Source organism: Melozone crissalis, unplaced genomic scaffold (assembly GCF_028551555.1).
Source record: "Melozone crissalis strain CALT ecotype California unplaced genomic scaffold, PUWL_Pcris_2 ptg000016l_1, whole genome shotgun sequence".
NCBI classification, from domain to species: domain Eukaryota; kingdom Metazoa; phylum Chordata; class Aves; order Passeriformes; family Passerellidae; genus Melozone; species Melozone crissalis.
In genome coordinates this window covers 1,608,345-1,673,303 of record NW_026535794.1, presented here as the reverse complement: position 1 = coordinate 1,673,303, position 64,959 = coordinate 1,608,345, and the positions used below count along the sequence as shown (strand labels likewise).

The following is a 64,959-nucleotide window of genomic DNA, read 5'->3' as shown; positions in this document are numbered from 1 at the left end:
GGCACCAGGAATGACCTGGAATTGCCATCCCAGAATTGCCAGAGTTGATATCCCGAGCACCTGGAATGCATTCCCAGAAAATTCCCTGAACCAGATCCCAGATTTCCAAAGCATTTCCCAGCATTTCATTCCCAAAGCCAAGGGAATAAAAGGATGGAAGTTGGAATTCCCACGTGATGGATGGGAATGACCTGGAATTCCCATCCCAGAATTCCCAGAGTTTCAAATCCCAGCACCTGGAGTGGATTCCCAGGAAATTGTCTTATCCACATCCCAGAGTTCCACAGCGTTTTCCATAATTCCCAAACCCCTGGGAATAAAAGGATGGAAGCTGGAATTCCCAACTCATGGCTGAGATACTGGGAATGACCCAGAATTCCCATCCCAGAATTCCCAGAGTTCATACTCCCAGCACATGGGGTGCATTCCCAAAAAATCCCCTGAACCAGATCCTGGAGTTTCCATTCCCAAAGCTCTTGGAATAAAAGGAAGGAACTGGAATTGTCATCTCAAAATCCCTGGATTTGATATTCCAGCACCTGGAATGGATTCCCAGAAAATCCTCATATCCACATCCCGGGATTTCCATTCCCAAAGCTCTGGGAATCAAAGGAAGGAGCTGGGATTCCCATCCCAGAGCTCCCAGTTGATATTCCAAGTTCCTGGAACGCATTCCCAGAAAATTCTCTGAATCTCGTCCTGGGATTTCCTTAACTTCTTCCAAAAGGACAAAATTCCATCCCCAAAGCTCTGGGAATAAAAGGGAGGAGCTGGAATTCCCAACTCATGGATGAGACACCAGGAATTCCCTGGAATTCTCATCCCAGAATTCCTGGAGTTTATACTCTGAGCTCATGGGATGCATTCCCAAAAAATTCTCTCATCCAGATCCCAGATTTCCACAAAACTCCATTCCCATTCCCCTTTATTGTGGGAATACAAGAATAGAACAGGAATTCCCAACTCATGGACAAAGCACGAGGAATGACTTGGAATTGCCATCCCAGAATTCCCAGTTGATATTCCAAGCACCTGGAATGCATTCCCAGAAAATTCTCTGAATCACATCCCATGATTTCCATTCCCAAACCTTTAGGAATAAAAGGAAGGAGCTGAAATTTTCATCCCAAAATTCCCAGATACGATATTCCAGCACCTGGAATGGATTCCCAGAAAATCCTCTTACTCAAATCCTGGAATTTCCATCCCCAAAGCTCTGGGAATAAAAGGGAGGAGCTGGAATCCCCAACTGATGGATGAGACACCGGGAATTCCCTGGAATTCCCATCCCAGAATTCCTGGAGTTTATACTCTGAGCTCATGGGAGGCATTCCCAGAAAATTCTCTCATCCAGATCCCAGATTTCCACAAAACTCCACTTCCCATTCCCCTTTATTGTGGGAATGAAAGGATGGAACTGGAATTCCCAACTCATGGACGAGGCACAGGGAATGACCCAGAATTCCCATCCCAGAATTCCCAGAGTTTATGGGATGCACTCCCAAAAAAACCGCAAAACCGGATCCGGGAGTTTCCATTCCCAAAGCTCTGGGAATAAAAGGAAGGAGCTGAAATTTTCATCCCAAAATTCCCAGATTTGATATTCCAGCACTTGGAATGGATTCCCAGAAAAATCCTCTTATCCACATCCCAAACTCCCACAGTGTTTTCCAAAAGGAAAAATTCCGGAATTCCGCTTTGTCGTGGATTTGGGAATTCCAGGTCCCCACAGATTGGCCAGGCCCAGCATTCCCAAACCTCTGGAATTCGGGATTTCCCAACATTTGAGCCCTTTTGCTTCCACAGGGAATTTTTGTAACCAAATCCCAAAATCCCAGGAATTCCTTGAGTTCTCCCAGGTTTTATCCTGATTTTTTTGGAAACCGGGAAATTTGGGAAATGAGGGAAAATAAAGGAGGAGAGAGCGGGAGAGGAACAAGGAAAATCTTGGATACAGGAGCCTCATTCCCAAAATAAAAAAATTTAAGGAAGAATTCCATAAAATCTTGGAGCTCCAGCCTGGAATTCCAGAGGAAATTCGGGAAGCGGGAATTCTCGCTGCTGCCACCGCGTGGCTCTTCCCAAATCCCGAAATCCCGAGGGAAAATTCCCCCAAATCCAAAGATTCCGAATTCCTGGAATATTCCCAGGCTGATCCAGGATTAAACCTTGGAGCTGCTGGAATTTCCCTTCCCCATGGGAATGGTTTGATCCTGGAATTCTTTCAGATTCCCAAAAAATGTTGGGATACTCCCGGATCCCTTTTTGTGCTGCCTGAAATCCCAAAATCTCGGAAATTCCGAAATCGAAGGAGATTTGTGGGATTTTGGGATGGAATTCCAGGAAAAACTGGAATATCCCATGGGATCCCACAGGAGCTGTTGCTGCCCATGGAATGGGATGAGTTTTAAATCCCAGAAAATTCAGGAATTCCACAAAAAATCCAAGCGCAGGAACACATCCCTGAAATCCCAGAATTCCAAACCTCCGGCTTGGCTTGAATCCCAGGGGTTTGGGGTTGGTTTTTTTTAAGGAAAATAAAATCAAGAATTTCACTCACGCAAGCAACAGGGATTGGGGAAAAATGGAAAAATTCCTAAAAAAAACTGAGGGAAAAAATGGGGAGAAAAATAGGGGGGAAAAAACTTGAAAAAAAAACCTGGAAAAAAACAACTGGAAAAAAAACTGGAGGGGGAAGGGGAAAAAAAGCAGAGAAATCCCCCCAAACTGGGAAAAAAGAACTGGGAAAAAAAAACCGGGGAGGAGGAAAAAGTGGAGGGAAAAGAAAACAGAGGGAAAAACCTGAAAAAAAGCCGGGGAGAAAAAAAATTGCAAAAAAATAGGGGGAAAAAACGGGGGGGGAGGGGGGAGGAAATGAGTGGGGGAGGGTAAAAGACAGGGGGGGGAAACCTGAAAAAAAGCTGGGAGAAAAAAAACTAGGAAATAAAAACCTGGAGAAAAAAAGCCTGGAAAAAATTACTAGGGAAAAAAAAACACTGGAGGGGGAAAAAAAGAAAAGCCCAAAACAAAATTTAAAAAAAAAAAACCACCAAAAATATTTCAAAAACCACGAAGAAACTCCCCCAAAAACAGAAAAAAACACAAAACCCCCCACACCTGGAAAAATCCTGGGAAAAAAAACAACCTGGAAAGAAAAAAGCCCAAACAAAACCTGGGGGGAAAAAAACTGGAAAAAAATCCCTGGAAAAACCTGGGAAAAATCTGCAATTAAAAATAAAAAAAAGTTTAAAAAATGGGGGGAAAAAACTGGAAAAAAAACCTGGGGAAAATCTAAAAATCAGCTGGGGGAAAAAAAAAAAACTAAAAAAAAAACCCTGGGGGAAGAAAAAACCTGGGGGAAAAAGAAAACTGGAAAAACACCCTGGAAAAATCTGGGAAAAATCTGCAACAAAAAAAAAAAAAAAAAAAAAAAAAAAAAAAAAAAACCAAAACAAAGAGAAACCTGGGGGAAAAAAAAATGGGAAAAAGAAAACTGGAAAAAACCCTGACAAGAAAAAAGCCTGGAAAAAACCTGGGGGGAAAAAAAAAAAAAAAAAAAACAAAAAAAACCCAAAAAACTGGGAAAAAATCTGAAAAAAAAAATCTAGAAAACACCTGGGGAAAAATACTGGGAAAAGAGAAAACTGGGGAAAAAAAAAAAACCATTAAAAAAATCCCGAAATGGCGCGGAGCAGCAGGAATTGCAGGGCAGGAATGGCAGGGCAGGAATGGCAGGGCAGGAATTGCAGGGCAGGAATTGCAGGGCGGGAATGGCAGGGCAGGAATTGCAGGGCAGGAATTGCAGGGCAGGAATTGCAGGGCAGGAATTGCAGGGCGGGAATGGCAGGGCAGGAATGGCAGGGCAGGAATGGCAGGGCGGGAATGGCAGGGCAGGAATTGCAGGGCAGGAATTGCAGGGCGGAATTGCAGGGCGGGAATTGCAGGGCAGGAATTGCAGGGCGGAATTGCAGGGCAGGAATGGCAGGGCAGGAATTGCAGGGCAGGAATTGCAGGGCAGGAATTGCAGGGCAGGAATTGCAGGGTGGGAATTGCAGGGCAGGAATTGCAGGGCGGGAATGGCAGGGCGGGAATTGCAGGGCAGGAATTCAGGAATTCCTCCCGGGGCTCCCGACCCCCCCTCCCGGGGCTCCGTCACCGACACCGCCTCATTCATTTCATTAATTAATGAGCGGCCCCGGCGCTGCTCCGCTCGCAGGCGCCGCTGGAAAAGCCGGGCCGGGACTTTCCCGAGATCCCAAAAAATTCCAGGCTGGGAAAAGAGAAAATGGCGTGGGAGCCAAACTGGGAATTTTTGGGATTTTCCTGCCTCGTCCTGCTCCGATCCCGACTTTCCCTGGCGCAGCTGATCGAGGTGAGCAATGAAATCCCATTGGAAAAAAGAAAAAAGTGGGAATGAGGGCCGGGAATGGGGGATTTCCCTGGAAAACATCCGGCTGGGAATTTAAGGTGGATCCAAGGAGGGGTTTTTTGGGAATTTTTGGCGTTTCCTCGAAGGCTGGGTTGGGAATTTCGGGTCGGGATCGCGGGTTTTTCCCATTTTTTAATCGGTTGAGGAGCGAGGCAAAAACGATCCCAAAATTCCTGTTCCTGATGGATGATCCCGTTAAAAATGTGGGAAATTTTGGAAATATTTGGGATGGGTTTTCCTTCTCCCGCCTTCCCTCATTCCCGGTAATCCTGAAAAATCTAGATTTCACGGAATTGTGGGATTTCATGGAATTCCATGGAATTCCTGCCCCTCCACAGGAGCTTTTCCCTGAGGATGACTCTGCATTCCCAAATTTATGGAAAATCTGGGAATGATCCAGGAGGGAAAAGCGGCTCCCCAGCCCTGGCTGCAATTCCAGAGGGAAATTCCAGCCTGGAATCCAAATCCCAGCTCCCAAAACTTTCACTTTTCCCTCCGGATCCTTTCCCTGCTCCACCTGGGAATTCCTGCAGCAGGATTTGGCTGCGATTTCTGGGATTAGAAAATTCCAGGAATTTCCCAGGATTTCAAACTTCTCATCTTTTCCATATATTTTTCCAGGATTTCTGGCCTCTCATCCCTGCCCTTATCCAGATTTTTTTTTTCCCAAAGATTTCCAGCCTCTCATCCATTTTCCTGATTTTTCCCAGGATTTCCGGCCTCTTCTCCATCCCTTTCCATATTTTTTCCAGGATTTCAAACCTCTCATCCTTTCCCAGATTTTTCCCAGCATTTCCAGCCCCTCATCCTTTCCCTTATCCTGTTTTTTTTCCAGGATTTCCCTTTCCATATTTTTCCCAGGGTTTCCAGCCTCTCCTCCCTCCCTTTCCCATATTTTTCCCAGGAATTCAAACCTCCCCTCCCTGCCCTTATCCTGATTTTTCCCAGGATTTCCTTTCCATATTTTTCCAGAATTTCAAACTTCTCATCCCCATCCTTTTCCATATTTTTCCTCCCAGCATTTCCAGCCTCTTCTCCCTCCTTTCCCATTTTTTTTCCAGGATTTCCCTTTCCTGATTTTCCCCAGAATTTCCAGCCTCTCCTCCCTCCCTTTCCCATATTTTCCCCAGGATTTCTGGCCTCTCCTCCCTGCCCTTATCCTGATTTTATTCCAGGATTTCTTTTCCATATTTTTCCCAGAATTTCCAGCCTCTCATCTCTCCCTTTCCACATTTTTTCCAGGATTTCAAACCTCTTATCCCTTTCCCAGATTTTTCCCAGCATTTCCAGTCTCTCATCCTTTCCCTTATCCTGATTTTTTCCAGGATTCCCTTTCCATATTCCCTCCAAAATTTCAAACTTCTCATTCCTGTCCTTTTTCATATTTTTCCCAGCATTTCCAGCCTCTTCTCCCTCCTTTCCCATTTTTTTTCCAGGATTTCCCTTTCCTGATTTTTCCCGGGATTTCCGGCCTCTTCTCCCATCCCCTTTCAGTTTTTTTCCCAGAATTTCAAACCTCTCATCCCTTTCCCAGATTTTTCCCAGCATTTCCACTCTCTCATCCTTTCCCTTATCCTGTTTTTTTCCAGGATTTTCCTTTCCATATTTTCCCCAGGATTTCCAGCCTCTTCTCCCTCTTTCCCCATTTTTTCCCAAGATTTCCCTTTCCATATTTTTTTCTCCAGGATTTTCAGCCTCTCCTCCCTCCCTTTCCCATATTTTTTTCCCCAGGATTTCTGACCTCCCCTCCCTGCCTTTATCCTGATTTTTTCCAGGATTTCCTTCCCATATTTTTCCCCAGGATTTCTGGCATCTCCTCCCTGCTCTTTTCCTGATTTTTTTCCAGGATTTCCCTTTCAATATTTTTTTCCAGGATTTCCATTCTCTCATCTCTCCCTTTCCATATTTTTCCCCAAGACTTTTGGCCTCTCCTCCCTCCCTTTCCCATATTTTTTTCCCCAGGATTTCTGACCTCCCCTCCCTGCCCTTATCCTGATTTTATTCCAGGATTTCTTCTCCATATTTTTTCCAGGATTTCTGGCCTCTCATCCTTTCTCTTATCCTGTTTTTTTTTTTTTTTTTTTTTTTCCAGGATGTCCCTTTCCATTTTTTTCCCCAGGATTTTTGGCCTCTTCTCCCTCTTTTCCCAATTTTTTCCCAGGATTTCCATCCTCTCATCTCTCCCTTTCCATACTTTTTTCCCCCGGGATTTTGGGCCTCTTCTCCTTCCCTTTCCCACTTCTTTCCAGGATTTCAAACCTCTCATCCTTTCCCTGATTTTTCCCAGGATTTTCGGCCTCTCATTCCCAACCCAATCCCTGCTTTTCCCCCATCCCCTCCTACCTGAGCATTCCATAAATCCAGGAATCCTCTCCAAGGCCAGGCTGCTGCTCCAGGAAGAATTCCAGGTTTTCTGAGCTGTCCAACCATTCCCAAGCAGAGAAATGAGGCAGAACTTCCCCTGACAGTGCAGAATTCCCAAATTATCCTTCCCTGAATCCCAAGGACGACCCAGTCAGCCGGAAAAATTCCCATTTTATTCCAGAAAACAAAAATAAAACATCCAAGGCCAAAAAATCGGGATAAACAGCAAGAATTCCTGGATCTGCTTTGTTTGTTCCAGGTTTTTTTCCTGGAAAAGCAAAAGCTCCGTGAGGAGTTTATTCCTGGAAATAATTGGATAATGGAATTATCCTGAATAATTCGATTCCGGCTCAGCCAGGCTGGAGCAAACAGAGGAGGAAGAAAAAGCTGGAGAGGAAAATAATTCTGACAGCTGAAAAAATTCCCAAAAAACCGCCAAAAATATGGAAAAATAAAGGGGAAAAAGCAACAAAATATTTGGGGCAAAAATCCCTTTAAATCTTGGATTAGATTGAGGAAAACTTTGCTGGCTGCCAGACCTTTGGATAAATTCCCAGGGCTGGAAGTTCTCCCAAAATTTGGGAAGAGAATTAGAAAATCCTGGGATGGACTCAAAATCCCAAAATCCCAGGATAAATTCCTAAATCCCAAAAAGTCCCTAAATCCCAGGATGAGCCCATGATCCCAAAAATCCTTCCCTGCTCCTGATCCCAGAGATCAGCAGACAATGGGATATCGAGGGATTTCTCTGGGAATTGGATCCAGGATCTGAGCCAATCCTGGGAGAATAAATTTGGAATAATCCTTTATTCCCACTTTGGGATAAAATTCCTGGAGGGATTGCTCAGGAATTCCACTTCCCAAAAAAATCAGGAATTTTTTTGGGCACTGGGTTCATTCCAGCTGTTTTCCAGCTGCTGTCCAAGATCTTCCCTAAAAATCCCCTGGAATATTTTGTAGGATTTCCATCCTTTAGGTTTAGGCTGAGTTTATCTTTCCGTTAAAAAATTCCACAATTTTTATCCCAGAATTTCCTGGTGGTTCCATTCTGCTTCCTCCTGAATCCAACATCCTGTGGTTCCATTAAAATTCATTGGAAAAGTGAATTTTTCCAGGAATTTTCTCATTCAGGCCTTCATTGACGGAGATCCCAATCCCAAAAATCCATTGGAAAAGCAGAGAAAGGAATTCCAGAGCGAACCAAGGAATGGCTGGAAAAAAGAAATTCCTTAAAAATCCCTCCAACATTTCCGAATCCTTGGGGTCTCACCAACCTCTCCACCATTTTCCATGCTCTCATCACCTCCTGCAGTATTTTTGGGAATTTTTCCGTCCTGATCCACCTTTTCCCGCTGGTTTTTCCCTGGTTTTGCCAGGCCACCACGGCGCCTCCCAAGAAGAAGCCGGACCCGGTGACGTCGGAGACCGTGGTGATCTGGGGGCTGCGCCTCTGGCAGGTGGTCGGGATCTTCGCCCTCTTCGTCCTCTCCATCAGTGAGTCCCCCTGGAATTCCCGGCAATTTTCCTCTGGAAAAGTCCTCAGGGAGAGCTGTGGAATCCTGGGAATGCGCGAGGAGGGATTCGGTGCTGGGAATCGCCAGGGGTTCGTCCTGGGAGCACCTGGAGATGTTCCAGGGATGGGGATCGGCTCCAGCACCACGTTCCTGCCAAAATCCGGGATGGAGCCGTGGGCTGTGGGGGCTGGGAATCATGGAATGCTCTAGTTTGGGAATCATGGAATGATTCGAGTTGGGAATCCTGGAATTCTTTGGGTTGGGAATCATGGAATGCTTCAGTTTGGGAATTATGTTATTCTTTGGGTTGGGAATTATGGAATGATTTGGGTTAGGAATAATGGAATGATTTGAGTTGGAAATCCTGGAATTCTTTGGGTTGGGATTAATGGAATGTGTAGGGTTGGGAATCCTGGAATTCTTTGGGTTGGGAACCAAGGAATGCTTTGGGTTAGGAATCGTGGAATTCTTTGGGTTGGGAATCCTGGAATGCTTCAGTTTGGGAATCCTGGGATGCTTTGGGTTAGGAATCATGGAATGTGTAGGGTTGGGAATCATGGAATGATTTGAGTTGGAAATCTTGGAATTCTTTGGGTTGGGAATCGTGGAATGCTTCAGTTTGGGAACCTTGGAATTATTTGGGTTGGGAATTATGAATGATTCAGTTGGGGAATTATGGAATGATTTGAGTTGGAAATCCTGGAATTCTTTGGGTTGGGAATCCTGGAGTGCTTCAGTTTGGGAATAATGGAATTATTTGGATTGGGAATTGTGGAATTCCTTGGGTAGGGATTCGTTGAATGATTCAGGTTGGGAATGATGGAATGCTTCAGTTTGGGAATTATGTTATTCTTTGGGTTGGGAATTATGGAATTATTTGGGTTAGGAATAATGGAATGATTTGAGTTGGAAATCCTGGAATTCTTTGGGTTGGGATTAATGGAATGTGTAGGGTTGGGAATCCTGGAATTCTTTGGGTTGGGAACCAAGGAATGCTTTGGGTTAGGAATCGTGGAATTCTTTGGGTTGGGAATCCTGGAGTGCTTCAGTTTGGGAATCCTGGGATGCTTTGGGTTAGGAATCATGGAATGTGTAGGGTTGGGAATCATGGAATGATTTGAGTTGGAAATCTTGGAATTCTTTGGGTTGGGAATCATGGAATGTGTAGGGTTGGGAATCATGAAATGATTTGAGTTGGAAATCCTGGAATTCTTTGGGTTGGGAATCATGGAATGCTTCAGTTTGGGAATTATGTTATTCTTTGGGTTGGGAATTATGGAATGATTTGGGTTAGGAATAATGGAATGATTTGAGTTGGAAATCCTGGAATTCTTTGGGTTGGGATTAATGGAATGTGTAGGGTTGGGAATCCTGGAATTCTTTGGGTTGGGAATCCTGGGATGCTTCAGTTTGGGAATCCTGGGATGCTTTGGGCTAGGAATCATGGAATGTGTAGGGTTGGGAATCATGGAACGATTTGAGTTGGAAATCTTGGAATTCTTTGGGTTGGGAATCGTGGAATGCTTCCGTTTGGGAATCTTGGAATTATTTGGGTTGGGAATTATGAATGATTCAGTTGGGGAATTATGGAATGATTTGAGTTGGAAATCCTGGAATTCTTTGTGTTGGGAAGCCTGGAATGCTTCAGTTTGGGAATAATGGAATTATTTGGGTTGGGAATTGTGGAATTCCTTGGGTTGGGAATCATGGAATGCTTTGGTTTGGGAATTGTGGAATTCCTTGGGTTGGGAATCCTGGAATTCTTTGGGTTGGGAATCGTGGAATTATTTGGGTTGGGAATCCTGGAATGATTTTGGTTGGGAATCGTGGAATGTGTTGGGTTGGGAATCGTGGAATGTGTTGGGTTGGGATTCATGGAAAGATTCAGGTTGGGAATCATGGAATTCTGTGGGTTGGGAATAATGGAATGCGTTGGGTTGGGATTCATGGATTCCCTTCAGGTGTCCGGGAATTTGGGATTTCCTCTGGGCTGGAATTCCCCACTGAGTGTGGGAATTCCAGAGGGAAGTCCCAGCTCTAAACTGGAGATTTCCACCTGGAATCATTTTCCAAGATAATTCCATCCCTGGGACTGATCCCGGAGCTTCCTGGATTCCTTTCAGGTGTCCGGGAATTTGGAAATTCAAGGAGGATTCCTGTGGAATGGATTTGAGAATTCCTGAGGGATTTCCCAGCTCCAAACTGGAGATTCCCGTCTGGAATCTCTCCCCAAGAAAATTCCATCCCTAGAAGTGATCCCAAAATTTCCTGGATTCCTTTCAGGTTTCCAGGAATTCAGGAATTCAAGGGGGATTCCTGTGGGATAGAATTGAGAATTCCTGAGGGATTTCCCAGCTCCAAACTGGAGATTCCCACCTGGAATTCCTTCCCTGAGAGTGATCCCAGAATTTCCTGGATTCCCTCCAGGTGTCTGGAATTTGGGAATGCTGGAATTCCAGCTGGGAATAGGAATTCTGGAGGGATTTCCCATTGGGAATGCAGAGCAGGAATGGCCCAAGCTCCACCTCCATCCCTGCTGGGAATGGGATTTGGGATGGAGAAAATCCGTGGAAAACAGGGAATTGGGAAATGGAGTGAAATGGAAAAACGGGGAATTAAAAATAAATATAAAAATAGGGAATTAAAAATAGGAATAAGTATCAAAGTATGAAATTAAAAAGAAAATAAATAGAAAATCAGAAAAATTTAAAACATAATTATATATAAAAATAAATTAATTAACTTATTAATAAATTTTAAATCAATATATTATATTGCATTACAGTGAATGAAATATGAAAATAGGATATTAAACAATAGAAATAAATAGAAAAGTAAAAAATGAAATTAGACATAAAATAGGAAATTAAACAATAGAAATAAATAGAAAAATGTAACATTTTAAAGCAGAATTCACATAGAACTATAAAATTCAAAATAGAATTAAATATAAAATATAAAGTTAAAAATGGAAATAATTGTAAAACCAAACCTAAAACAAGAATTAAATATAAATCTAAATAAAAGAGAAATACAGGAATTATGCTTTAAAGGTAATTGGATTGATAATATAATTCTAATTATTATTACTTTATTATTTATTTATTACTCTAATTAATATTACTTTATTAATGACCTATTAATTTGGAATAACAATTTTCATTATAAAGTATTATAGTTAATAAAATTATATAAATGAAATAACCTATTTCTATGTTATAAATAATAATAAGTTGATTGTAATTATAGTTGTCATTAACAGCTTTATTTTCACTGTTATTACAATAAATAGGGAAATAAAATGAACTAATTTAAATTGTATTTACGGAATAATATATTAATATTAAACACATGTTTTATGTTATGAATAACAATTTCTAGAACATTCTAACTATATGATAATATAATTAATATTAGTTATTAAATAATAATAATATATTTTATTAATTGTTTTAATAATATTAACACTAGCTTAATTAATATCCAATAAATATGTTTATATTGACCTTAATATTAACATTAATAAAATTAAACTAAATACACCCAAAAAATCCAGAAATCTGATCCGAGTGTGGATTCCACCTCCCAGCACATCCCACAAGGTGGCACCATCCCATAAAAAAATGCGGGAAATTCCAAATTCCAGGTTTCCCATTCCCAGTCACTCCCCCGGATTCCCGTGTTTCCTGTTCCCATTCCCAGTATCCAACCCAAATCCTCATTCCCCGGTCCCAGGAGCTCCCCCAGAATTCCACATTTCCCATTCCCAATAACTCCCCCAGAATTCCACATTTCCCACTGCCATTCCCAGTTAAATCCTCCTTTCTCCCTCTCCATTCCCAGTAAATCCCTCAGGTTCCCGTGTTTCCCATTCCCAATAACTCCCCCAGAATTCCACATTTCCCATTCCCAATAACTCCCCCAGAATTCCACATTTCCCTCCGCTATTCCCAATAACTCCCCCAGAATTCCATGTTTCCCATTCCAAAGAACTCACACAGAATTCCATGTTTCCCACTCTCATTCCCAGTTGAATCCTCATTTCTCCCTGACCATTCCCAGCAAATCCCTCAGATTCCCGTGTTTCCCATTCCCAGTAACTCACTCAGAATTCCACATTTCCCTCTCCTTTTCCCAATAACTCCCCCAGAATTCCACATTTCCCACTGCCATTCCCAGTTAAATCCTCCTTTCTCCCTGTCCATTCCCAGCAAATCCCTCAGATTCCCGTGTTTCCCATTCCCAGTAACTCACTGAGAATTCCACATTTCCCATTCCCAATAACTCACCCAGAATTCCATGTTTCCCCCTCCCATTCTCAGTTAAATCCTCCTTTCTCCCTCTCCATTCCCAGAAAAATCACCCAGAATTCCGTATTTCCCACTACCATTCCCAGTTATCCCCAGAATTCCTTGTTTCCCACTCCCATTCCCAGAGAAAAATGCAAATCCTTGATCCCCTCTCCCATTTCTAGAACCTCCCCCAGAATTCCTCATTTCCCTCTCCCATTCCAAATTACTCCCTCAGAATTCCACATTTCTCTCTCCCATTCCCAGTGAAATCCTCGTTTCTCTCTGTCCATTCCCAATAACTCATTTCCCTCTCATTTCCAGACTCTCATTTTCCGCTCCCATTCCCAGGAACTCACCCAGAATTCCTCTTTTCCCATTCCCAATAACTCACTGAGAATTCCACGTTTCCCATTCCCAATAACTCACCCAGAATTCCATGTTTCCCCCTCCCATTCTCAGTTAAATCCTCATTTCTCCCTCTCCACTCCCAGAAACTCACCCAGAATTCCTCTTTTCCCATTGCCATTCCCAGTTATCCCCAGAATTCCTCGTTTCCCACTCCCATTCCCAGCGACCAACACAAATCCTTGATCCCCCTCTCCCCAGACTCAGAATTCTGCATCTCCCATTCTGAATAACTCCCCCAGAATTCCACATTTCCCACCCCCCGTAACTCCCCCAGATTCCCGTGTTTCCTGCTCCCATTTCCAATAACAAACCCAAACCCTCATTTCCTATTCCCAGGAACTCACACAGAATTCCTCTTTTCCCATTGCCATTCCCAGTTATCCCCAGAATTCCACATTTCCCTCTCCTTCCCAAAAACTCCCCCAAAATTCCACATATCCCATTCCCAATAACTCCCCCAGAATTCCATGTTTCCCATTCCCAAGAACTCCCTCAGAATTCCTCATTTCCCTCTCCCAGGAACTCACAAAGAATTCCACATTTCCCTCTCCCATTCCCAGTAACTCACCCAGATTCCCATGTTTCCTCCTCCCATTCCCAATAACCAGCCCAAATCCTCATTTCCCATTCCCAGGAGCTCACTCAGAATTCCACATTTCCCTCTCCCATTCCCAGTGACCAATGCAAATTCTTGTTCCCACCTCCCATTCCCAGGAATTCCCCCAGATTCTTGGTTCCTGTTGCCATTCCCAGGAACTCACCCAGAATTCTGTATTTCCCTCTCCCATTACCACTTAAATCCTGGTTTCTCCTTCTTCATTCCCAGGAACTCCCCCAGAATTCCCTGTCTTCCACATTTCCCGCTCCCATTCCCAGTTAAATCCTCATTTCTCCCTGTCCATTACCAGTCATTCACCCAGTCTCTCATTTCCCGCTCCCATTTCCAGGAGCTCACCCAGAATTCCCATTTCTCTCACCCAACAAGTCCCCCAGAATTGCACTTTTCCCATTCCCAGTACCTCACCCAGAATTCCACATTTTCCTCTCTCATTCCCATTTAAATCTTCATTTCTCCCTCACCATTCCCAGTACCTCACCCAGAATTCCACATTTTCCTCTCTCATTCCCATTTAAATCTTCATTTCTCCCTCACCATTCCCAGTACCTCACCCAGAATCCCACATTTTCCATTTCCAGCACCTCACACAGACTTCCATATTTCCCACTCCCATTCCCAGTTAAATCCTTGTTTCTCCCAGTCTATTCCCAGGCCCTCACCCAGAATTCCCCTTCTCCCATTCCCAATAACTCACCTATAGAATTCCACATTTCCCAGTCCCTCACACTGAGTTCCACATTTCCCATTCCCAATCACTCCTCCAGAATTCCATGTTTCCTATTCCCAGTCCCTCACCCAGAATTCCTCATTCCCCATTCCCAATAACTCACCCAGAATTCCCCATTTCCCATTCCCAGTAACATGTCACGGCACACGTCACAGCTGGGACAGCCGGCGCACCCACAGTGTCCCTGTTCAATTCCAGAAGGTTCCACCCCACACACGGTGACCCCACCTCGGGAAGCTCCGGAAGCCTCTGCCCCTCCCCAGCCCAGCCCTTTATCCCCTCACGGTCACACCTTGCACCTGTGTGCCCTCTGCTCCCGCTCTGATTGGTCACACCTGGGCACTGCATGGCACAGCTCACCTGGGCACCCCTTCCATGGCACAGCTCACCTGGGCACCCCTTCCATGGCTCAGCTCACCTGGGCACCCCTTCCATGGCTCAGCACACCTGGGCACTGCATGGCACAGCTCACCTGGGCACCCCTTCCATGGCACAGCACACCTGGGCACTGCATGGCACAGCACACCTGGGCACCCCTTCCATGGCTCAGCTCACCTGGGCACCCCTTCCATGGCACAGCACACCTGGGCACTGCATGGCACAGCTCACCTGGGCACCCCTTCCATGGCTCAGCTCACCTGGGCACCCCTTCCATGGCTCAGCACACCTGGGCACTGCATGGCACAGCTCACCTGGGCACCCCGTCCATGGCACAGCTCACCTGGGCAACCCGTCCATGGCACAGCTCACCTGGGCACTGCATGGCACAGCTCACCTGGGCACCCCTTCCATGGCACAGCTCACCTGGGCACTGCATGGCACAGCTCACCTGGGCACCCCTTCCATGGCTCAGCACACCTGGGCACTGCATGGCACAGCTCACCTGGGCACCCCTTCCATGGCACAGCTCACCTGGGCACTGCATGGCACAGCACACCTGGGCACCCCTTCCATGGCTCAGCTCACCTGGGCACTGCATGGCACAGCTCACCTGGGCACCCCTTCCATGGCTCAGCACACCTGGGCACTGCATGGCACAGCTCACCTGGGCACTGCATGGCACAGCTCACCTGGGCACTCACTCCAGCCCCACTGCCAATCACCAAAAACTGTGTGCCTACAGAATTCCACATTTCCCATTTCCAGGAATTCACTCAGAATTCCACGTTTCCCATTCCCAATAACTCACCCAGAATTCCACATTTCCCTCTCCCATTCCCAGTAAATCCTCATTTCTCCCTGTCCATTCTCAGGAGCTCACCCAGACTCTCATTTCCCTCTCCCATTCCCAGGAACTCACCCAGAATTCCTCTTTTCCCATTCCCAATAACTCCCCCAGAATTCCATGTTTCCCCCTCTCATTGCCAGTTAAATCCTCATTTCTCCCTCTCCATTCCCAGAAACTCAGCCAGAATTCCTCTTTTCCCATTGCCATTCCCAGTCATCCCCTGAATTCCTTGTTTCCCACTCCCCATTCCCATTTCCAGCAACCAACACAAATCCTTGATCCCCTCTCCCACTCCCAATAACTCACCCACAATTCCACATTTCCCATTCCCAGTCCCTCACCCAGAATTTCATGTTTCCCATTCCCATTCCCAGTTGATTCCTCATTTCTCTCTATCAATTCCCAGGAACTCACCCAGAATTTCACATTTCCCATTTCCAATAACTCCCCCAGAATTCCACATTTCCCATTCCCAATAACTCCCCAAGAATTCCACATTTCCCTCCGCTATTCCCAATAACTCCCCCAGAATTCCATGTTTCCCATTCCAAAGAACTCACACAGAATTCCATGTTTCCCACTCTCATTCCCAGTTAAATCCTCCTTTCTCCCTGTCCATTCCCAGCAAATCCCTCAGATTCCCGTGTTTCCCATTCCCAGTAACTCACTGAGAATTCCACATTTCCCATTCCCAATAACTCACCCAGAATTCCATGTTTCCCCCTCCCATTCTCAGTTAAATCCTCATTTCTCCCTCTCCATTCCCAGAAAAATCACCCAGAATTCCGTATTTCCCACTACCATTCCCAGTTATCCCCAGAATTCCTTGTTTCCCACTCCCATTCCCAGAGAAAAATGCAAATCCTTGATCCCCTCTCCCATTTCTAGAACCTCCCCCAGAATTCCTCATTTCCCTCTCCCATTCCAAATAACTCCCTCAGAATTCCACATTTCTCTCTCCCTTTCCCAGTGAAATCCTCGTTTCTCTCTGTCCATTCCCAGGAACTCATTTCCCTCTCATTTCCAGACTCTCATTTTCCGCTCCCATTCCCAGGAACTCACCCAGAATTCCTCTTTTCCCATTCCCAGTAACTCACTGAGAATTCCACGTTTCCCATTCCCAATAACTCACCCAGAATTCCATGTTTCCCCCTCCCATTCTCAGTTAAATCCTCATTTCTCCCTCTCCACTCCCAGAAACTCACCCAGAATTCCTCTTTTCCCATTGCCATTCCCAGTTATCCCCAGAATTCCTCGTTTCCCACTCCCATTCCCAGCGACCAACACAAATCCTTGATCCCCCTCTCCCCAGACTCAGAATTCTGCATCTCCCATTCTGAATAACTCCCCCAGAATTCCACATTTCCCACCCCCCGTAACTCCCCCAGATTCCCGTGTTTCCTGCTCCCATTTCCAATAACAAACCCAAACCCTCATTTCCTATTCCCAGGAACTCACACAGAATTCCTCTTTTCCCATTGCCATTCCCAGTTATCCCCAGAATTCCACATTTCCCTCTCCTTCCCAAAAACTCCCCCAAAATTCCACATATCCCATTCCCAATAACTCCCCCAGAATTCCATGTTTCCCATTCCCAAGAACTCCCTCAGAATTCCTCATTTCCCTCTCCCAGGAACTCACAAAGAATTCCACATTTCCCTCTCCCATTCCCAGTAACTCACCCAGATTCCCATGTTTCCTCCTCCCATTCCCAATAACCAGCCCAAATCCTCATTTCCCATTCCCAGGAGCTCACTCAGAATTCCACATTTCCCTCTCCCATTCCCAGTGACCAATGCAAATTCTTGTTCCCACCTCCCATTCCCAGGAATTCCCCCAGATTCTTGGTTCCTGTTGCCATTCCCAGGAACTCACCCAGAATTCTGTATTTCCCTCTCCCATTACCACTTAAATCCTGGTTTCTCCTTCTTCATTCCCAGGAACTCCCCCAGAATTCCCTGTCTTCCACATTTCCCGCTCCCATTCCCAGTTAAATCCTCATTTCTCCCTGTCCATTACCAGTCATTCACCCAGTCTCTCATTTCCCTCTCCCATTTCCAGGAGCTCACCCAGAATTCCCATTTCTCTCACCCAACAAGTCCCCCAGAATTGCACTTTTCCCATTCCCAGTACCTCACCCAGAATTCCACATTTTCCTCTCTCATTCCCATTTAAATCTTCATTTCTCCCTCACCATTCCCAGTACCTCACCAGAATTCCACATTTTCCTCTCTCATTCCCATTTAAATCTTCATTTCTCCCTCACCATTCCCAGTACCTCACCCAGAATTCCACATTTTCCATTTCCAGCACCTCACACAGACTTCCATATTTCCCACTCCCATTCCCAGTTAAATCCTTGTTTCTCCCAGTCTATTCCCAGTCCCTCACCCAGAATTCCCCTTCTCCCATTCCCAATAACTCACCTATAGAATTCCACATTTCCCAGTCCCTCACACTGAGTTCCACATTTCCCATTCCCAATCACTCCTCCAGAATTCCATGTTTCCTATTCCCAGTCCCTCACCCAGAATTCCTCATTCCCCATTCCCAATAACTCACCCAGAATTCCCCATCTCCCATTCCCAGTAACATGTCACGGCACACGTCACAGCTGGGACAGCCGGCGCACCCAGAGTGTCCCTGTTCAATTCCAGAAGGTTCCACCCCACACACGGTGACCCCACCTCGGGAAGCTCCGGAAGCCTCTGCCCCTCCCCAGCCCAGCCCTTTATCCCCTCACGGTCACACCTTGCACCTGTGTGCCCTCTGCTCCCGCTCTGATTGGTCACACCTGGGCACTGCATGGCACAGCTCACCTGGGCACTGCATGGCACAGCTCACCTGGGCACCCCTTCCATGGCACAGCTCACCTGGGCACTGCATGGCACAGCTCACCTGGGCACCCCTTCCATGGCACAGCTCACCTGGGCACTGCATGGCACAGCTCACCTGGGCACCCCTTCCATGGCACAGCTCACCTGGGCACTGCATGGCACAGCACACCTGGGCACCCCTTCCATGGCACAGCTCACCTGGGCACTGCATGGCACAGCTCACCTGGGCACCCCTTCCATGGCTCAGCTCACCTGGGCACCCCTTCCATGGCTCAGCACACCTGGGCACTGCATGGCACAGCTCACCTGGGCACCCCGTCCATGGCACAGCTCACCTGGGCAACCCGTCCATGGCTCAGCACACCTGGGCACTGCATGGCACAGCTCACCTGGGCACCCCTTCCATGGCACAGCACACCTGGGCACCCTTTCCATGGCACAGCACACCTGGGCACCCCTTCCATGGCACAGCTCACCTGGGCACCCCTTCCATGGCACAGCACACCTGGGCACTGCATGGCACAGCTCACCTGGGCACTGCATGGCTCAGCTCACCTGGGCACCCCTTCCATGGCACAGCTCACCTGGGCACTGCATGGCACAGCTCACCTGGGCACCCCTTCCATGGCTCAGCACACCTGGGCACCCCTTCCATGGCACAGCTCACCTGGGCACTGCATGGCACAGCACACCTGGGCACCCCTTCCATGGCTCAGCACACCTGGGCACTGCATGGCACAGCTCACCTGGGCACCCCTTCCATGGCACAGCTCACCTGGGCACTGCATGGCACAGCTCACCTGGGCACCCCTTCCATGGCTCAGCTCACCTGGGCACTGCATGGCACAGCTCACCTGGGCACCCCTTCCATGGCTCAGCTCACCTGGGCACCCCTTCCATGGCACAGCACACCTGGGCACTGCATGGCACAGCTCACCTGGGCACTGCATGGCACAGCTCACCTGGGCACCCCTTCCATGGCTCAGCTCACCTGGGCACTGCATGGCACAGCTCACCTGGGCACCCCGTCCATGGCACAGCTCACCTGGGCAACCCGTCCATGGCTCAGCACACCTGGGCACTGCATGGCACAGCTCACCTGGGCACTGCATGGCACAGCTCACCTGGGCACCCCTTCCATGGCACAGCACACCTGGGCACTGCATGGCACAGCTCACCTGGGCACTGCATGGCACAGCACACCTGGGCACTGCATGGCACAGCTCACCTGGGCACCCCTTCCATGGCTCAGCTCACCTGGGCACTGCATGGCACAGCTCACCTGGGCACCCCTTCCATGGCACAGCTCACCTGGGCACCCCGTCCATGGCTCAGCACACCTGGGCACTGCATGGCACAGCTCACCTGGGCACCCCTTCCATGGCTCAGCTCACCTGGGCACCCCGTCCATGGCACAGCTCACCTGGGCACTGCATGGCACAGCTCACCTGGGCACCCCTTCCATGGCACAGCACACCTGGGCACCCCTTCCATGGCACAGCTCACCTGGGCACCCCGTCCATGGCACAGCTCACCTGGGCACTGCATGGCACAGCTCACCTGGGCACTGCATGGCACAGCTCACCTGGGCACCCCTTCCATGGCACAGCTCACCTGGGCACCCCGTCCATGGCTCAGCACACCTGGGCACTGCATGGCACAGCTCACCTGGGCACCCCTTCCATGGCTCAGCTCACCTGGGCACCCCGTCCATGGCACAGCTCACCTGGGCACTGCATGGCACAGCTCACCTGGGCACCCCTTCCATGGCACAGCTCACCTGGGCACCCCGTCCATGGCTCAGCACACCTGGGCACTGCATGGCACAGCTCACCTGGGCACTGCATGGCACAGCTCACCTGGGCACCCCTTCCATGGCTCAGCTCACCTGGGCACCCCGTCCATGGCACAGCTCACCTGGGCACTGCATGGCACAGCTCACCTGGGCACCCCTTCCATGGCACAGCACACCTGGGCACCCCTTCCATGGCACAGCTCACCTGGGCACCCCGTCCATGGCACAGCTCACCTGGGCACTGCATGGCACAGCTCACCTGGGCACCCCTTCCATGGCACAGCTCACCTGGGCACTGCATGGCACAGCTCACCTGGGCACCCCTTCCATGGCACAGCTCACCTGGGCACTGCATGGCACAGCACACCTGGGCACCCCGTCCATGGCTCAGCTCACCTGGGCAACCCGTCCATGGCTCAGCACACCTGGGCACTGCATGGCACAGCTCACCTGGGCACTGCATGGCACAGCACACCTGGGCACCCCGTCCATGGCACAGCTCACCTGGGCACCCCTTCCATGGCACAGCACACCTGGGCACTGCATGGCACAGCTCACCTGGGCACTGCATGGCACAGCACACCTGGGCACCCCATCCATGGCTCAGCTCACCTGGGCACTGCATGGCACAGCTCACCTGGGCACCCCTTCCATGGCACAGCTCACCTGGGCACTGCATGGCACAGCTCACCTGGGCACCCCTTCCATGGCACAGCACACCTGGGCACTGCATGGCACAGCTCACCTGGGCACTGCATGGCACAGCACACCTGGGCACCCCATCCATGGCTCAGCACACCTGGGCACTGCATGGCACAGCTCACCTGGGCACCCCTTCCATGGCTCAGCTCACCTGGGCACCCCTTCCATGGCACAGCACACCTGGGCACTGCATGGCACAGCTCACCTGGGCACCCCTTCCATGGCTCAGCTCACCTGGGCACCCCTTCCATGGCACAGCACACCTGGGCACTGCATGGCACAGCTCACCTGGGCACCCCTTCCATGGCACAGCTCACCTGGGCACTGCATGGCACAGCTCACCTGGGCACCCCTTCCATGGCTCAGCTCACCTGGGCACTGCATGGCACAGCACACCTGGGCACCCCTTCCATGGCACAGCTCACCTGGGCACCCCTTCCATGGCTCAGCTCACCTGGGCACCCCTTCCATGGCACAGCTCACCTGGGCACCTCTTCCATGGCTCAGCTCACCTGGGCACCCCTTCCATGGCACAGCTCACCTGGGCACCCCTTCCATGGCTCAGCTCACCTGGGCACTGCATGGCACAGCTCACCTGGGCACCCCTTCCATGGCACAGCTCACCTGGGCACCCCTTCCATGGCTCAGCACACCTGGGCACCCCTTCCATGGCACAGCTCACCTGGGCACTGCATGGCACAGCTCACCTGGGCACCCCTTCCATGGCACAGCTCACCTGGGCACCTCTTCCATGGCACAGCTCACCTGGGCACTGCATGGCACAGCTCACCTGGGCACCCCTTCCATGGCACAGCTCACCTGGGCACCCCATCCATGGCACAGCTCACCTGGGCACTGCATGGCACAGCTCACCTGGGCACTCACTCCAGCCCCACTGCCAATCACCACAAACTGTGTGCCTACAGAATTCCACATTTCCCATTTCCAGGAATTCACTCAGAATTCCACGTTTCCCATTCCCAATAACTCACCCAGAATTCCACATTTCCCTCTCCCATTCCCAGTAAATCCTCATTTCTCCCTGTCCATTCTCAGGAGCTCACCCAGACTCTCATTTCCCTCTCCCATTCCCAGGAACTCACCCAGAATTCCTCTTTTCCCATTCCCAATAACTCCCCCAGAATTCCATGTTTCCCCCTCTCATTGCCAGTTAAATCCTCATTTCTCCCTCTCCATTCCCAGAAACTCAGCCAGAATTCCTCTTTTCCCATTGCCATTCCCAGTCATCCCCTGAATTCCTTGTTTCCCACTCCCCATTCCCATTTCCAGCAACCAACACAAATCCTTGATCCCCTCTCCCATTCCAATAACTCACCCACAATTCCACATTTCCCATTCCCAGTCCCTCACCCAGAATTTCATGTTTCCCATTCCCATTCCCAGTTGATTCCTCATTTCTCTCTATCAATTCCCAGGAACTCACCCAGAATTTCACATTTCCCATTTCCAATAACTCCCCCAGAATTCCACATTTCCCATTCCCAGTTAATTCCTCATTTCTCCCTATCAATTCCCAGAAACTCACCCAGAATTCCACTCTTCCCATTCCAAATAACTCACTCAGAATTCCTTTTCCCCATTCCAAATAAGTCACCCAGAATTTCTCATTTCCCATTCCCAGTCCCTCACCCAGAATTCCACATTTCCCATTCCCAGTGACTCACCCAGATTCCCCCTGTTTCCTGCTCCCATTCCCAATAACCAACCCAAATCCTCATTTCCCATTCCCAGAAACTCAACTGGAATTCTTCTTTTCCCATTACCATTCTCAGTTATGTCCAGAACTCCTTTTTCCCCTCTCCATTCCCAGGAACTCTCTCAGATTCCCGTGTTTCACACTCCCGTTCTCAGGAACTCCCCCAGAATTCCTCATTTCCCACTCCCATTCCCAGTTAATTCCTCATTTCTCCCTGTCCATTCCAGGAACTCACCCAGAATTCCACTCTTCCCATTCCAAATAACTCCCCCAGAATTCCTCCTTTCCCATTCCCAATAACTCACCCAGAATTCCTCATTTCCCATTCCCAGTCCCTCACCCAAAATGCCACATTTCCATTTTCAGTCCCTCAGCCAGAATTCCACATTTCCCATTTCCAGTTAATTCCTTGTTTCTTCCCTATCCATTCCCAATAACTAACCCAGAATTCCACGTTTCCCATTCCCAGTCCCTCACCCAGAATTGCATGTTTCCCTCTCCCATTACCCGTTAAATTCTCATTTCTCCCTCTCCATTCCCAGAAACTCACCCGGAATTCCTACTTTCAATTGGCATTCCAGTTATCCCCTGAATTCCTCGTTTCCCACTCCCCATTCCCAGTGACCAACACAAATCCTTGATCCCCTCTCCCATTCCTGATAACTCACCCAGAATTCCACATTTCCCATTCCAAATAACTCCTCCAGAATTCCACTTTTCTCATTCCTGTAACCCTCCCAGAATTCCACATTTCCCACTCCCATTTCTCACCCAGAATTCCTCATTTCCCATTCCCAATTATTCATCCAGAATCCCATTCCCATCCCTCACCCAGAATTCCACATTTCCCATTCCCATTCCTCACCCAGAATTCCACATTGCCCATTCCTCACCCAGAATTCCTCATTTCCCATTCCCATCCCTCACCCAGAATTCCACGTTTCCCATTCCCATTCCCATCCCTTACCCAGAATTTCTCGTTTCCCGTTCCCATTCCTCACCCAGATTCCACATTTCCCATTCCCATTCCCATTCCCATTCCTCACCCAGAATTCCTCATTTCCCATTCCCATCCCTCACCCAGAATTCCCCGTTTCCCATTCCCAGTTATCACCCTGTGCTGCATCTTCAAGTGCCGGATCCCGCGCACGCGGAAGGAGATCGAGGCGCGCTACGCCCAGCGCCAGGCGGCCAAAAACTACGCGGACAAACTGGAGACCGTGCCGCCCCTGGGAGAGCTCACCGAGATCCCCGGAGGTAATTCCCGCCTTTTTTTTGGGAATTCTGGGAGCCAAATTCCCTCAATGAGCTCGGCAACATTCCCAGAGTAAATTCCAACTTTTTGTTTGTTTGTTTTGGGATTGGGGGCAGTGCAAATTCTCTTACTGAGCTCAGAGACATTCCCAGATGTAATTCCCACTTTTTCTGGGATTCTAGGAATGCAAAATTCCTCAATGAGCTCACCAATATTCCTGGAGGTAATTCCCAGGGTTTTTCTGGGATTCTGGGAGCGCAAAGTTCCTCAATGGGTTCAGCAACATTCCCAGAGCTAATTCCCAATTTTTTGGGGGATTTTGGCAGTGCAAATTCCCTCAATGAGCTCAACAGCATTTGCAAAGCTAATTCCTACTTTTTTGTGGGATTGGGGCAGTGCAAATTCTCTCAATGAGCTCAGAGACATTCCCAGATGTAATTCCCAGGGATTTTTGGGGATTCTGGGAGCGCAAAGTTCCTCAATGGGTTCAGCAACATTCCCAGAGCTAATTCCCAATTTTTTGGGGGGTTGAGGCAGTGCAAATTCCCTCACTGAGCTCAGAGACATTCCCAGATGTAATTCCCACTTTTTTTGGAATTCTGGGAACGCAGAGTCCCTCAATGAGCTCACCAATATTCCTGGAGGTAATTCCCAGGGGTTTTTTGGATTGTAGCAGTGCAAATACCCTCAATGGGTTCAGCAACATTCCCAGAGTTAATTCCCACTTTTTGGGGGGGTTGAGGCAGTGCAAATTCCCTCAATGAGCTCAACAGCATTTGCAAAGCTAATTCCTACTTTTTTGTGGATTGGGGCAGTGCAAATTCTCTCAATGAGCTCAGAGACATTCCCAGATGTAATTCCCACATTTTCTGGGATTCTGGGAATGCAAAATTCCTCAATGAGCTCACCGATATTCCTGGGGGTAATTCCAGGGGTTTTGGGGGATTCTGGGAGCACAAAAGTCCCACAATGAGCTCAGCAACATTCCAGAGCTAATTCCCACTTTTTCTGAGATTCTGTCAGTGCAAATTCCCTCAATGAGCTCAACAACATTCCCGGACGTAATTCTGACTTTTTTGGGGGACTGGGGCAGTGCAAATTCCTTAAATGAGCTCAGAGACATTCCCAGAGCTAATTCCACCTTTTTTTTGGGATTCTGGGAATGCAAAGCCCATCAATGAGCTGACTGACATCCCCAGACGTAATTCTCACTTTTTTGGGGGGGATTCTGGGAGCATAAAGTCTCTCCCGTGGTGCCATCACCAAGTTCAACCCTCCCCGTGTGGACTCGGGATATTGGGATAAAGTCCTTTGGATAAGAGGGAATTTCTCCATCGGTTTGAGTTGGAATCATTCCTTCATTCCCAGATTAAGTTTGGAAAAGCTCCTCAAATCCATCAAATCCTATTTTGAACCAAATCCCACTAAAAAACCCTGTGAAACTCCACATCTCCGGGTTTTTGGAACCTTTCCAGGGATGGTGATTCCAACACTTCCCAATCCTTAATCAATCTTCCATCAAGAATTTTTTTCCCTAATATTCAATCCAAATTTTTCCTGAGACAACTGGAGGCCGTATCCCATTTTCCCATCAATTTCCATCCTTCACCCTCTTTATTTAGAAGAATTCCATGCTGAAAATTCCCAGTGGGAATTAATTTAATTTCAGGGCCTTCCCTAGGGTTGGGGAATACCAGGAGCGAAATTGGAGTGGTTGGAATTCCACATTCCCGGTTTTTCCTGCTGAAATATTTCTTCTGTGCCGCTCTCACTCTCCTTTCCTGATTCCATAGGCTCTCCCGAAAATCTCCTCACCCTCTCTGGCCATGGCCAGTCCAGACCGCTCCACTCCCTGCCTGTGCTGAAGGAAGAGGATGAGATGGTTCTCCAAGGAATTTAGGGAATTTCGATTCCCGGCCGCCTGTGGCTTCTCTTTTCCAAGGGGATCCATCAATCCTTGGATTTGTTGCTTCTCCATTCCTGGATTTTTCCTGTTTCCTCAACACCTTTTGATGCCTTGTTTCCTTCTTTCCTGTGTCTCTCCGGGAGTTGTAATTCCATAAAATTCCATAAAAATGGTGTTTCCATAATTCGGGATGTGCTGCTTCGATCCATGGGAAAAGAGGCAGATCCCACTCTGGGAGGAACTTTGGAATTCCTTGGAGAAATTCAGTCCTACACCAGCAAAATGCAGAATTACGAGTTGAACAATGGGAATTTGAACAATGGGAATTGGCACAAATCCCAGGATTTCAGGGGTGCCTGAAACTGGGAATTCCCAGCCCTCCCTCTGGAGCTGAACCCACTTCCATGAATAAATCCTTGTCCTTTCACTGAATTCTTGTCCCTCCAGTTAATCCTTATGGGATGAGATGGTTCTCCAAGGAATTTAGGGAATTTTGATTGCCTGTGGCTTCTCTTTTCCAAGGGAATCCATCAATCCTTGGATTTGCTGCTTCTCCATTCCTGGACTTTTCCTGTTTCCTCAACACCTTTTGATGCCTTGTTTCCTTCTTTCTTGTGTCTCTCCGGGAGCTGTAATTCCATAAAATTCCATAAAAATGGCGTTTCCATAATTCGGGATGTGCTGCTTCAATCCATGGGAAAAGAGGCAGATCCCACTCTGGGAGGAACTTTGGAATTCCTTGGAGAAATTCAGTCCTACACCAGCAAAATGCAGAATTACGAGTTGAACAATGGGACTTTGCACAAATCCCAGGATTTCAGAGATGCCTGAAACTGGGAATTCCCAGCCCTGCCTGTGGAGCTGAACCCAATTCCATGAATAAATCCTTGTCCTTCCACTGAATCCATGTCCTTCCAGTTAATCCTTATGGGATGAGATGGTTCTCCAAGGAATTTAGGGAATTTTGATTCCCAGCCACCTGTGGCTTCTCTTTTCCAAGGTGATCCATCAATCCTTGGATTTTCTGCTTCACAATTCCAAAAAATCAATCAGCTGGATGGGAAAATCTCCATTAGGAATGTTTTCCCTTTATCCCAGATTTCTAGCAGGCAGCTGGAATTTTGACACTTCCTGGGTTGTTGAATCCACATCAATTCCTTTTCCATTTTTTTTTTTCTCTATCCTTGGAAACAGCTCAGGCTGCGGAAGAAAAAAAGGAGGAAGAAGTTCCCACCGTGTCCGGAAAAGTGGACAAGGCTCAGGGAAAGAAGGATGGATCCAAAGACTCCAAGAAAAAGGACGGGGAGAAGGAGCAGAAGGAAGAATCCAAGAAGGAAGGGAAGGACGGAGCCAAAAAAAAAGATGGAGAAAAGGGAGAAAAAGGGGAAAAAGGAGGAAAAGAGGAAAAAGGAGGGAAAGGAGAAAAGGGGGAAAAGGAAAAGGGGGAAAAGGGAAAGGACACAAACGACAAGAAACAAGGGAAAAAGGGGGAAAAAGAAGGCGAAGCTGGTGCTAAAAGCGATGGAAAAGCCGGTGGGAATTCCAAAGCAAAGAAGAAGTGACCTCCTGGAAGGACAATGCTGGAATTTTTTGGGGGAATTCTCCAGCACATTGCTGGGGGACGAGCACTTGGAGCAGGATGTGCCTATCCAGATATTCCTGTGGGATGCTGTTGGATGCGTGGATTTCTTCTTCCCATTTGGAGATGGAGCCGCCAGGATTCGTCTCTGTGAAGGAAAACTGGGAATTTGGTTGGATAATCAGGAAAAATATCCAGTCCCTCACCCAGAATTCCATGTGGATAGATGTGAACTGGAAGCTGGAATGGGACTGAGGACTTTGGAAAAACATGGGAATGCTCAGGGATGAGGATCCGAACTAAAGGAGAATGGGATTCATCCTGAATTTCTTCTCCTGGAGGACCAGGAGAAGTTGGAGAAAGATTTCCTGGCACTCAGCACCTCCTTGTGGGGAATTTTAGGGATTTTGTAAATTCTGGGAAAATCCCAAAGGATGGAATTCTCCAAGGTGTGGGTCCTGTGGATTCCAAGAGGTTTTTGGACACATGGGAATTTTTCCTTCCTTCTCTGGTGTCGCTTTTCCTGGATTGCTGCAGGAAACTGCAGGAATTCCATCTTTTCCAGGAGATTTATCCACATTTTCCCAATTTTTTGCTGAGGAAAGCCAGTTCTGAGACCAGGAATTCTGCTCCACTTCCATGTGGCTGCTATTCCTTCCCTTCCTGGGAATTCCTGAGGAGTGGATTTATCAGGAGCGGCGTTTTCCAGCTGTTTTGGGAATATTCCAGAAATTTCTGCCTTAGTTGGAGGGATTTAACACCACATTTTTTGGGGGATAGCATGGAAAATCTTGGGATAATTAAAACTCAGGATAGCCTGGAACTGTCTGCTCCACAGGGAGAATTCCCTCCAATCCTTTATCCCCAGGAATGGGATTTATTTGATATTTAATTAATAGAAATTATCAATTTTCCTGCTGTTTTTTCAACGTGGATTTATAAGTGCCAAGATATTTCCCATTTTTCCTTTTCCCAATTTTCCTTTCCCTTCTCTCCCACCCAACTCATCCTGGTGGGAAATGAACCTGGGAAAATGAAGGGAATTTTCTGTCTGAGTGAGGTCGCTCAGCTCCAAAATGTCCCAAAATTCCAGAGCAGCTGAAAAGGTGGAAAACTTAAGGAGAGATGTTGGGAATGATGTCCAGAACCATGGGAATGTTTGGGAAGAGAAGAATCCAGGGAAATGTGGAATTCCAGCATTGGGAATTCTGCCCCTGGACACAGAGGAGTCTAAATCTTGGAATGGCACCAATGGAAAAGTGGGAATATGGATACAAAGATTGGATTTCTTTGGAATTTCAATCCAAATTTTTCAAGGTCCTGTTTAATCAGGAATCATGACAATAAAAAAGATTTTTCCATTGGATTCAGGCTTTGCTGCCTGGGATCTGCTGGATCCATGGGAATTTTGGGAAGGGATATTTATGCCTTAAAATTTCCAGGATGGAATCCAGCTGGGATTGGGGCAGGAAAACTCGGATTTCCCCATCCTGCAGTTGGAATTGTGCTGGAAATTTGGGATGTGGCTCCGTTTGCAGAGGGATTTATTCCCAATCCAAAGGTTTCCAGGTGAAAAATCCGCTCCTTTTCTTTTCCATGGAATTCCTTTTTCCTCATCCAACTTCCATCTCTATATTGTAAAAAATAATCAAAATCCAAAATAAAATATTCACTGGAACTGGGGAATCCTTTAAAATCTACCTCACCCCCTTTTTTCCAAGTAAATATTCCAAATCCTGTGGATCAGATCCGAAAGATTTGTGGGAATGACTTATTGATTTTTAAAAGGGGATTTTCTGTTTTTAAAACATGAATTTGTCCTTTGGGAATAATTGGGTTTGGAATTATCAGGATGGGGGTGAATGCAGGAAATTCAGGGAATGCAGGGAATTTATTCCTGGGATCAGGGAATCCATTCCTGGGATTTGGGAATCCATTTCTGGGATCAGGGAATCCGTTCCTAGAGTTTCCAGGGATCATCCTGCCCATAAAACTCATCCCAGTTCCTGAAGTGGAAACAGAAGGAAGAAATTCCCAGTTCCAATCCAACGTTTTCCCTGTTCCAGTGGATCTGGAAGTCAGGAAGTGAAAAAAAGGTGGAAAATTCCAACCCGGAGCAATTCCGGCATTTTGGGAGTTGCTTTTCCACCAGCAGATGGAGAAATTGCCTTGGAAAAGCCACAGCCACAGAAAGGAATTTTTAGTGGAAAATTAGATTTATTGTCCCGTATTTGGGTGGAAATGGAATTCCAGAGGCCAAAAGTTGCATTTAATTCCCATAAATCCAGGGAATAATGGCAGGGTCACTCATTTCCTTGGATTCAGGTGATGCTGGGCCTGGAGGAGGAAAAATCACTGGATCCAGGATCTCCACATTTTCCAGAAATTCCCACTAGAGGGGATCTTGTCTGGGATATTAGACCCACTTTTAAGGAATTTGGGCTTATTTGGGATGGGGAATTAAGCCCGGATTTGGGAAGTCTTCCTGCTAAAGTTGCTCCTGGCGTTGATTTCTCCTGATTTTCTCCCTGGATTGGTTTTCCATGGAAAATAGAAGGGGAAATTGAGTGCTCCAGCATTTGTTAGACGCATTCCCACCTGGAAAGGGATTGTGCTGCTCCCTCTGTCCTGCCCCAGTGCCCAGGAATGCGGAGCCCATGGAAACACCTGGAAAGGGGGAATGGTGCTGGCTCAGCCCTGCGGCAGCGGGAGCACTGACCTGAGTCCCGGGCTCCTGTGGGAACTTTGTGGGACATTTGTGGGACATTGTGGGACATTCACGTCCTCTGTTAAGCAGCTCCTGGAAAATCCCCCCGGGGAATACCAGGAACCTCCTGACCCCTCTTGGACTGAAGCCAGGGAAGCAAATCCATGGAAAACACACCCCAGCAAGGTCCTGCTGGCACATCTGGGAATACCCCAAGGGCAGAGTCAGGTTTGTGCCTTTTCCAAGGTAATCCCAAGGAAAAGGAATGAGAGGTGAGTAGAAAAAGAAACTCCACGGGATTTTGTGGAATTGTCACCTCAGCTACATTTTGGTATCGGGATCATGGACGTTTCCAGAGAATTCCAGGTTATCCCCCTCCGTACAGTCAGTTGGAGCAATGAACATTTTGGGAGTATTTCCCATCGGTCCAGAATCTCTCCCTCAGTTCAGGAATTCTTCCCTTGATCCCAGCAAGGGTCTTTTCCTCTTGGACTGAATCCAGGGAAGCAAATCCATGGAAAACACACCCCAGCAAGGTCCTGCTGTCACCCTGGGGAACTTCCCAAGGGCAAAGTCAGGTTTGTGCCTTTTCCAAGGTAATCCCAAGGAAAAGGAATGAGGGGTGAGTGTGGGTGAGCAGGAAAACAAACTCCATGAGGTCTTGTGGAATTGTCACCTCAGCTGCGTTTTGGTGTCAGGATTGTGGATGCCTCCAGAGAAATCCACGTTATCCATACAATCTATGTGGAAAAATGAACATTTTGGGAATATTTTGCATCAGCCTGTTTTTGGTGTTTGCTGTGGGAAGAGAGGAATCTCCCCCTCACTTCAGGAATTCTTCCCTTGATCCCATCAAGGATCCTTCCCTCTTGGACTGAAGCCAGGGAAGCAAATCCATGGAAAACACACCCCAGCAAGGTCCTGCTGGCACATCTGGGAATTTCCCAAGGGCAAAGTCAGGTCTGTGCCTTTTCCAAGGACAAGGAATGAGGGTGAGTGTGGGTGAGCAGGAAAACAAACTCCACGGGGTCTTGTGGAATTGTCACCTCAGCTGGATTTTGGTGTCAGGATCATGGATGTTTCCAGAGAATTCCAAGTTATACCTCTCCATAAAATCTATGTGGAGAAATGAACATTTTGGGAATATTCTGTATCATCCTGATATTGGTGTTTGCTGTGGGAAGAGAGGAATCTCTGCTCACTTCAGGAATTCTTCCCTTAATCCCATCAAGGGTCCTTCCCTCTTGGACTGAATCCAGGCAAGCAAATCCATGAAAAACACGCCCCAGGAAGGCCCTGCTGTCACCTCTGGGAATTTAGGAAGGACAAAGTCATAGGAGCTCCCAGTTTGAGGCTTTTCCAAGGAAAAGGAATGAAGGGTGGTGAGCAAGAAAACAAATTCCATGGGGTCTCATGGAATTGTCACGTCATCTGGATTTTGGTTTTGGGATCGTGGATGTGTCCAGAGAGCTCCATGTTATCCATATAATCAGTGGGAGAAATGAACATTTTGGGAATATTTCACATCAGCCCAATTTCGGTGTTTGCTGTTAGAAGAGAGGAATCTCTCCCTCAGTTCAGGAATTCAGGAATTCTTCCCTTAATCCCATCAAAGATCCTGGAGGAAAGGAGGCTCAGGGGGGACCTTCTGGCTGTGACAGGAGGGGACAGCCAGGGGAAAAATTTGGGATCTACTCCCTGGGAACAGGGAATGGCCAGGAGATGTTCAGGTTGGACGTCAGCGGGAATTTCCTCATGGAAAACGATTGGAACTGCCCAAGGACATCTGGCGTTCCCATCCCTGGAGGGATTTATTATCCATGTGGCACTTGGGGTTTAAAGCGTGGACTTGATGATTTCAGAGGATTGAAACCAATCCATGATTCCATAAAAAGAGCAGGAGAAGGGCTCTGAAGCCACCTGGCTTCCAGGAATGGAAGATGTAAATTCAGGTATTCCTGTATTTCCCGATTATCCATGGACTGCACTGGGTTTTCCAAAGGGTCTCCAGACATTTCCATCCGGATGGATCCCAGAAGGGTCTGGGGAGGATAAGGGATTGCTCAGGAAAAACAGGGAATGACACGAGAATCCCAAATTTCTGAAACTGAGGGGGATTCTTCAAAGCTTTTCTTTCTGCCAGCTGTGTGAATTTTATTGGAGGATTTATCCAAATCCCAATTTATTTTGGTTTTTTCGCTTGGGCAAAGTGAAATATCCGTATTTATGAAAACTTCGGATTGTTCTCCCATTTTCTTTGGGAATAAGGAAACCAAACTCCTCCAGAAGCTCTTTCCTTGCACTCAGTTCAGTGTCAGCATCAGGAATGGCGTGTTTGGATTGAAACCCCAAAATCCTGGAATGGTTTGGGTTGGATCACCTCATTCCAACCCCCTGCCATGGCCAGGGACAGCTTCCTCCAGAATCAAGGATCAGGGATCCTTATCCAGCTTGGAACTATCCAAAATCAGGGAAGAACTGGAAGGAGGAGTGGTTTCCATGGCCACCGTTCATCCCTGCTCCCACCATTCCTGTTTCCATTCCTGTTTTTTCCCTCCCATCTTCCTGCCCTTCCCTGTCCCACTCTGGCACCTCTGGAAAGCCAAGGAAAAGAGATTTTGGAATCTGAAATGCTGGGAGATCTCAGAACTTCGGGCCTGGGAGGCAAAGCTTAGAATTAAACCCAGGATTTGATCTGAGACCTTGGAAAAGGCTCCCAAACTGAGGTGCTAGAAGTGAGAATGTGGATTTGTAGTTTAAAGCAGAGACATGTTGAGCTGAGAAAAGTTTAGAGTTTTAGAGTTTAAGATAAATAATAATTTGTATTTAATTATTATCATTAATAATAAAAAATAAAAGCAGTTACAGAGGTAAGCAAGGAGTTTAGAATGCAGCACTGTGGGTTTGTGTGCCGTAACAGGATTGGCTAAGAAAGCTCACAGTGTAGCATGGGTCCGTAAGATGAAATATTCAAGGACTGGGTCAAAGACATAAATATCTTTGTTGGCAGTGTTTTATTGGTCAATAAATCCTTAAAAGATCTTTAATTAAGGGTTCTGTGACCTTCTGAGCCACACAGTGAAGGTCTGAACTGAGCTGTGTAGAAGATAAGAAAATAAATCCCATCATCAAAAACAACGCAGAGATCCTGTCTTTAACTCATCCCAAATTCTTTCCGAAATCCCCATAAGAGGCTCCCCCAGCACTGCTGCTCTTGGAGCTTTTCCCTTTTCCTTTCAGGATTTGCCACCAGGAACTTGGGATATCACCGGGAACAGAGCAAGTTGAGCTTGGAGACCAAGAAAAATTCATCCTGGGAGGGTGGGGAGGGGCTGGGATGGAATTCCCAGAGCAGCGGTGGCTGCCTCTGGATCCCTGGAAGTGCCCAAGGCAAGGTTGGACACTTGGAGCAGCCTGGGACAGTGGGAGATGTTCCTGGCATGGGGTTGGAATTGGATGTTCTTGAAGATCCCATCCAACCCCAAAAATTCCATTATTTTCAGTTGTTCCAGTTTGGATTTTGAGGCAAAGCAGACGAGCTCAGCATCAGCATGAAAGGAAAATATTCCAACATTCCCTGAGGGATTCCAAAGCCTTGGAGCCCAGCTCAAAAAAGAGCCCCTAATTCCTACAATCCCTGATATTCCCTCAACATAATTCCCAGTTTATTTCCAAGCTCAAGATCCATTTAAACTCGATTTGGGCAGGAATTCCTGGCTGGGAGGGTGGGGAGGGGCTGGGATGGAATTCCCAGAGCAGCTGTGGCTGCCCCTGGATCCCTGGCAGTGCCCAAGGCCAGGCTGGACACTTGGAGCACCTGGGGCAGTGGGAGGTGTCCCTGGCATGGGATGAGAAGATCTCGAGGGTCCTTCCAAGCCAAAGCATTCCAGGATTTTGTAATTCCATTGTGTCCGGCTGGGGAACGTGCAGGATCCGATTTTCTGGGCTGCGGCCGGAATTGAAGCTCTCAGTGGGTGTGGGTGGAGTGGGATTCCGGGAGGGAGGGAAATCGCTGCGGAGCCGGGCACGGCTGGGCAGGAATTTCCCTGGCATTGCCCATTCCCGGCTCTCCTTGCTGTGGGATCAGCTCCTGGAATCACTTCCCAGCCCCACAGAACATGGGATGAGCGATCCCTTGGGAATGGTTTTCCTCTCTGTTTTCCCGGTGGCTGAGCCGCTGGCATTCCAGGCTGCGGTGTCACCGTGCCCACGGGGATGTGCCAGGCAGGAACTGCAGCTGGATTAATCCCTGTAATTAATTCAGGGTCAGGTGCAAGGTCCCAAAGGCACGAGGCAGCACCTCCAGAAAATACTTTTGGGATTAGGGAATGGAACGGGTTCTTCCCACTCAGCCCAGAGCAGGAAAACATTGTGGGATTAAATCCTCCTGCTGGAAACCAAGGCCTGGGGGTGCCTTTTGTGTCTCTGTGCTCCGAGGAGCATTTTGGATGTTTGCCGTAAAATCTGGGAATGGTTTGGGTTGGAAAGAACTTTGGGAATGATCCAATCCCACCCTCTGCCATGGGCACCTTCCACGTAACTCCAAGGTCCATCTGAGCCGGCCTCAATATTTAGGCTGGGCTTTGGTGGGTGCTGCTCCATGTGGGAATGTTGTGGTGTCCCTTGTGAGAGAATTCCTTGGGTTCCAGGGGGACGCTGAAGTGGCGCGATGGACGCAACCACGTCGGGGATATTTGGGATTTTGGGAAATTCTGGGATCAGCAGCTCTTACTGGGAGGATATTTGGGATTTTGGGTAATTCTGAGATCCGCTGCTCTGACCAGGAGGATATGTGGGATTTGGGGTAACTCTGGAATCGGTGGCTGTAATGGCGTGGATATTTGGGATTTTGGGTAATTCTGGAATTAGCAGCTCTGATCAGGAGGATATTTGGGATTTTGGGTAATTCTGGAATTAGCAGCTCTGATCAGGAGGATATTTGGGATTTTGCGAAATTCTGGGATCAGCCACTCTCACTGGGAAGATATTTGAGATTTGGGGTGATTCTGGGATCAGCAGTTTTTACAGGGAGGATATTTGGGATTTGGGGTAATTCTGGGCTCAGCAGCTCTGACCAGGAGGATATTTGGGATTTCGGGTAATTCTGAGATCAGCAGTTCATACAGGAAGGATAATTGGAATTTGGGGGAATTCTGGGATGAGCAGCTCTCACTGGGAAGATATTTGTGATTTGGTGTAATTTTGGGATCAGCAGTTTTTACAGGCAGGATATTTGGGATTTGGGTAATTCTGCGATCAGCAGCTCTGGCTTGGGGGATATTTGGGGTAATTTTGGGATCAGCAGTTTGTACAGGGAGGAGATTTTGGGTAATTCTGGGATCAGCAGCACTGACTGGGAGCATATTTGGGATTTGGGGTAATTCTGAGATCAGCAGCTCTCACTGGGAGCATATTTGGGATTTTGGGGTAATTCTGGGATGAGCAGCTCTGACTGGGAGGATATTTGGGATTTTGGGGAATTCTGGGCTCAGCAGCTCTGCTTTGGGGGATATTTAGGTGGAAGATCATCTCAGCTTCGCTGTCCCGCCCCCTCTGGCATTTCCAAAGCTCCACTTGGGCTTTGCCGCAGCTTTTGGAGGCGCCTCCAGCAGGGAATAAAGAAGACCTTGAGAGAGGACAGTGGTGTGATTATGCCCCAGCTAAATCCAGTTCTAATTCCCTCCAAGTGCAGGTCCTAATTTGCAAATTGCCGCTCTGGGATAACGATCCCAAATCCCACATGGAGCTCAAATAGAAACAAATCCCCGGGGATCAGGTGGGAGCCGATTAAAGGCAGCAAACCGCAAAATTTTGCTTTTTACTTGCATTCATCACTTGGGCTGAACTCTGGGTTTGGTTTTGCCTTTCCAAAAAAAGAGGCTCCCACAGTGGCTGAGTTGAGTTTTTTATTTTTGTAATTTTTTCCCCCCTCTGCCTGGAAGGATCCTCGCCTCCTTTTTGGGTGGTCAAATATAGTTTGAGCACCTTGGGTTGTTCTATTATTTTTTTTTTGGGTTTGTCTTTCAGAATAGCCCAAATCTCCCCCAGCGCTGTCTGGAATTTAATTGTGGGGTGCACACGGAACATTCTTCCTGGAAAAACGAGGGAGGAGGTGGAGTAGTAAAAATGGTTAACCAGAAAAGCAAACAAGAGCCGTTAATTAGGATTGAAAATAGAGTTTTGTGGGATATTCTGTGGGATTGTTCCTGGGAGGGGATCAGGGGCCTTCGGAGCTGGGGTTTGGGAAGGGAGGAACATCCAGGTGGGGGAGAAAGGAGCCAAGCTGCAGCCTGTAATTTTCCAAAATGAGAAAATTTGGAGCAGGAGCCGTGGGACTTGAGGTCAATTCCCAAGGAGATGGAGAGCCTGCGTTAAGCTTAGCTCAGCATTTTCACCCGGCTTTGCTCCAGGAAGGAAATTAGGGATAAAAGTGAGATTCAGCTGTTCAAAAAATGTGTTCTGCTTCCTTTACCCCAGCAATAATCCCGTCATTAATGAACCTCTTCTTTATTTGAGAATAATTAATTATTTATTATTATAATTATTGTTAATTGTATCTTCTTTATTTCCTCCCAGAAACTCTTGGATCAATGCCAAAATCCATGGGCTCAAAAATAACCTGGGAAAGGACAATTTTCCTACAAACCAAAAAAAAAATCACCCAAAAGGAATGGAAAAATTCTGCCAAAAAAACCCAAAAAGATTTAATAAAATTTTGGGCGACTGCTTTTGGGTTTTTTTCCAGAATCAAATTTCCAGGAGGTTTTGATTGAGAGGTTGATAAGAAGTGATTGTGAATTGATAGGAGTTTATTAAATGTGAATTGATAAGAGGCGATTGTGCTGTTGATAAGAGGTGATTGGGAATTGATGAGGTTAATTGGTAAGAGGTGATTGTGAGGGCGATAAGAGGTGATTGTGAGGTCTATAAGTGGTGATTGGGAATTGATAACAGGTTAATTGATAAGAGGTGATTGTGAAGTTGATAAAACGTGACTGAATTCATAAATGGTGATTGTGTGTGAGGTTGATGAGAGGTGGTTGTGAGGCTGATAAGAGGTGATGGTGAATTGATAAGAGGTTACTGATAAGAGCTGATAGTGTGGTTGATAAGAGCTGATAGTGTGGTTGATGAGAGGCGATTGTGTGGTCAGAAAGAGGTGATTGTGCTGTTGATAAGAGGTTAATTGATAAGAGGTTATTGTGAAGTTGATAAGAGGTAATTGTGAATCGATCAGAGGTGATTGCAAGGTTGATAAAAATGTGATTGTGAATTGATAAGAGGTGATTTTGTGGTTGATAAGAGGTGATTTATCTGCTCTGCTGCCAGTCTGGAGGAGGAAGAGGGAGTGCTGAGATGGGAGAAGCCTTGGGGCCAGCAGGGAGCTGAGCTGGACACACGGGACACAATGGCCACTTATCCTGAGGGAAAGGATCCCGCCAGCCAGGAAAAGGGGATTTTTGTGCATTCAGCGGGATTTAGGGATGATAGATCCCTTTCCCGATGCCATAAAAGTCAGCTGTAACACTTCTCTTTCCTTGAGGACGTTATTCCAGTCCCTGAAACAGAGCTGTGTTCTATGGAGCCGCAGATCCCCGATTTCTGACTGTGGGGAGTTGGCACCAAGGGCGGGGATTTGGGGTCACTCTGCTTGAACATCATGGAAGGGTTTGGAAGGGACCTTAAACTCCATCCCAAGTGTCCAGACTTGGACACTTCCAGAGATCCAGGGGCAGCCACGGCTTCTCTGGGAATTTGGAAGAGCAAAATGTCCTCCAGGACCTTTAAAGCCTCCAAGGGGCAGGAGAATGAAACTTTCCTTGCATTTCCCAGCTCCAAAGTTGGAAAGTTAAACTTTATAGTCGGATGTGAGAAATGGATTTGTAAAGAATCCTCAAAACTTGATAGAAAGTTCATACGGTCTTGTACATTTTTATGCAAACTCAGAGATAAGGTGTGCTGGCTTGGGAAGGCCATGGAATAGAGATGACATTGCTGAGAGAGAGATTGAACTAGAAATATTTTCCAACAAGTTTCAAAGTTTTGCAAAGAGACCAGATGTTGTAGAGAATTAGAACTGTGAAAGATGCATGGTAGCAAGACCAAGCGGTGTAGAACAATAGGCAATTATATGTGAATAAAATAAAAGGTGATTTGTGTTAGAAGTATTAGCAGCATTGTGTGGCAAAAGCTAATAGGCAAAAAAACACTTCTAAGGTGTTGGAACCAGGAAATAAGTTGGTTTCTGACAGATTGATGTTGAGTTTTACATCTCTTATGTCTCACCCTTCATCGAGACTGATAATGGAATAAAATCATATAAAATGCCTCTCAATCGCCCAACCTCTGTAAAAGCTGGGAAACCAACAGTCAGGGATGATCCTTTCCCTCTTCCCACTCTCCTCACTGGGAGCCAGAGCTGTTCCCTTGGCATCCCTCTGCTTTTCCTTGCCCTGACATTCCATGTCTGCACCTCTGGAAAAGGCATTTAAATAAGTCCCACAATGGGATTAATCCAGCAGGAGCTGAAGATCCACTTTGAGGAAAATCCCAGTGGTTTTCCTCAGAGTTTCTTGGGAATATTCCATGTCCCGGCAGTCTGTGACTCCATTGGAATTTATTTTGTGTTACCTGTGTAAAATAAGTGCTGCCCAATCCTGGAATTCCGGAATTTGGGTTGGGAGGGATCTGAAGGATGATCCCATTCCCACCCCTGCCATGGCAGGGACACCTTCCACTGTCCCAGGGTGATCCAACCTGGCCCTGGACACTTCCAGGGATCCAGGAGCAGCCACAAATTCTCTGGGAATTCCACTTCAGGGCCTGCCTCGTTTTTTTCACATTTTGCAGCTTTGTTTCCTTTGATGTCTCTTCCCTCTCCTTTGACAATTCCCAATTTTCCCTTTAGCTTGCTCCTGCCCATCCCTGCTCCTTTGCCTCTTCTGGCCCCGTTCCACAAATCCTCCATCCTCTGGGATTTTTTTGGCACTTCCCACTTGAGCAAAATCCATGAATTTCACTCATGCCTGGGCTCAGTTCTCTGCCAGATCTGGATGTTATCTCCCACTGATCCATGTGGGGATATCCCACTGATCTGCTTCCCTTCCATGCCATGGAATATTAGGGATGATTCATTACCCTCAGCTCTTTATTTGCAGCATTTTTCGCCTGGGCAGCTGCTCGGAGAGAGTCTGATTTTAATTTCTGTGGCAAGAAGAAGTTTGTGGTGCAGATCAGAGATTTTCTATCTGCTGGAATCGCTTTAATCCACTTATTCCACCATAAAAAGGGATGAGCTCCATGTGCATCTGAGTTTAATCTGTTCAAGCTCATGTAAAGTTCATCAGAATTAACTGAAAACAGCAGCTCAGCCCCGCTTCTGGCTGCAAAGAACAGCAGATTGAGGCTGAAATTAACACAAAATCATGGAATTGCTGAGGTTGGAAAAGACCTTCAGGATCAACAAGTCCAAGCATTAATCCAGCACTGCCGAGGCCAACACTGAGCGTGTCCCCAAGTGCCACATCCACAGGGCTTTAAATCCCTCAGGAATTGTCTCCAGTCCTGGACAACCTTTTTAGTGAAGGGAATTTAACTTACGTCCAATTTAAACCTCTCCTGGTGCAAATTCCCTCTTTCCTTTTCACCGGGAGAAGAGGTTGAATATGCACAGCTTCCCGAGATTTTGGGAGATTCTTCCCAGATCTGAAAAATAAACCCAATTCAAGGAGCCTCAGGAGCCAGGCCAGGGAAATCCAGGAATTTCTGTTTGGAAATCCAGGAATTCCATCCCATCATTGAGCAGTTTCTCTGCATCTGCCTCAGACTAACTAATCCATAATCCCCTTTTCAACTCTCCCCGAGGGATTAAATCCTGCTTTTCAAAAGGTGATTAAATGAAATCCAAGTGAATTTTTGTGTGTGGAGAGAATGGAAAAGAGAGATGAGCAGACAGATCATAAAAGAAACCACGGTTTGTGAGGGAAAGAGACGTTAGGAATAGCTTTTAATTGTTAATTGTAAAAATTAATTGTTAAAATATCCGGATTTCTTTGTTTTTGAGGGAAAACCATTTCCTGCTGCGTATCCACACTTTTCCCTTTCCAGCTGCCTCCACACGATGTCAGGGGCTGAATTTATTTGGGCGCCCTCTGATTTTATCAAGTTGAGCTACATTATTTCCTACACTCAGTGAAAACTGCAAAATCCCTGGAGTAATCTGCAAAAAATTCCAGAGAGGAACTCTTGGTAAAAGCTTGGAGAGACAGGACGAGCGGGAATGGCTTCAACCTGAAGGAGAGCAGGGTTAGCTGGGATATTGGGGAGGAATAATTCCCTGGGGGAGTGTCTTGGGTTGGAAATGCAAGATGTGGCTGGGGGTGTGATTTTATTTCCCATCTGTCAGAGATGGGGCAGTTATCTCTGTTCATTGGGCAGTATTCTTTATCTCTTCCGCAGCCAACCCTCCCTCAGGAGATCTCTGCAGTTAATGGGCCATTAATCATTAATTATCTGTCCCTTCTCTCGGCTGTTTTGTGGCCTGGAAAGGCTCGGAGATGGCCTTGGGCAGCCCGCGCTTCAAAGGATGAGAGGAGGCTACAGGTCTTTCTCGGACTTCAGTATTTATTGGTTGTTTATCTAAAAGATTTTCTCTCGGCCCGACAGAGGTCCGCCCAGCAAGCCAGACACGGGCGCACTGCGAGCCCCCGGGGCGGTCACTTATCTTTATACTCAAAATTACGTGTACAATATTTACCTATTCTTTCCAATACCTTTTACCCTTATTGACCGGTGCACTTTTAGTAATAACCAATCCCAAAGTGCCACCATCACCACAGAAGATGGAGGCCAAGAAGAAGAAGAAGAAGGACAGGACACGCCCCAATTCCTCCATCTTACTTCTTTAGACCCCCCTGTACAGAAATCCTAAACCCTGTGGTTTACACTCTAATTAACTCATCCCTTCACCATTCACCCCAGTGAGATCCTCCCGTCCTCATACAGGTGTCGTCTCTCGTGCAGGATCAAAGTCCAGCCACCAGACACTTCTGGCGACCTTCCAGGACCCCCGAGTCCCCCAAGGGTGGTCTCGGTCACTCTGCACCTCAGTCCTGAGGTTCTGAGATCCCACAATTATCTTCTGTTCATGGGCCATTAATTATTAATTATCTGCTGTCCATGGCCAGTGAGCATCCCTGCATGGCTGATCCAATCCCAGCATCCCATGGGGAGATGCTCCGCCCAGGGGAGGAGCCAAGCATTCCTACCTGGATCCAATCTGGGCCTGGCACAGCACAGCAGCCTTTGCCCCCTGCATTGCCAGAGGAGCAGCTTTCTGCTGCCCTGCATTGCCAGAGGGAGCCCAGGCCCATCTGCAGCAGCCCTGGAGCTGCTGTTTTGCGGAGAAAAGAAGAAACCTCACAACGTTATAAAAGTTGTAAAGCTCGGTGTGTTTATTTACGGCGCTGGACACATGCAGAGAAAACTCTCCTCAAAAGGCATGCGTGCCGCTGAGAACTTCAGGTCTCTTTTTATCCCCCTCTCAAATACACGTGCATACAGTTTCACAATAGATTCATACATATTCATTTTTATGGGTTTTGTGTGACTTTTACCACCAGTTCCTTTTTATCAGAAAGAATTCTGAAGTCAGGCTGACTTGCCCTTACAGCAGTCCCTGTCTCTCGCTATCATCTTCTGTCTCCTCCCCTTTATCTCTGTCCTTCGCTGAATTAACTTCACTGAGCTTAGGCCTTGCTGTCTGGCTAAGTAACTACGATTTCTTACCCCAGACTCAACTCAAAAATGCACATTTTACCTAAATTAAAATGGATTTCTATCCTGGAAAATTTTCACTTTGCTTCCCTACAGAGGAAAACTCCCCCCTTGTGCAGGGTCCCTGCTGCAGCAGGACCACAGCTGGCACTGCAGGAGGGCTGAGCCCCCATGGGATGGGGCTGGGACACTGCCCTGACACACAGGGGGCAGGGACTGCTCTGACTCTGGCAATGGTGTTCTGTATTACTGCATTTTTATTTTAATTTTTATTATTTTTACTTTTAATTTATATTTATATTTATATTTATATTTATATTTATATTTATATTTATGTCTATGTCTATGAATATGTCTATATCTATATCTATGTCTATGTCTATATCTATATCTATATCTATATCTATATCTATATCTATATCCATATCCATATCTATTTATATTCTTCCTAATAAAAACCTGTCATTCCTACTCCCATATCTTTGCCTCAGAGCCCTTTAATTTCAAAATTATAATAATTTGTAGGGAGGGGGTTTACATTTTCCATTTCAAGAGAAGCTCCTGCCGTCCTTAGCAGACACCTGTCTGTTCAAACCGAGACAGGGAGCACTGAGGGGCTGGGTTGGATTTCCCAGAGCAGCTGTGGCTGCCCCTGGATCCCTGGAAGTGTCCAAGGCCAGGCTGGAGAGGGCTTGGAGCAGCCTGGGATGGTGGCAGGTGTCCCTGCTGCCTCCCAAAGCCGGCAGGGATGGGGTGATCCGCTGGGAGTTGTCCCTCATCCTTCATTTCATCGCCTCCTTTGCCAGCTGGACTTCAAGGGGAGACACTTCAAGCATGGAGCTGGAGTCGGAGCCAGGAAGTTGGGAGTAAAAATCTTCGTTTTGTGATCCCAGGCCAGCGGAAAAGACATCTGTGGATTTTGGGATGAATCAGGTTCCTGCTGGAAGCCATTCACAGGGAACGTGTTCCTGGTGTCTTTCTTTGCACCAGTGAGAGCAGAGGCACCGCTGATGTCACCCTGCATCCAGGCCATCCCTGTTATCCTCATCCTAAATTAACCCAGGCTCTCAGCAGGGATGATTCCCAAATTTCATCAGAGCAAAAGGTCCGAAACCAGCAGACAATTCCTTTGGAGGGCTGGGAGTGGATTTAGACTCAATAAACATCTGGATTTGGAATCAAATGACATTTTTAGCTGGATTTCTCCTCAAAAAAAAAAAAAGCAGGATTTTAGGGAAGGAGGCTCCATTCCTCAGCATCCAAGGGGGGGATTTACAAGACAGATGGGGATGCTTAAAATAAAGAATGAAAAATGATGGAAGTTCGTTTTTCCTCTCTGTCAGTGTGGAAACATCCCCAGCCCTCCCCCTATCTCCATCTCCAGATGAATGAGTGCTCCACCCTCATTAAAACCTTCTGCACTAATTAAACACCATTTTTAGGAGCATTAGAAGCTTTGGAGGAGACAAAAATAATCTCGTCTTTATTAAATAATCAAGGATAGAAAAACTGGAATGGATCCAGAAGTTCTCCCTGCTGTCCCCCCTGAAATGAATTTCTGGCTTTCATTAAAAAAAAAAGGATTTAAAATGTGGGCAAAAAAATAAAATAGGTTTAAAAAAAATCTCTGGCTCTGAGTGGCCAAGGGTTTCTATTTTCAGTTCATAGCCAATGGATTTTGGGAACTGAAATCCAAAATCACCCCTGGCTTTGAACAAAACCACCCAAACTGAAACCAGCAAACCACTGGAGAAGTCTGGCTCTCCAAATACACCTTTTTCTCCTCAAAAGTGGTTTGGGAGAAAACGCTTCATTTTACAACCACAAAATGCTGAGCTCCAAAAAAAACCAGCAAAAATCTTCATTTCTGACTTCCCCATTTTGCTCCCATGAGAGCACCAGGACTGGTGGGAGTGGAGAGCTCTGCATCTTGGTGGGTTGCAAATCCAGGCTGAGGGAATGGTCTAAAATCTCCTTTTTGGCCCAGATATCTGGGAGTTGATAAAATCTCTGCGATGATGCTGAGGGAGCCCTGTTTCCTTCCCTGAAGATGCCTGAAATTCAGCTAAAAATCCACTGCAATGTGGCTCAGGAAACCCCAGGTGTTGAAAACCATTCCTGTGTCCAGCGGGGAATCATCCTGACGAATCCCATCCCAAATCCTGGGTGTGGTGGAAACCCTTCAGCTTTCCCCATTAATTAGAAGGATTAATGCTGGATTTTCCCAATTTAAAATGAAGGTTTTCTAAAAAATCCCAAAGCAAAAAAATTCTCTGTCCCTTCCCCAGTTCCTCACCATGAGGTGGTTCCACATCACCATCCCTGAGAATCAGACTTTGGAAAATCCTGGGATTTTTGAGCCTCTTTAGTGTCTGCTTTTCCCTCAGAAGACCCAAAACTGAGTTTAATCTGGACAAAACTCACATTTTGAGCTCATCCATCCTTCAGTCTCCAAAATTAAGGAAGAGATTTTAGGAATTACACGGGATTTCCATGGGATGGCTTGGACTTCCCAATCCTTTGGGAGAGAATCCAAAGTGTGGCTCCTCTGCCACCATCTGACCTGAATTCCCAAAAAATCCCATGGCAACAGGAAGTTTCCAGTCTTGAATTGGGAATTCTAAAGGGAAATCTGGTTGCTGCCTTCAACCACTTAAATCTTGGCTGAAAGCAGGAAAACTCCTTTTGAAAATGGGGAATTCCCTTTTAAAATGGGGAATTCTCTTTAAAAATTGAGAATCCCCTTTATGAATGGGCAATTTATAAATATGGGCGATATATAACAATATATAGCAATGGATAATTCCTCTAAAATGGAGAATTCCCTTTATAAATGGGCAATTTAAAAATGGGCAATTTCTAAAAATGGGCTATATAAAAGTATATATAAATGGATAATTCCCTTATAATATGGAGAATTCCTCTAAAAATGGAGAATTCCTTTTCAAAATTGAAAATTCTCTTTCTAAATGTAGAATTCCCTCAAAAAATGGATAATCCCCTTCTAAAAATGGGTAATTCTTTTTTAATATGGGGAATTCCTCTAAAAATGGAGAATTCCCTTTCAAAATTGAAGATTCTCTTTCTAAATGGAGAATTCCCTCAAAAAAAATGGATGATCCCCTTGTAAAAATGGAGAATTCCCTCAAAAAATGGATAACTCCCTTGTAAAAATGGAGAAGTCCCTTAAAAATAGAGAAATTCCTTTAAAAATGGAAAATTCCCTTTACAAATTGAGAATCCCCTTGAGAAATGGAGAATTCCCTTTAAAAATGCCGACATGGAAACCTCCCAATTCCTTTGCTTTCCCTCAGCCCATGGAAATGCTCCAGCTGGATTGAAATTCCTGTTATCCATACAATCCTGGAATGGGATGGGTTGGAAGGGACCTTTAGGATCACATAACTCCAACCTCCCAATCTCCTCAACTTTTCCCAAGGATATTTTGGATATTTTAACCTCTTCCCGCTTTTGGGCCCTCAGGCTCAAATCTCCAGCCTGGAAAAGGAGACCTGGATTTGCTGATAATATTTGGAAAGAATTGTGGATCCCCTCTCCCAGAACCCCTTTCCCCCGCTCATTTTCCCTCTTTTTCCCATTAAATTCCCATCCCTCTCTGCTCCACAGCCTCCGATTTGCTGACGGTGCCTGATTTTTGTTTGCTTTGCTGTCTTAATTTCACCTCCGGCTGCCAAGCGCAAGCTGCACGAAGAAATAAATCCCAGATTTTCCCTTTCTCCCAGCGGGAAGCTCCATAAAGATTCCCTCATTAGCAGCCTCGGAGCTGCCAGAGCTGCTCTGGAACAGCTCCTTCCCCTCAGAGCTTTGGGGGCTCAAATCATTCACACAAATGAAAATTTCTTCTTCTCCTGATCATTCCTCGGTAGGAAAGCGGTTCCAGGCGTGCCAATCCATGATAATCGCTCCCAGGGCTGCAATTCCTGGGCATTGGAATGCAAAGCACTGCAAGGATCAGAGGATCCATCCAAAAACCACCAGCATTACTCTGGGATTTTGTTGATTTTGTTAATTTTGTTAATTTTGCTGACAATGCAAGGAAAGGACAAATCTGCCTCAAAAAAAAAAAAAAATAAATAAAATCCGAAGCTCTGTAGGGATCCGGGGATCCATCAAAAACCACCTGGCAAATTCCTGGGCATTGGAGTGCAAAGCCCTGCAAAGATCAGCAGATCCATCAAAACCTCCAACATCCCTTCAGGGTTTTGTTGATTTTTAAAATTTTGTTTGTTTTGTTGATAATGCAAGAAAAGGACAAATCTGCCTCAAAAAAAAAATGCAAAGAGCTGTAAGGATCAGCAGATCCATCAAAAAACCACCTGGCAAATTCCTGGTCACTGGAATGCAAAGCACTGCAAGGATCAGAGGATCCGTCAAAAACCGCCAGCATTACTCTGGGATTCTGTTGATTTTGTTAATTTTGTTTGTTTTGTTGATAACGCAAGAGAAGGACAGATCTGCCTCAAAAAAAAATGCAAAGCACTGCAAGGATCAGCGGATCCATCAAAAACCACTGGCAAATTCCTGTGCATTGGAATGTAAAGCACTGCAAGGATCACAGGATCCATCAAAAACCACCGGCGTCACTTCAGGGTTTTGTTGATTTTGTAAATTGTGTTAATTTTGTTGACAATGCAAGGAGAAATGCATCTCAAAAAAAAAAAAAAAAATCCAAAGCTGTGTAGGGAACAGCGGATCCATCAAAAACCACCTGGCAAATTCCTGGGCATTGGAATGCAAAGCCCTGCAAAGATCAGCGGATCCATTAAAAACCACCGGCGTCACTTCAGGGTTTTGTTGATTTTGTTGTTTTGTTGATTTTGTTGACAATGCAAGGAAAGGACAAATCTGCCTCAAGCTGCTCTGGTGGTGGGATTTGGTTGGACACAGCTTGGAGCAACCTGGGATAGTGGGAGGTGTCCCACATGAGCGTTAAAGTCCCTTCCCACCCAAACCCTTCCAGGATTTGCTTTGCTCCACTCAGGTTTAATGAAATCATTCCAGACTGGTGGAATTGGGCAGCGTGGAATAACAGCAGGGGTGGATTTTTGGAATTCTGCAGAAGCACACAACGAAGCTCCATGATGGTGTCAATCCATCCTGCCCCTGTGCTCAGGTGAGGCCCCACCTGCAGAGCTGCCCCAGCCCTGGATCCAGCACGGGCAGGAGCTGGAGCTGCTGCAGAGAGCCCAGAGGAGGCTCCAGGATGATCCCAGGGATGGAGCAGCTCTGCTGGGAGAGCTGGGAATGTTCCCCTGGAGAGGAGAAGCTTTGGAGTGAGCTCAGTGTGACCTTCCAGGACCTGGAGGAGCTGCAGGAAAGATGGAGAGACACTTTGGACAGGGGATGGAGGGACAGGACACAGGGAATGGCTCCCACTGCCAGAGGGCAGGGATGGATGGGAGATTGGGAAGGGATGGGGAGAGGCTGGGATGGAATTCCCAGAGCAGCTGTGGCTGCCCCTGGATCCCTGGCAGTGTCCAAGGCCAGGCTGAAGCACCCTGGGACAGTGGGAAGTGTCCATACCCATGGAATGGGATGGGATTTAAGATCCATTCAAACCCAAACCACTCTGAAATTCTGTGATTTTTCTGGTCTCTGAAGAACCAGTCCACGTCCAAAAGAGACTCAAGGCCATCCTTCATCCCAGGTCACCCTAAGCAGATAAAAAATGGAGTAAAATGTAAAAACATTTTTTAGACATTGCAATTCCCCCCGTCCCTCATTTTAAATTGGATTCTTTTCAGCTGCTTTTAATTAACGCTCAAATCCTTCCCTTTAGATCCTTTCCTGGCCCTTCCAAGCACCCCCAAATTAAAGAATGCTTCCCCTGTACTTAATCCATTAAAAAACAGGAACACAAACCAGAGGGTTTGGATTCCCTTTTTCAATTTTTTTTTTTTTTTAAAGCTGAGACATTCCTCATTTTATTATTTCCCCACATTTCTAAACCACCACAGAAAGGGCTCCCATTTGCAGGTCCCAAATTCTGGCTCTGAGTCCAGCTTGTAAAAAATTCCCTGAGTTTTCAGACAGAGCAGTACAGTAGAGTTATTTATAGGGAATTTTTTTTCCCCCTCTTCTCATTTAGGGAGGAAAAAAAAAGAGGAAAAGGGAAAAAAAGGAAATTTTTTTGTGCAAAGAGCGTTCTGCAATAAGGAGATCTGGCAGCTCCTTCACGGATGGTTTTCCTTCAAAATCTGCACAATTCCTCTGCTCTCCACCGTGTGTGGATCCATCCGAGGGGAACACTCCATAAAAACATGTGGATTTCATTCATGTGGCTACGAGAGCTTTGTTTGCCTTGGCAGCTCCCAGTCGAAAATGGACGCGTTGGATTTTCTCCAGGGCTTTCCAGAAGTGCTCCGGATGGATCAGGGAGGAAGGGCTGGAGGTTGTCCTTCGTGACCTTCCCTTGCTTCTGGCTGGTCTGGGGACAAAGCCAAGCCTACAGGCTGAGCCTAAAAGCCGGATTTGCCAAAAATTCTTTGGATTTGTCAAGAATGACTCAACCTGTGCCACTTATCCATGGGAAGGGAAGGGATGGGAGATGCTCCCAGGTAGGACATGGATTGTCCACCAGGATCTGGTGTGGTGGGACAAGAGGTGACTTCATGGTGAAACCTTTCCTGGTTTATTCCCAATTTTTCCAGGGATGTGTGCTCCCTGTGCCAGCTGGGCTCCATCCAATGCTGGATTGGAGCTCCTCGTGCTACTGGTGAAGCTCAGGAGCTGCCAGTTGGCCACCAGTGCTCGGATTTTCCCAAATTTCGGGGCCTCTAGGGATTTCATCGTTGCCAGAGTTCAGTGGGATTATCCCAGTATACCCATAATGGATTCCCACAGTGCCCTTCCCTGCAGGTTTAGGAATTAAGGAGTAACTTTGGGATGTGGTTCTAGCCATGGAATGAAGGAATTATTGAGGTTGGAAATACTTCGAAGGTTATCAAATAATTAAAGTAGAAAACTCCAGAGCATTTCAATCCATTGATCCTTTGGAGCATTGAGCTCCGAGGAAAATTGTCAGTGCAGGAATTACATCCAGGAGTTTACAGAATCTATGGATTTCTATATTGTACATATTGACATTGGATTGTCATGGAATCCTGGAATGGTTTGGGATGGACGGGACCTTAAAGCCCATCCAGTGGCACCCCTGCCATGGGCAGGGACACCTTCCACTATCCCAGGTTTCTCCAAGCCCCATCCAACCTGGACTTGGACACTTCCAGGCATCCACCATTTCTCTGGACAATGAAATCTGTACGATTGTGTTGCACCTGGCATGAGGAGATCACAGTCCTGAGTGGAAGCCACAACAATCTCAGGGAAAAAATAACGGAATACTTGGAGAACTCAACTCTTCCCCTTTCTGGCCAAGAAGTTGCTCCTTATCCAATGAACTTCCCTTTGCACCAGGACTGGGGGTGCTTAAGCAGGAAAAATCTCCCTGGGCATGGTGGGATTTGAAGGTTGGACTTTGGAGGCTTTTCCCAAGCTTAAAGATTCCAGGATGGAATCCCAGATCTCTGGGATCACCAGAGCTCTGAGTGCCACATCCAGGAATTCCTGGGACACCTCAATGGGTGGGAACTCCAAACCTCCCTGGGCAGTTCCAAGGCCTGAGCACCCTTTCCATGGGGAAATTCCTCCTGGTGTCCAACCCTGGTCCAGCTTGAGGCCGTTCCCTCTCCCCCCATTCCTGTTCCCTGGAGCAGAGCCCAATCCCTGCCTTGCTACAAACCTCCCTTCAGGGACTTGTGGAGAGTGAAATTTCCATGAAATGGGATGGAAACTCTGTCCCATATTCTGGGTCTTGGATCCTTCACTCTGCATCTTGAAGGAGCTTTGAACGATTTGGAAGCAGTTTTCTCTTGAAGGGAAGAGATTCCTGGTCTGAGGGACGGCTACTGGAATTCAGCCTTCACTCTGGGCCGTGTGTGTGGGAGAGCAGCACAGCTGGGAATTTTCTCCAGACTTTGTGTCCCAGGATAACAGGAATTCCTGGGACACCTCCAGGGATGGGAACTCCAAACCTCCCTGGGCAGTTCCAAGGCCTGGACAACGTTTCCATGCAGAAATTTAGGAATTAAGCGATAGATTTATAGATTTTGGGATACATGGACACGGCGCCTTATCCTGACCTTTTCCAGGTGCCCTCCTTTACCTGAGGGGTTTCACAGCTCCAGGGCCCCATCACCTCCTCTCCCTGAAGATTCCCACCCATCACTTTCCAGACTCTAGAACAAAAGGAAAGAGAAGCAGGAAAATATCCACAAAATTTGGATTCTTAGTGGGAATATTCTCATTCCCGATTTCTCTCCCTGGTCTGCTGCTGCCGTTGATTTGTGAACAATTGAAGAACATCTGGAGAGCTGGAATTTGTCTCAGGGATGGTCAGTCCATGCCTGGCTTTTCCTGTTAGTTTGTGGTTTTTTGGGAATGCTCCAGGAAGATTATTGGACGTGATTAATCCCAAATGTCATTTAATCCATGACATTATCCCAATTATCCAAACACTCCTCTAATCCTGTGTAAAGAAGAGTAGAGATTTAATTTGATACAAAAATATCAAATACAGGCAGCTTCAATGTTGCAAAAATTGAATTATTTCAATTTAATTTACTTGATTTAAATTAATTTAATTTTAATAAGTAGTTAAGGGAGCTAGGATGCCAATTCTAACAAATAATCTCAATTAGGGTTGTTTAGTCCCAAAATTTTTTTTAATCTAATGTTGTCCTTTGAGGGCTGTGTTGGAATCAGCCCTCATCCTGTTGTTTTTCCTGGACAGAAAGAAAGGAAAATTCCCAAAACCAAATCTATTATCTTCCTGTAAATTGGAGTCTCACTGCCTCACTTCCAATTTTTTTTGGAGAAGTACTTGTCTTGCAAAGTTGTAAACACGGAGGAAGGCAGATATTTACTTATTGATTGATCACATTGTCCAAGATTGCAAGGCAAGATGTATCCTATCTGCCATCTGCATGGCAGCTGTCTTCTGTTAAGTGGGCAGCTTTCCTTATCTCTTACACACCCACTCCCCCCTCAGGAGGGGACACCTGCTGATAACAGACTATTGAATGTCACTGCATGGCTGGTGAGAACTACAGCATTGTTGGAGAATGGCTTAAAGAAAAAGGCCATGAAGACATACAATTGAGAGAAAAGTAAAAGGTAGAAGTAAAGCAGTTCCTAAAGCAGTTCCCAGGCTTAACTTTATAAATAATAAGGTTCTCAGACAGTCTTCCCATAACAAGCAAAGCACTCTGTCTGGGAAAAGCTGGCTCCCTGGGAACAGATATGGAAGTTTTGGGAAACTCTCCTATCACAGTGGTTGGTTCTGTTTTTAATAAACAATTGTAGGTATTGTAAAACAAAAGGAGTGGTTAGAGTTTTCTCTGTTAGCCTATCGTGAGCTTGGATTTTGCAATATGCATGAAGTTAATTAACACTGTTATATAAAGTGACTGATTGATCAATAAATCGGAGTTCGATGCATTAGCAGGATGGTCGTTCTCCCCTTCACTTCAATACAGCATCCCATTGGGAGATGTGAGCCCAGAGGGAGGAGCCAAGCATTCCTACCCGGATACAATCCAGAGGTTTTGAGACACCAGCACGGCTTCTGCACTGGATTCCCCAGAGGAACAGCAGCTGCCTCTCCTTCCCCTGGATCTTCAGAGGAAGAATCCATCCTTCTCTACAGGGTCCCTGCTCCAGCAGAACCACCCCTGACACTGCAGGAGGGCTGAGCCACAATTCCAATGGGACTGCCACCAACACCCTGACCCACAGGGTGTCACGTTGGGTTCTGACTCTGTCAGTGTTGGTTTGGTTTACTGCATTGTTTATTTTGTCCTTTTATTTTATCCTTATTTTATCCTTTTATTTTCTTCCCTATTAAAGAACTGTTATTCCTGCTCCCATATTTTTGCCTGAGAGCCCCTTAATTTAAAATTTAAAGCAATTCAGACAGGGGGGTTTACATTTTTCCATTTCAGGGGAGGCTCCTGCCTTCCTTAGCAGGCACCTGTCTTCCCAAACCGAGACAGATTTTATTTCCCTATTGATTTATTTGCGCAGGGCACAGATCCATCCCATGGGAGTGAAATCTAGGGATTGGGATCGATTTTCCTCCAAGGGAATAACAATCCAACAGGAGCTCCCTCCTCCTTCCCGTGCTCCGATCATCCCGCTGCTCGCGCCATCCAAGGAACGCTTCCAGGCCGAGCCATTCCCGGGATCTCTGCCAGCCAAGGAGCTCCTTGGGCGAATTCCAGCTGGGATGAGTTCCCCAGGCTGGAAAGAGGTGCAGGATCCATGGGATTCCTTGGATTGATCCAGAAGAGGAATCTCCGTTTGAAGCAGACTTTGTTACAAAGCATGGGAGAATGTCCAAAGGATCGGACAGAGGCGTTGACTCGGATGTGTTAATTAATTAATTAATGTCATCAACAATTCTTTGGGAAGAGTAAAATCAATGCTGTAGGGGAGAAAGGAAGTGAGAGAGAAAAGGAGAGGGGAAAAGACCCTTTTTTAAAGGATTTCAGACTTAGTTACAAAGCATGGAGGCATCTCCGAAGGATCGGACGGAGGCGTTGACTCAGATGAGTTAATTAATTAATTAATTAATTAATGGTATGAGCAATTATTTTGGAGGAGTAAAATCAATGTTGAGGGGAGAAAGGGAAATGAGAGAGAAAAGGAGGGAAAAAAAGAGACTTTTTAAAAGGATTTGGGTGACGTTTTCCTCCTCTTGCTCCAGAATCTCCAAAGGATTGGACGGAGGCATTGACTCAGATGAGTTAATTAATTAATTAATTGATGCCATCAGCAATTATTTGGGAGGATTAAAATCAATGCTGAGGGGGAAAGGGAAGTGAGAGAGAAAAGGAGGGGGAAAAGGAGCCTTTTTAAAAGGATTTGGGTGACGTTTTCCTCCTCTTGCTCCAGAATCTCCAAAGGATTGGACAGAGGCGTTGACTCAGATGGAAAAATCCAAGGATCCAGATTTTGATCCAGGAGCCTTTGATCTCTCAGCATGGAAAGTCTCTGTCGAGATTTCAGGCTCTTCCTTGAAAATTTTGGGGCTTTTTTAGTCCTGCTTGAATCCCATCCATTCCTCTCTGGGTATTCCTGTATCCCCAAAAATCACAAAAAAAGGAAAACCAGGAGGAATTAAAATGACAGGATGGTCATTCCCATTCTGGGTGTCCTTTGAAATTAATTTTGTTTAAAATTGAATTAACCTTTAATTGTTTCAAAGTTTTTTGCTGTTTCCCAGGCTGGAGATCTCAAGCCAAAAATAACCCTTTAAAAAACATAATTAAAAGAATTATAATAATAATATACTAAATTATAAATATAAATTATAATAGCATAATAAATATAATGATAATAATTATTATTAATATTTTAAAAGTAATTAATTAATGAATAAAATAGAGGAAAAGGAGGGAATGTCATTCCTTAGAATCCTACACATGCGAATGAAGAACTCATTTACATACAATCAGAATTAATTTGCTTTAAGCATGATGACAATTAATTAATTAATGGCATCAGCAATTATTTGGGAGGAGTAAAATCAATGCTGAGGGGGGAAAGGGAAATGAGAGAGAAAAGGAGGGGAAAAAGGAGCCTTTTTTAAAGGATTTGGGTGACATTTTCCTCCTCTTCAGCTGTTTGCAAAGGACAGGAAACACATCCCTAATTTTAGTCAGAAATAGTAAAATAACTAAAACCTGCATTTTTTTTATTACCAAGAAAGTGCCTAGCTTCAATAAAATATTCTCATTCGTGTCATAAATTATTGTTGTTAAAAATATTTTTTGCTATAATATATATAGATAATTACAGTTTTTAAGCTAATAATAAATGAGCCTGAATATTTCCCTGGCAATTTTTTATTCCCTCTCAAAGCCCAGCATTGTTTTCTCAGGGTTTGGCCCTGAAGAAGCCCCAGAACAAAAATAACTCCTCAAGTCCATGAATGGATTTTAAAAGCTCTGGAATTACAAAGAAAATACTGGGAAAAAGGAGAAAAAACAACACCCAGGCACCGTTCAGAAGCAGGAAAGCTGAAAAAACTCAAAATATTTTGATTTAATTGGCTATAGCAGCAGGAAAAACGTCCATAGGATTGTTCTGGTTTTCCTGGATGCAATTCCATGGGATGGAGTGAAATTTTCACGAAGTGCCAAAGCTCTTTCCAGGAGTTCAGGTTTCCCAGTGGCTCTGGGAAGGACAAAGTGGGAAAAGTTCCCCCAAAGAGCCTCAGCAGGGAAGGAGGAGGAGGTTGGATGTGAAATTGCTGCACTTAAAAGCTCTTGAAGAGGAAAATTATGGACGAGGAGGTGCTGGAATGTGGTGAAAAATTATCCCAGCGTGTTGATGGCTTCCAGGATTGCGATTAACGACGGGGCCCTGTTGGAATTTGGAAGGGCTGGGCTTGGAGCAGCAGGAAAACAAAGGAATTCTGGTTTGCAGGGCCTGGATGGTTCCAGAAGGTAAAAAGTTCTTTTTCCTTATTTTTGGGGAGTTATAAATAACTTTTCTCTCCCTTGTTTGGGGAGCTTTGGCTGCAAAATTTCCCGGGAATCTGAGGCAGCACCTCAAATCAAATTATCATTAATTACTGTGCTTTAAAAAGTCGGGAGGGGAAGGATGGAGAGGGAAAATTAAGGATGTGAACACACAAATGGACAAAATTAGGGGGGTCAGGAAAGGGACATTTTTTAGGAATCCAGGAAAAGCTAAAACCTGTGGGATAGGGGATGTTCATCCCGGATTTTGGCTGGATAAATGAAGGATTTACAGAGAATTCTGCATGGACACGACCACAAAGAGGGAAGGAAAAATGTCAATATCATCTGTCCTAAACCAAAATTCCTGGCTGGATTAGGACAGGGATATTTGAGGAGTTCCCACTGTCCCATCACCAGAGGAGAAGGTTTTCCACCTTTGACTCCTTCCACAATCTCCATGGATTGAATTGGGAATCCAAAGGTTGGGCTCCGAGATCTTCTCCAACTCTGCGTCTATGGAGTCTGGAATTTCCTTCTTTGGACCCTGAGGGACCTGATGCTCCTCCAAAACATGGATTGGGAATGTGAACACTCCTGCTTGTTCCTGTTTTAGGGAAATTTGGCTCCTGGAATCTCTCTTTGCCACAAAACACCTGGAAAATGCAAATTGAGGGGTCGTGACATCATTAGGGGGGACAGACAGGTTGTGAGTGATGTTTTCCTGAAGGATTTCCCATCCCAACAATTTTTGGGGACTTTTTTTTGTCTAGAGCATTTTTTTCCCTAGGATTTCCTGGTTTGCACGAGTTTGGTGTCTCCTTTGCATGAACATGGGAACGAAGTCACCGCTTGGACACCCGCTCCCAAAAAATAAAGTTTGGCTCCGTGTGTTCACCTTCTATTTTTAGAATTTGTCTTCTTGTTGCTCCCTGCTGGAATGTCCTATGGAATCTTTAAAAGTAAGTTTAAGGGGGGAAAAAAAAGGATTCTGGCAAATGGCAATAAGAAGAGAAAGAAAAATTTGGAACTCAACCAAAAGAATGAGAATTGTCATCCATTCTTTGACAAAATAATAAAAAAGTTGGGGAGCCAAAATCCCCGATGAGCACAGAAATGAAGGAATATTTGCCAGGCTGCAGGGAGGGTCAGAGGTGTTTTTTCACACCCTGGACACAGAATTTTGGGGGTTTTTTTTGGACGTTTGTGTGACTCGCACCCCCATTTCCCAGGAAGGATATTCCCAGTGTTGGCAGAGCAGCGGATGAATTCAAGTCCCTGGAATCTCAGCCCCACCTGTTGGACTGCCCATCAAGAGGAGCTGCCAAGGCCTTCCCAGCAGGGTGACTAATCCATGCTGGGAACATCAGGGAGCTTTCCAGGCCTTGTTTGGGAATTGCAGGACTGTTGTTGGTGCCTTGTGCACTTCCTGGTTGCTCCAAGTTTTTTTGTATTCATTCCTTAATAAAATTCTCTCACGTCACCCCAGCAGCTAAAAGTTATCCCTGACTTTTCCCCATGGACTGAGGTTTTCTACCTCATCGTGTCATCCCTTTCCAATCCCAGAGTTTGTTGTTTCCAGACAAACAGGGAGGTGGGAATGACACACACCCAGACTTGGAGCAAGGACGCAGAGGACTCGGGGCGTAGTGGCCTTTTAAATTATTTTATTCTTGGACAATATCAGGATTTTGAATTATCTGCTCTCCAGAGCTGTAAAAAAGATCCAAGTGCTTGATTTTCTGGGATATTCCTGCTGCTCTTCCCTTCCTGCTCTGCTCAGCTTCTCCCGAGCACTGGAATTGGGTGGTTAAAGGAGAAAATAGAGGAGCAGCTTTGCTTTGGAGCTGAGCTGGTGCCCACAGGTCTAAATGAAGGACTGGAAGATGCCAAGGCCGTTCCCCAAAGGAATTTAGGCCATGGAGGAACTGATACATAAGAGTTGGATGATCCTTGCGCTTCCCTGAGTTCTCTGATTTTTGTATTTTCCTGTCCCGCTTTGTGGAATTCAGGAAATAATTTTGCCCCACTGTCATGACTTCCATAATTTGCTTCACCTGTCTCCTCTGAAGAATTTGGAGGAATGGCTGCATCAGGAGTGGGAACTGGCAATTTTTGAATGTTGGATGTGATCAAAGTCCCGGCAACAAATGAAACGTCAGTTCGGGAGCCAGAGAACCCCATTTAGAGCCCTTCCTTATCTCCAGAGAATCCTGGAATGGTTTGGGTTGGAAAGGACCTCAAAACCCATCCAGTCCCACCCCATTCCATGGGCAGGAACACCTCCCACTGTCCCAGGCTGCTCCAACCCCATCCTTGGACACTTCCAGGGATCCAGGGGCAGCCACAGCTGCTCTGGGGATTCCATCCTGGCCCTTCCTCACCCTCCCAGCCAGGAATTGCTTCCCAAAATCCCATCAATCCCTACTCTGTTTCAGTTTAAAGCCATTCCCTCTTGTCCTGGCACCTTAGGCCTTGTCCCAAATCCCTCTGCCTTTCCAGAGAAGGAAAAAAGACAGAAAATTTCCCTGATTTTCCCTGGATTTTGTAAAGTTTTATTCCCTGTTGGTCTCGAGCAAAGGGAAAACTTTCCATGAGAAACACGCGGGATGTGATCCGTGTTCGTGTCCAGTTCTGGTCAGGGATGTGATCCGTGTTTGTGTCCAGTTCTGGTCAGGATGAGAGTTCAGGGCGTCAATCCCTAATTTTGGGAGCACTTGGGAGAATTGAACCATTTCCAGTGGGGGGAAAAAAATCAGGAAAATGAGGAAGAGTTTTGTGCTATGAAATTCCGACTCAATTAATGGATTGGAGATGACCTTCAGGATCATCCCATTCATTGGGCAAGGGGAAATTCCACTATCCCAGGCCGTTCCAACCCCTTCCAATCCTTGGACACTTGCAAGGATCCAGGAGAAGCCACAGCTTCTGTGGGAAAACTTCTCCAGGACCTCCCCACCCTCAAGGTTTGGAGCCTCCTAAAATGTGGAGGAGAAGACAAAAAATTCAAGAATCCTGGTGAAGGGAAGGCTCCGAGCCATGGAGCTTTTGGGAGAGAGGGGTGTAAAGGACATGAAGATTTTAATCATCAGATAAATGACTTCAGGAGGGGGTGTCAGGGAGGCCACGCTCTGCCCGGGATATTTCCTGTGGTTCTGTGCCCAGGAACAGCTCCGGGGTTGGTCTGACACAGCTTCAGACAAAGCTGTCAGCCAGCCCACGGCTAATCCAGGGAAATTCAAGCTGCAGGGAGATAAAAATCAATGGATGTTCTCCCAAAAGAAATCCATCTTTCAGTGCTTCTCTTGAGCTGCTCTCATCTCTCATAATTCCCCAAAAAAATTCAGCTTTGTGGTTCTGCCCTGTTATAGACATCACAAGAATTGGCTTCCTGCAGATCCTTTGGGTCACTGGGATTTCTTTACTCCTTGCTGCCTTTGGAAATGTTTTTTCCATCATCAAACATTTTTTCCCAGCTGCTTATCAGGTTCTCCACTGTTATCTGATCCCTAGAGAATAGGCTGGTCTTCCTTAGAAAACCATGATATTAAATATGAATTTATAATTCATTCATCATTATTTAAGATTTATTTCATATTTAAACGCTCTGTGTTTGCACACAGTAAAAGCTTTAGGGCAGCGTCAGAAATTTCTAATCCTGAATTTGCTGCCTGGAATTTTCTCCACCAGATATAAATATGGGAATATTTACCTTCCTTCATATGAAGGGTGTAGGCAGAGAAGCATTTTTTTCGGGGAAAAAATAAAAAGAGGAAGTCTGGGATTTCAGCCTGGATATTTATTGAAGCTGGAAGGGAATCACGGAGCTGACAGAAGTTCTTACACACTTCCGAAATAAAGATTTATCCAAGAGTCCGAGGATTGCTCCATCAGTATCCATTTATTTGGCTCGAGTCTCTTAATGCCTCTGCCCTTGGTGGATTCCAGCCATGGAATAAAGACAATTCCATTCGTTCACTCCTTGTTTTTGAAACACTGGAGCCCCTCTGAGCTGGAATAACTGGGAGGTTGTCTTCTCAGGATTCAGCCAGCTCCTTCCAACCCAGAAATGCTCACAAATCCATTACAAATAAAGCAGGATCCTGGCAGCTTGGGAAGATCCCTGGATCGTGAGGCAGCAGGAGCCAGAGACAATTCCCAAAGGGAAGTTGGGATTTGGACATTTTCTTCTTGGGAGGGTGGGGAGGGGAAGAGTTCCTGCGTGTGGATGTGAGTCACGACGCGGGACTGGGCCCCGGGGCCAGAAACAGCACCCGGAGCGTTTGATTTGCTCCATGATTAATTGGGAAGGGAAGAGAAGGGATCATGGATGGGACTAAGTCCATGGCCTGGAGTGTTTGATTTGCTCCATGATTAATTGGGGAAGGGAAAGAGAAGGGATCATGGATGGGAACTAAATCCATGGCCTAGAGCTTTTTATTTGCTCCATAATTAATTGGGAAATCTTGTGTGGGAAATAAATCCATGGCCTGCAGTGTTTGATTTGCTCCATAATTAATCGAGGCAGGAAATAGAAGAAATCTTGTGTGGGAACAAAATCCCTGGCCTAGAGTGTTTGATTTGCTCCATGATTAATTGAATAAGGAAAGAGAAGGGATCTTGTGTGGGAACGAAATCCACGGCCTGGAGTGTTTGATTTGCTCCATGATTAATTGGGAAATCTTGTGTAGGAATTAAATCCATGGCCTGGAGTGTTTGATTTGCTCCATAATTAGGTGGGAAACAGAAAGAGATAGGATCTTGTGTAGGAACTAATTTCATGTCCTGGAGTGTTTGATTTGCTGCCTAATTTCTTGGGAAAGGGAAGGAAAGGGGATCCTTCATGGGAATTAAATCCCATGGCCTGGCATTTGATGTTGGTGTGGTTGCAGATCTCCAGGTTTGACCTTCCCTGTGGCCTCTCTTCCAGCCCTCTGCCCGTCCTGCCTGGGAGAAGCTTCTGGATCCAAGACTCTCCTGACTCCACAGCCATCCCACCGCTCCCCTTTTCCACCAGGGTCACCTGTGGGAGTGCAGAGGAATTCAGGACCCTCTGGCCCTGCAGATTGTTACCCCATTTCCTCCTTGAGCCTTCAGGTTCCTCCTTCTCCTCTTTCCCATTGCGCTGAGCCCTCCTCCATGCTGGGAGGCATCACCCTGCTCCCAACGCATCCCAAAAATTTCTTCACCAAGTGCATTTCCCTTTTCTCTGGATGAAAAATCTCTCCTTTCTCCCTGTTTGCATGTCAGATCCCCTCCCCTAAAAAGAGAAGGAATCCTGGTATTGGGGAGTACGGGATGAATGCACAGACTCGTACCAAGACGTTTGGGAATTATGGAATTTTATCTTCCCTTATTTTGGATTCCATCACCTTGAAGCCTCCTCAGGGTTCTCATTCTCCCACTGCTCCCCTCCTTCCTTCTCTTTCCCTGGCAAATCCCCATTCCCTCTTTCCAGGTGTTCCCAGCTATGGCAGCAGCAGTTGGAAGAGCCCCAGAATATTTCCCCCCATCCAGGACCCCCCTTTCCTCCCATTTTCCTCTCCTTTGCTGCAGCTCCAGGAATATTCCTGAATTTTTAGCTTCCAGCAAGAATAAACTGCATCCATCCTCTGGAAACGGATATGGAGTCAATTCCAAAGGGTTCTCCAGCTCCTATTTATAAACCAGCCAGGATTTATTATTACTGTAATAATCATTATTATTCCTGGGCTTGGACAAACACAGGGAAGCGTGGCCCTGTTTGTGCGGATTTGCTGTCCTGGAGTATTTCGGGTGTCGCTTGCAAATCTGATCCCAACCAGCAGCAGGAAAACAAGGAAGCCCAATTAGGAGTGGAGTCAGGCTGGAGTTTTGTTGCCATTGGCCAGCAGGTTTGGACGGGAGCTCCAGCCAAGAGGAAATCTGGTCCAGATGAAAGTCTCACTTCCAGCGCCTAAAAAAAGGCCCGGACGGCTCTGTGTGCACAGGGGTTTTTCCCTCAAGAAATTCCGTAGGGATTCCAAGCCTTGTGCTCTCACTTCTGTGACAGGAGCAAGACCCAGCTCCTTTTCCTGCTCCTGGCACGGCTCGAGGAGAAACCCTCCAGGCTCTGCTGGAACCAGGATCCCCCGTCCTCCTTCCCGGCCTCCCGTTCTTTCCGCATGGAGTGACCTGAGAGGAACTTCCCTGGAGCTGCTGATTTCCTGCTTCCCGAGCTCCTGGCAGCCTGGCGGGGGCTCGAGTTAGGCTGGGACACAAAGTCTGGAGAAAATTCCCAGCTGTGCTGCTCTCCCACACACACGGCCCAGAGTGAAGGCTGAATTCCAGTAGCCGTCCCTCAGACCAGGAATCTTTTAGCTTTAAAAGAAAACTGCTTCCAAATCGTTCAAAGCTGACTGAAGGATCCAAGACCCAGAATATGGGACAGAGTTTCCATCCCATTTCATGGAAATTTCACTCTCCACAAGTCCCTGAAGGGAGGTTTGTAGCAAGGCAGGGATTGGGCTCTGCTCCAGGGAACAGGAATGGGGGGAGAGGGAACGGCCTCAGGCTGGACCAGGGTTGGACACCAGGAGGAATTTCCCCATGGAGAGGGTGCTCAGGCCTTGGAACTGCCCAGGGAGGTTTGGAGTCCCCATCCCTGGAGGTGTCCCAGGAATTCCTGGATGTGGCACTCAGTGCTCTGGTGATCCCAGAGATCTGGGATTCCATCCTGGAATCTTTAAGCTTGGGAAAAGCCTCCAAAGTCCAACCTTCAAATCCCACCATGCCCAGGGAGATTTTTCCTGCCTAAGCACCCCCAGTCCTGGTGCAAAGGGAAGTTCATTGGATAAGGAGCAACTTCTTGGCCAGAAAGGGGAAGAGTTGAGTTCTCCAAGTATTCCATTATTTTTTCACTGGGGTTTTTGTGGCTTCCAGTCAGGACTGTGATCTCCTCATGCCAGGTGCAACACAATCGTACAGATTTCATTGTCCAGAGAAACTGGGGATTCATGGAAATGTCCAAGGCCATGTTGGATGGGGCTTGGAGAAACCTGGGATAGTGGGAGGTGTCCCTGCCCATGGCAGGGGTGCCACTGGATGGGCTTTAAGGTCCCGTCCATCCCAAACCATTCCAGGATTCCATGACAATCCAATGTCTAATATGTACAACATAGCCATAGATTCTGTAAACTTCTGGATGTAATTCCTGCACTGACAGTTTTCATGGGAGCTCAGTGCTCCAAAGGATCAATGGATTGAAATGCTCTGGATTTTTCTACCTGAATTATTTCTGCACTGAAAATTCCTGTAAAATTGAATTATCCTGAGGAACGAGCGAAATGAACAATGTCTGATTGAAAAATCACATCCTAAAGATTTCACTTTGCTCCTCTGGTGTGAGGGATTTCATTCCCAGTCAGTTCCATAGCACTGTCCTATGAATTCACAGCTTTTTGGGAATTGTAGTGGAAATCTTGTGGGATGAGCGGCCTGGAAGCCTTTTCTCCCCATGTGCTCATTCTAAGGCACGGATTCTTTCACAGGGATTGATTTGGGGCATGATGAGAGGTGTAATTTGGCCATAAAACTTTCATCCTACAAAAGAAACAAGATTCCAAACCCCACGGAGTCTCCGGCTCTCCCACACCACATCAGAGAACCAGAGTTTGATGAGGAAAAAACCCCAAACAAAGCCTTATTTCAACAAGTCAAAGTAGAACATTTTAATTTCAGGGAGGTTAAAATGTTCCTCCTCCAGTGAATTATGGAGACAAAACAGTGGGAGATTTTTCACTGGAATTCCTCATGGTTTCTATCCCACAAAAAAAAAACATGGCAAAGACTCGATGTTTTGGGATGACCGTGGCTCCGAGCAAAGAGAGGATGGAAATTTCCAAATCTCTGCTGCAGAAGTCTCTAAATGACAATAATGCAAAATGATCCATGGGCTGGAATGGATTTATCCCTGGGGATTCACACCATTCCCCCTGAACAATGGAAGGACCATTTTGTTGCCTTTTCCAACAAAAAGGAGCTGTCTGATGGCACCAAATATCCCAGGAAATGATTGGTAAAGATGGGAATTGGGCTGGATTCTTTTCCCCATAAATATTTGTAATGTAAACACGGACTAAAAGTGGGAATGGCTTTAAGCTGAAGGAGGGCGGGTTTAGATGGGAAATAGGGAAGGAATTCTTCCCTGTGAAGTTTTGGGTGCCCCTGGATCCCTGGAAGTGTCCAAGGCCTGGTTGGATGGGGCTTGGAGCAATCTGGGATAGTGGAAGGTGTCCCTGCCCATCCAGGGGTAAAACGGGATCATGTTTAAGATTCCTTCTCACCAAAACCCTCCTGGAATTCTATACAGCACAGTTGTTGTTGTTGTTAAAATTATTATTATTATTATTATTAGTAGTAGTAGTAGTAGTAGTAGTAGTAGTAGTAGTAGTATTTTCTTCAGGGAGAAAATTATAGCAAAGAAAATTGCTATAATAAACTAAAAATTGTCAGGATTCGTCTTTGCAGAGCTGAGAATTTGAGATCCTCCCTGAGATAAATAAGAAAAACCCATTTGTTCTTCATTTCCAGAGCCTGAACCCATCCAGGGATGTTCATCCAGTGGGATAAGAATTTGATAAGGAACCATCTCTGATTTTTGATAAACTACTGAAAAGTCATCCCAGGGAGAGGAGGTTGTGGGTGTTGTTTAATTGCCATAAATAATTCCCTGACTCCATTAATTATCAGGAACTGTAAGCCAAGGCAGCTCAATGATTTCCAAGAAATCTGCTGGATGAGTGGATTTTTGGATTGAATAGGTGCATGGCACCTTGGAAGCTTTATTTATTTATTTATTTATTTATTTATTTATTTATTTATTTATTTATCCCAGATCCTAAATCCTGCCTGGAGTACCACGGAATTCCCAAAAACCTGTGGAGAGGAGGCCACTCCCCACTGGAATTGCTTTAACACCTTTTCACAACTGATGGGGCCGAGCTCAGCATCCAAAGGGGGTTGGATCTCCCTTCCCAATCCCTCTTAATTCCCAGGGGAATCTGGGAAGGAAACCCTTCCTTGGCTTCACATTCCTTGTGGGAATGGTGAGGAATGTGGAACCAAGGAGGGTTCATTGAGCACCTGCTGGATGCTGATAGAATCCACTCCGTGTTTATCCATAACAACTCCTGGATTCCTCCAACTATGGAATTCTGTGGAATACTGCCGTGATTTAGGTCTGGATTTCAATCCCAGCTGGCTTCAAAAAGGGAAATAAATCCCAGCAATCCAATCAAAAGCCTTTTCCTGATGATTCTGGAGCTCCTGATAACAATTCCACACGAAATAGGGAATGATGGATAATAGGGAGCAGCCCAGTTCCTCGGGATAACGCCAAGGGCAGCCACGAGTGAGGAAAACATCCTGATCGTGTTTCTCCTGTGACTTTTCCAGAGCAGCTGCTGCCAAAGGAGAGAGAAAAAACAAGGAGAAAAATTTAGAAAGTGGAGGGGAGGGAGAAATTAAAAAACAGGAATTCCGGGATTGTTCTACACCAAGGAATTCAAGGAAAACAGTTTTCCCACTTGGACAAGGGTGCTCCTGCATGAGTGGGTCAGATCCAAGGTTTGCTGGAGTCAGTGGAGAGATTCCCTTTGACTTGGAAGGTTCTGGAACAGCCCCAGCATTCCCATAGGGATGGCTAAGCCAGGCCTGGCTCCTGGGATGCCTTGGGCCAGACAGAGCCAAGGAAAACCTGCTCCTCTCAAGAGAAGTTTTGTTTCCATGAGGCCGCTGGAAGCAACACCTGGAATGATGTCCTGGAGCCCCAGGCTCTCTGCCATGGCACAATCCCATGGGAGATCATTTCTGGACTCCAGGATCCACACAAATCTTTGGGATTTTGGTGCCCTGTCCACTCAGCTGAGTGTCTGTCAGAGCAGGAGGTGCCCAGGAGTGTTTGGGATGGAAATTCCCATTTTATTCTCCTCTCTCATCTTCAGGACCAGCAAAAATAATGGGAAGTTTGCAACCAATCCCACTCCAGGCGTTATTCCCTCAAAATGTGCCAATGGCCCCGGGTCCCTGAAGTGTCCAGTGCTGGATGGGGCTTGGAGCAGCCTGGGATGGTGGGAATGGCAGGGGTGGGAATGGGATGATCCTAAAGATCCCTTCCAGCCCAATCCATCCTGGGATTCAAGGCTCCCTGGACATCCTGAAGTTGAGCTTGTGCCAATCCGTGGATCCTCAGCCCACGAGGCCATTGGCTGTTTTTCCAGATGAAAATCGGAATGTGGGAACACAGCCCTGCTCCCTCTTGCTGCCTAAATTACTGCAGACTCTTTGTTTCTTTTCTGCCAGAGTCAGGATTAAATGTGTGAGACGGAATTTCTTGTTGGGACTCAGATGTTTTTCAGTTCTTATCTATGTCCCAGTCTCACAAACCCTGAGTTCTGCAGCACTTCACTCCAACAAACTAAAAATGGAGCCCCATCTCTCTCTCTGCAAGGCATTTGAAGGATCAACTGCCCAATTAAGAAATGACACCTCAATTATTTTCACTTTTAACCCAATAACCAACCACCCGTGGCTGCAATGGGG

General features: G+C 46.5%; 1 protein-coding gene across 1 annotated transcript; it reads left to right on the top strand.

Annotated features, from left to right (window-relative positions):
* The first annotated feature begins 4,285 nt into the window (after positions 1 to 4,285).
* Positions 4,286 to 60,551, top strand: TMIE (transmembrane inner ear). Its single transcript, XM_054273394.1, has 6 exons — positions 4,286 to 4,372; positions 8,170 to 8,287; positions 23,740 to 23,889; positions 27,042 to 27,142; positions 59,650 to 59,723; positions 60,431 to 60,551. The coding sequence occupies exons 1-6, from the start codon at positions 4,286 to 4,288 to the stop codon at positions 60,549 to 60,551; spliced, it is 651 nt and encodes a 216-aa protein (XP_054129369.1).
* The last annotated feature ends 4,408 nt before the right edge of the window (positions 60,552 to 64,959 follow it).

Bases quoted from the DNA above. Each gene is read 5' to 3' on its own strand.
- TMIE (XM_054273394.1), top strand. From the start codon at position 4,286: ATGGCGTGGGAGCCAAACTGGGAATTTTTGGGATTTTCCTGCCTCGTC. The intron at 23,890-27,041 runs GTAATTCCCGCC...TGTCCGGAAAAG, and splicing joins GCTCACCGAGATCCCCGGAG to TGGACAAGGCTCAGGGAAAG. The intron at 59,724-60,430 runs GTTTGGGAATTA...CTTCTGTGACAG, and splicing joins GCACAGACTCGTACCAAGAC to GAGCAAGACCCAGCTCCTTT.